Genomic DNA, 72089 nt, shown 5'->3' on the forward strand with positions numbered 1-72089 from the left:
ATCCCAGTAGAACACTAGAACCTACTCACCTAGCATGTGTTTCGACTTTCGAATGATGTTTTTATTAGAAAACTTATTTGTAAGATAAGTTTTTGTGGCATCTTAGTATGTTTTACCTAACTGGTAAATTTTATATGAAAAAAATTTATTCCTAATATTGGCATATTAAAATCTTTTAACGTGTGTGATGTAAAATGAGCTATAAACCTCGATTACTAGCACAATCATTACATAAGTGGAGGCCATACAGATTTAACTTTTTTTCAAAACAGATATCATGTAGGCTCCTTTGTTGATGTAGAATACTACTACTCCTTATAGTTTTCATAATTTTTTCTGTTGAATCACAAAGTGAAAAAAAAAAACATCAACAGATTCCAACCGACAACCTCAAGACAAAACAACTTACTAAGGACATAGTGAAAAACTTTTAACTGCTTATATAAACTAAAAACAATGTGTCCAAAATAACGAATACAAGTTCGTGGATCATGAATCATCCAGCTTTAGATGTTCGTGCTACAGGTGGTAGTACTACCGAATCAAGGTCAGCGGGGTAAGGAGCCCACAACCCTAACCCCCCCCTGCTTTCTTTTAACCCACTGTTGTTTCCTTTAAACTCGTTTAACGATTTAACCCACTCGATTTTAGAGGAATGTTCACGCGTGTGCGGGTGTAATATAAAGATCGAGTTATACTCACAATTCGGGAACATGAAGAACTTGAAATTCCCCTTTAATCTATAAACAACAAACCCGAAACTTAACTGATCTCTCGGTGTGAATAGATTCACCTCGTTGAACCATAAACAACTAAATAAGTTGTTCAGTGGTGTATGTTCACGTATGATTATAGCTCCTTCTGGTACATCTGATTTACAAAAAATATGACATCAGATTTCAGAATAATTTTCCTAACTAAAACAAAATAAAAATAAATAACATTTAATTTTACAGAACATCAATATAAGACAATCCATCTTTACAAAATATTAAGAATATTGATTTACTTGGTCTAATCAATACTTCGGGTAAACATGGTACAATATTATATTGTGACACAGATTATGATAGTATTAATTTTAAGTTGTTAGCGTACATTGATTTATATCAGACTAGTTATGTACTTAACCATAATTAGCAATAGTCTAGAAGGTATCTATGTGTAATGTCTGAAACCCCTATTATGCACACGATGAATATATACAGTCTGAATATATACAGTCAACCTTTGTGATTTAACTATTTTGGTTCACAATATAGTCAAAATACTTTCATTGAACCATGCGGATCAGGTCATATAGTTAGTTGCCTGTTGCAATTATATTGGGACTGTGACTTTATTTTTTTAAATTGCTGCCACAAAAAAGCATCTAGAAGGTGTTTAAATGTGCTTCTAAGCTGAAAGTTTGAGTGTCTGCTTAAAGACAATTATGATTCTTATTTTTATTTTACAGGGTCACTAAAACTATCCAATTTGGAGAAGTAAGGTTGTAACAAAACCATACAACTCACTTTTGTCATTTTCAAAACACACATCCAACGTCTCTTTGTATTAAAGTATTACATAGAAATTACAGTATAGTCGATGTTTATTTCTCAATAGTCAGCTTGCTTGGCTTTCAAAAGAAAAACGTGGACACTTCTCTTTAGCAGCATATAAACTAAAGCCAATTATTCAATAGTTTCCTCCAAAAATTTATTTTTTCTAGTTAACAATAAACCTAAAAACTATTTGTTTTGCAAAGAGCTAATGAAATAGATGTAGTTTCAAATGAGGTTCCCCTACTATGTAGCCGGTGGAGGGTATTTAACACATTTATGTGACTGTAAGAATATTTACTTAAACTATAGCGGCGGTAAAAGTCAAGCGTCACAAATTTCATGAATAAAGGGTATGATGTGAGTATATAACAACTTAAAAAAGATGTTAGAATGTTACCGCTTTTGGTTTGCTTCAATGGGTTCCAAGGTTGTAAACCCTCATAACGATATATTTTCATGTGGTGATCAATAAGAGGCCGAGCATATCTCTTCCTTCGTTTATTAGAGTCAGCCTCCTCATATATATTCTTATGATGCTTGTGCTGAGCTATGGCAAATGTATGCTTTCCACGCCATAAATATCTGCCACATGTACAAAACCTTAAGAATTATAAATTTTTTAAAAACTATATGTAACAAAAAGAGACTATACCTTTCCAACATAAGCAAAGGATCAACAATGAGCTCCATTTTTCCGTCAATCCAAATACTGTAAAAAGCGTGAGGAAAAAGGCGATGAGTCAATATTTTAGGAACCTTCCCGTTTCTTCTAGGCTCATCATAAGGCGGATTCTTAAGCACGATAAGGCGCCAAATACCGACCCATTCATCGTCTCTCACACTAACATTTGACTTTATAAAATCTAAAGATATCTCATCCACCACCATAAGAAAACAAAACAGTTTCTTGGATCTAGGGCTCACATTTGATGGCTGATGAGGTGTATCATATCCATCAAAGATTCCAGATGCAACCACAAATTTACACTTTTTAACATATTCCTTGTCTTTGGGAGACATTTCTGCACCACCGTTTTTCATGAAACCACAATGTACCTAATAACAGAAAAGACTAAATTACCCTTCTATGAATTACAAATTTTGAAATCAAATTAACAACGGAACATACCTTCATGCTTGATTTGAGCTTGAAACTATCCTCTCTTTGTTCCCAGCTTTGATGTCCTCCGAATAACGGTTGTGACCCGTTTGTGCTTACATCATCCTCTTCAAAGTAGGTTAAGCTTTGAACAAATTTTGGCGGGGATCTATTTTCTGGAATAACTACTTTTTCTGGGTCATTGGCTAAGGGAATAGAACACCCTAATGACACAATTCAACTATATTAACATCTGTTTTCTTACTTCCTATATAATTTATTAGTTTTGAAACAAGAAAGTAAAGTAGGTAGCAGGCTTACGATGTGGCGGTGTAACTAGACCTATTGTGCGTAACATCTGAAACACCGTGCTATCTTTGTTACAAATAGCTGCAGTACGTAAAACATGGTTTTAAAAAGCCTAATTTGATAAACTTTGACGGACGTGCACATCAGGCATTTAGTCGAACACCTCATGTGCACCTTTTAAAACCAAGTAAAAGACGAAAGAAAAGTAGAGGATACCTGAAAGGAAAACAATGGATGATTGACAAGTCCATATATGGAACAAGAGTACAAGTAGAATGAGCAGCATCCATAGAATACCACCGACTAAAAGCAAGCGAATGAATCCTCTTTTCCAGATAATCTTAATGGGATAATCTGAAGATGATTTATCTGCAGCTAACAATAGTTGAAATCAACATCTCAGTGTTGTTCATAGTAAATAAATCCTGAGAATGTGTGTGCAATTACAATCAATAGTATATAAGTAGTGGTAGGGTTTTGGATCCTAAATCAAGCTATGATGATTAAGTAGATGTGAATGGAAATTAATCACCTTTAATTTCTAAGGTGTGATGTGAACGGTCAGGACGACGGCTTGCTCGTAGAGATACAGAGCGGTGAGCGTCACTGTCCATGCTTACCGCATTCAGAAGATGATCCGCAACAAGTTCATTCAGAATATAATAATAAGATCTAGATAACGATAAGATAATCCAATAAATACAATACTAGTACAATTAGAATGAGATGATAGTGAAGATGAATGAAGTGTATGTATGTATGTATGTAGTTTGAAATAAGAAGGTGTTACAATGGTTGGATCACAGATCCAGTAATCGACTGTCTAATTTTGATACAGCCCTCGGTTGTGTTTTATTATTGGAGTACTTTTTTTTTTTTTTAACTTTCGGGAAAGCTTATATGATCGACACCCGAACCATGGATGGTGTCCGAATAGATCTGATATCACGGATGGCGAAAAACATGAGTCCGTCCGAAATATCAAAACTCAAAATAAACTGGGCGTGTTTTGGGTACAAACATATGCGATTGATAAAACAAAATAAGGTACGAGATAAGTATGAGAATAGATGAAACCCGAACTAATTACCTGAAAGCATATGCTAACCCTTGTTTAGTAATGCTTTATTATACTAGTTTTGTTTCGTATAAGATGAGAATTAATGTTTGTTAGTTGTATTATCTATAGGTAAAAGATAAAGTTATATAAAAACAAAAACAAAAACGAAAAAAGAAATTTACTTGAAAATGTCAACAAGTACCTCTTAAATGAACTATCACGTGTAGTAGTGATACCGTGGATATACCCGAAACCCGAAGATTAAACTTGAAACTCAAAAGCCCAACCCACCCAGCTCGGAGGCTCCGGGTTTGATTTGATCCACCATATATATAAAATCATCATCATCATCATCATCATCATCGTCGTCAGTAAATAGTTACAATTACAAGTTAAAATAAAACCCTCTCTTTCTCTCTTTAACTAAAATCAGAAACAAACCCACACCTCTTTTCATCGACATCAGGTATGTATGTATATATGTATGTTTGCTTTGTTTTCTATTTGATAATAATAGTTGATTTTGTTTTCTGTTTCATTCGTTGATTTGGTTGTTGATTATTGTTCTAAAGTGTGATACATTTCTTCACAATTATTTATTTTGCATACATACAGAATGCCCTAAAATCCAATACATATATGAAAATTAGGTCACAAAGCCCACCCCCTTTTGATAACTCTTTATGTAATTGGATCACTAGCATTTTACTTCTTTACTTTTATGCTTATGCGCGTATTATTACTACTCCTAAAGTACACCCGGATAGATAAAAGGTTGTAGGGAACATTTGTTTTTGTTCTATCGGTTCTGATATTCGTATCGAAAAGGTTAAATTAAATTAGGATGTCAATAACCTGTTTTCTCTTCTTGAGCTTTCCTACAACACCCGCAAAGTAGCAAGTTTTCGACTCCTAGACCTTCAATCGTCATTTTCTTCAGGCGTTGCTGCCCCATCACCGCGCTGAGTTTGTTGCACCACACCGCATAATTAAATTTACCAGCCGACCGCCTTCATCAACAAAAAAATTGACTTTGGATTTGTCATTTAGGTATTAAGAATCCTTTTTTTTCCTGTTAGTTAGGTTTGAACCATCTGATTCTATGCAGTTAGTTTCGGTGATATTTGACCGATATATTACCGATTTTCTAGATATCAGTTTTTTAAGTCTTAATTGTCAATTTTTAGCGTTAGCGCTTTTAAGTCTTATTCAGTTCCTACTTGCTACAGTTGTTAGTGTTTTGTAAGTTGCAAAAGGTAAATATGTTAATGGTAGGAGAGTATACTGAATTGTTAAGTGTTAAAATGTTATATATATATAATTTTGCATGATATTAAAATTACTGATATCCCGCCGCAATAACCGATGTCTCAAATATCGATCCATGACGATATCCAATATTTTTCAGCACTAACTGTATGACGTGACTGATTTCTGTAAACCACTACAACTGCCCTCTCGGTTTGACTTTCTATTGTACCAATAGATCGATTGTAAAATCACATTTGTTTGGCATATGTTTTACATAATCAGTTTGAATCTGGCTCTTGGATTCTTAAAACTTTTGTCTACAATGCGTTTCTATTTGGTACCTTCTCCTTTTGTTAATGTACCTGCTGATTGAAATTTGATGTCAACAAAAATTTAGTCAAAATCTTAACATTGAGAACTGTTAATGAACCTGCTTATTTGTATCCTGTGTGTTATTATCATAAAAGTTGAATTTGGGCTTCAGTTAATGAACCTGCTTTTTTGTGTCTTATGATCTGGTAGATTTTTGAACAGTTTTTGTTTATATATGTGATGATTTTGGTCATTTGAATATTTTGAAAGTATACCTGCTTTTACCTGGGCCTTTTTTTTGTCAGAACCCATTTTTACCTTTAACACTTTTTTTTTGTCAGAACCTGTTTTGGCCCAAATCAAATTGGACCTGTTTTAGATCGACCCGTCATAACCTGTGACCTCCCCGCACGTTTTCCCATGCCCACTTGGTATCTTGAGTTTCTTAGAATGCCCAATTTTTATCGTGGTTTGAAGTTTGAAGTTTGAACACAGATTTAGAGGTCTGCAGAGTAATTTCATCATGCGAGGAACATTAGTAGCGTGCCCTGTACAAGATTTATACTGTTAATATTTAAAGCATTTTTAATCTTATCAAACTGATTTTTACCCAATATGATTGGTTACTTCTTATAAGTTATGATCACCATTTAAGTTAATTAATTTCTCGTGATTAGGCTGCTAACTCTTCTTTTTTATTTCCTGTTTCTAGCAAGTAGAAACAAGACATGGACGTTGACATTGACCACTATGTCATTCTCGGGTTGCCATCTGGCGAAGAGGGATTCAAGCTTTCAGAGAAATAAATAACCAAAGCATACCGTTTAAAGGCTTTAGAATTGCATCCTGACAAACGACCCGACGATCCTAATGCACCCGCCAATTTCCAAAAACTTCAAACATCTTACCAAATCTTGAAAGATGAAAAAGCCAGAAAACTTTTTCACGATCTTCTTCGCGTTAAACAACAAAAACTTCAACGCCAATCACAACAAGATTCCAAACGAAGGCGAATGATGTCAGATCTTGAAGAAAGAGAACGGTCCACTTTTGCCGCTCAAGATTCATCTGCAAAAGCTGCAAGTGAAGAGGAAAGTATTGCTAGAAAACTTAAAGAAGAAATTAGCAGAATTCGTGCAATGCATGCTAATAAATCTAATCCCGTTACAACTGAAAAAGTTAAAAAACAAAGTGGAGTTGGAGAAACGAGTGACACGGGTCCCAGTGTAGAAGAAAAGGAGAAAATGCTAAAAGTTTCGTGGGAAAAGGGTGGTGTTGGTTATAGTGCACAAAGATTGAGGGAGGTGTTTGAGACATTTGGTGAAGTTAAGGATGTGGTTATTAGGAAGAAAAAAGGGTCGGCTCTTATCGTTATGGCTACTAAAGAAGCAGCTGTAAGTGTTTTAAATTAAAGTTAATTATATTAATTGTTAATATGAACACAGTTTTATTGGGTTGCATTAATTATTATTTATATTTCTGTAGGTGGCTGCGACGGGAACTATATGTGGAGATATATCAAATCCTTTGCTAGTTGTACCGCTTCAACCAGCAGTGGCTACTTTTTTCTCGAGCGCACGTGAGCCGGTTGTTTCACAGGTTAATGAAGAGCTTGTTGGTACTGGATATCAGGCGTTTGAAGATTCGGTCTTGCAAAAACTTCAAAAGGTTAAACCTGCACTTTGTTCTTATTAATTTGAACTTTTTATTTACTAATTAATTTTTTGTTTGATCTGTTTTGCAGGCTGCAGAGAGACAAAAGCAGAACAGCAAGCAGTGAATTACAGGATTGCCCTTGGTGATGATTTATGTAGAGAGTGGATGAAATGTCGGAGAACTCGCTTCCTCTCCTTGTTCATGAGTCTTTTACCATCTCTTTTTAAAGACCAAAAAGTTTACCCGACAAGAATGCAACAATCTGAATTAGAGACCATTTGTTGTAAAACTGTCTTGCTATGTACAATGGTTACATTAGCTTTGACTTAATTGGTTGTTTGGCAATACTCCCGTCACGAAAGCTGACAGATATTAGAAGTCGAAGCTTTTACTTATTTGTAGTCTTTCAGGTTAGTGATTCAGGCTTTAATGGGTTAGTGATCCAAGCTTTAATGCTTCATAACACAATCGTTTCTTGAAGTTAAAAGGAAAAAGAGTTCTGGTTTTGGACCAAACATATAACCGATTTTTGATATTATTGGCAAAAATCGGAGATTCGGAGGGTATACGATTTGGCATGGTATGGTTTCGGTTTGATTCAACTAGGTTTTATTGTGTTTCACACTTTGCCTTGGTTCTAAAAGGTGCGAGTCACACTAGAAGCTGAGGCGTGAGAAAAGCAGTAGCCTCAAAGCGTCAGGTATACAATAATGCAAACAATATTTTCTACCCGTTATCTTTTAAAGCTAAAAAGTATGTTATAATTAAAGGGTTTTGGTCTACGGTATCGGTATCAAGACGTTCTTTTAAACGGCCAAACAAGAGTAGATCTAAAATGACAACGGTTGAAGTCCCATGATGGACCCGTGATGGAGAAAAAGGTGTAGATCAAAAAGCCATTTTAAAAAAATATATATATGATAATAATATAAAAGAAATACGCATAATGTAAAGATCATGAACAGAAGTACAGAACTACTCCAACCTTCTGCACAATTAAACTAGCTTTTGTACAATAAAACAAGCTTAACAATCAATCAAATTATGTAATAATGAAGAATAAAACAACCTTTATGCATATTTAAACAAATTAAATATATAACCAAAAAAGCTCAAGGTAAAATGTATACTCAATCAAGCTCTAAGAAAACAGCTAAAAGAAAAGGGAGAATAGCATCTCTATTGATTTGATGTTATTAAGCCGTACAAGGGTATACGAGACAGCCTTCACTCGTCACTCCGGAACGGTGACTCACCATCACAATTTCGATTATCGTATTGTCTCGGTCTCAAGTTGGTTTTAAAAGTTAAAAAGACTTGATGTCTATATTATGCCAAAATCATATTCCAAATCAAAATGGTGTTTCTCATATGGTGAAGCTAATGTACAAAAACATCATTTATCCTATATAATTTCGCAAATTCAGTTTTAATATATAAAAATTTCATTTCATTGTAATTGCCTTTGATGCCCGTTCAGACAGGTTTCCTTAGAATTGCAGTAAGCAGATACCAGAGACCGGAATCAACCGAGGACAACACCACAATAAGCATTGCCACAAGAACAAGAGTCAGGACAGCAGTCTTCACCTGCACAAATAAATAAATAAATAATTAGAATCAATAATTCACCTCCATCATTGATACATTTATCAATGCTAATTTTTATATGCTCTCTAGAGGTGGCAAACTGGACAGGCTGGGTAAAAAGTCAAAACGGGTATGGGCACTATTTTTTTCTGTTAATAAAACAATTAATATACATTCAAAATTTACTTTGGGGAGATTTTGACCCGTTTAACCTTATACCATTTAACCTATTGAGTTATAAAAACATTGACACACAGGTCGAAAGGAACATTGCTTAACATGAAAAGTGCAGTAATGGAAAAAAAACTAAGTTAAAATACCTATTTAGTTATCATCATGATTACAAACAAATTGATGGCATTTTGACACAAAAATTCAATAAGGTTAAATATCTTTATATGTATTTTGGATATTTAACAATTAGTCAGATATTTTACATTTTTACTAAATACAACATTTAAGATTGCAATTTTAATAACTTTAATAAATAAATAAAAGATCTGTTATAAACTCAACAAGAAAAAGGAACTACCAATTTTAGTTTAAAACAGTAAAAGGTTTAATCCAAGACCAAAAGGCGTTTCTTTTATCTGTTTAACAGAACGAGTTATATTTTCATCGCTCTTGTATTAGATAGATACTTGGGTAAAAAAAAATCCTAAAACTTGTATACACACATAAAATAATTTTTTTAAACTTTAAATATACTTGTGCTTAAATAAGTTATAAGACGAAAACAAATATTAAATGAGCGAAATATAAGTAGCTGCAAATTATGAACACTGACCGTATTCTGGAAGCCTGGCCATTCTATGTACTTCAGCTGGCTAGGCTGTTCCGCGAGAAAGGACAATACAGATTTTAAACCCCTGAAAATTTACACAAGAATATTCACAATTAGTATTTAATCAAAACATAAAATTATATTGACATGAGAAGTCACATATTTGACCTTAGAAATAAAAAGTTTTACCCTATTTTTTGTATTGAAAAAGGAGAAGTATAAAGCATAATAACATAGTGTTACCTTATTACACTCTTTGCATGTGGTAACCAAAAGGGTTCGTTCCCATTGTTATTATTATGTAAACTAAGGTCGTGAATTCTGCTTCCGACTGAAACAGCATATTTGGCACCATAACGTTCTCGAACGATATATTGAGGTCCTGTTTTAAAACTCTTAAAAAATTATCATAGAAATATGTATCAAAACATGATATTTGCCATACTTCGTGGTGGATGAAGGAAAATGAAATTAAAAAACAATGGCATGTTTACCTTTTCATAAACGAAGTGGCGTTTTTGGTAATTTACTGATGTGTTCACAGGAAACTTCCGAGTGTGCAATAGTGGTTTAGGAAAGTTTATACCCGTAAAACTGGTCACCGAACCAGAAAATAACGCCATTTAACTGCTGAAATAAACAAATATAAAATATTATCGAAAAAGTTATAAAGTCTTTAACAAAGTATGTAAATTCACATGATAATAACTTAAAAATGTGTTGCCATCCAGCTAAAGAATACAAGAAACCATCAACAAACAGAATATCGGCAATTCAACAGTCAGCACAGAGTAACATCTGAGTTCCAATTCCATTCATAAAACGCACGATGCGTTTGGTATAAAAAAAATACTAATAAACTAACTAGACATGACAATTCTACATTGTTAATACTAAAAAAAAATAAAAGAACTTGTTATAAATTATACATAATGATATGAAATAATAATAATAATAATCTCTAATCATCATCATAACCGAGTAAAGGTTCAATAAGTGCTAATTATACAGAAATACAGAAAAATAATAATAATAAGTGTTGATTAAACAGAAAACATAAACAAGTAAGTGTTGATTAATTAAAATCAAACAAATGACATATCAGAGATAATAAACACAGGGTGAAGTGGTTGTATGATATAATATAATTAATTAGGTCAAGCAATTAAATTAATGCGGAACATACGCAAATGGTGAGATTGAATATAATTAATTAGGTCAAGCAATTAAATTCAGCTTTTGTAATAAATTAAACAGAACCCTAATTTCACATGAACACTAAAAGGATTGCAAGAACAAACCTGGAGATTGAAGAATATTAGTATTAATCTGCCAAGAACAAACTTCAGAATTTAATAATTCAGGAAACGATGATACCAAGTGGGCCCATAACAAAGTTGGGCCGAAAACTGGAGCCCAATATCTTTTGTTTTAATAGTTTGACGATCATTACTATTTGAGTGAGTAATGGACTAATTTCTTTATTAATTTGGTGGTGTCTTTCGAAATTCAAACCTTTGAACTCGTTATATTCTTGCCCATCCTACTTCTTGAGTTCTAAAAAGAATTTTATCCAAAATAATAATAACACTTAGACTTAGTTTTAGTCAAAGAAAGTTTCGAGAAAACTTAGTTCACCCACTCTAGTTTGCTAGAAATTGCACTGTGACGCCCGACCTCATGACTTTCTACGGTTCTAATTGTAGTGGTGTCACCATCGGTGGATGGTATACCCCAACTTACATTCTATATCGTGGGTCCAATGTCATCTCGTGGAGACTGGCTCACAAAACATAGGTCTTAGATCAACCATAAAGGCAGAATACAAGGCATTAGCGGATGTAGTTATGGAAAATTTGCTTTTGGAACTTGGCGTCCCTGTGTTATTGCCACCCAAGCTCTAATGTAACAATAACATTGGCCCACATACTTATGTTTTTATGATTCCTGAATGAAACATATTGTATCGGGTTTTCTCTATGTCTAGGAAAAAACTATCAGATGAATTGTTGCAAATTCTTCTTATTAATATTACAGTCTTGCCAACATATGTTCTTACTAGACCTCTAGGTTGTGGACCCTTAAAACTATGGTCCAAGTGCCGAGTCTCTAACAGATCCTCCATTTTGTGTGGACGTATTAATGATAAAACATTATTTCCAAGATAAAGTCAAGTCATAATCATAATCTTGTAATGATTCAAAAGTATAGACATATAATAGTTGGTTGTAAACACTTATCTCTAGTTGTCTCCATTATCTCACAATAAGATTATAATTATATGTTATTTTTACAAACAAATTAGTCAATAGAAGTTAATCTTCGATTATCAATTCTCATACCATTATACTCGTGTGGCTATTGATGAATTAGAGATAACATACTATGCTATCTCTTACATGAGAGAATTAAACAATTATGCCGTTACAAGATTGTTACATTGTTTCCGGTTCTTGAGAGCAAAATAATTATTGTAAGTTTTCATGTATAAACCTTTCTTTGTTCTTTGCATCCAGAAAAATCAGCATAAATCTGTGTAAGAAAGTAAATACGTAACTATCATAACGGTAAAATGATAAATTTTTTATCTAACTAAACCGACATTTTTATTGTACAACTAGTGTTAGTGCAAAGACTAAATTTGTAACTTCTCAAAAGTTTGAACGAAATCTAAAAGATCTACAATTGAATATATATATTATTTTGTTACAAATATGATTCAGAGTTAAATTATATTCTCTTGTATTTGGGGTGTTTGTAGTACGTATATAAAATAGACCAACCTATCGTATGGAAACCCGTTTAATGAACCAGATTGAGTTTAACAAAACTCAACCCCTCCAATAATAATTTAAATATGTAATTTTGTTATACCAATTCGACTAACCGTTGAATCCAAACACCATTCGTGTCCCTCACGTGTGTCATCATCATTTTAATCATTTAATGACATTTTCAAATGTTTTTTTCACCTTTCAATACATTTGTACTCTTATAAATGAAAATTGCTTAACTTATAATACCTATTATTATAAAATATAATTGTAATTACTTATATGATTAGAGTAATTATATGTATGACTAGTGTTGCTACAATAGGTGTAGCTAACAATAAATGTATGACGGTCCAAGAGTGTATTATGAACAGATATTAACTTGTTAAGATCATAGAAAACACGACCGGTTAGTCTTACCATGGGACGGGGTCTCCTGCGATCAACCTCCGGCGTGAGAATCAATGATGTGATACAATGGTTGATAGGAGAATAAGTATGAAGAGAGAGTAGAGAGAAATAGGGTGAATGTGAATGGATGTTACCTTTGGCTAAAGTGTTTCTTTTATATGCAACCGGAAGCTTCTCTTGGGGAAGCCTAAGGGGCTGTTTGTTTACATCTGAATGAAACCATTCAGATGTTTACATCTGATTCATTCAGACTTCAGACTGTTTGGTTCCAAACAGAAAAACATCTGAATGCTTAAAATTATGTCTGAATCATTCAGACTTATTGTTGTTGCTGAATGAGACAGAGGTTCATTTAGATCTGACTCATTCAGATCAGAATGAACTAGGGGTGACAATCTTGACCCAAACCTTTTTAAATGGGTCAATTTGAGTTGTTTTAAAAATTAAATGAGTTGATTTGAGTAAAATGTTTTAACTAAATGTGTCACACCCGGCCCTGAGCGGCGGAAACAGCCGGGCGCGCGCGAGTGGGAATTGATACTTAAGCACGGGCCATTGCAAACATTCAAAGTAAGATTTTCATTGCGCATGAAAAGTTTAATACAAATACATTACATTGTTTAAAAATTATAAAAACATCCAAGTATAAAAATTATTGAAGATTTCCACGCCATATCCCTATGCGCGGCGGGAACAACCACGCGCATCGAAGGGATAGAACTAAAATCTTCCAAAAAGCTAGTTTAGATGTTCAGCGTGAGGTGCTCTAAGTGTGACTCCATGCGCTACCTAGTTATCTCCTGAAAGACACGTAAAAACATTTGAATCAGTATAAACTGAGTGAGTTCACAAGTCTTAGTAACTTGATAAATCGTATTGCATCATAATCTTGATACAAATCATTCTGAAACATAATTCTGATAGCATCATTAAAACACATGCTTGGTAAGACAGTTATATCAACATATTCTGATAAAATCGTTCCGCGGGTTACGCGCGAACATTTCTGGGAACTGTGCTCGTCTATGCAAAGTGGCGCTGCCACTACGAGCTAAAATAAGTAATACCGTCCCGCGGGTTACGCGCGAACGTTTCAGGAACATGTGCTCGTCCATGCAAAGTGGCGCTGCCACTACGAGCTAAAATAATAATACCGTCCCGCGGGTTACGCGCGGACGTTGTGCCGGAAAACAAGGCGCTCGTCCATGCAAAGAGGCGCGACCCCTACGAGCGGGCTCAAACCCATAGTACTGCCCCATGACCATACTAGGCACTCGTCCATGCAAAGAGGTGCGACCCCTACGAGTGGGTGGATCAAACCAGCAGTCCCTACCCTTAGAGTTCCAATGGTAAAGTGATCACTTACTCGAGTTCTAGCGCACATACATCGAAAACCTTAGATAACCGTTTGCATTACTCATCATGAAACATAACTTAAACACATAATCGCTTGCATAGCTTGTAAGTATACCATGATAAAACATTATTTAAGTACGTGTCCCTCGCCCCGAAAACAGTTTAAAAATAGTGAAAACAGTGAAAATAGGGGCTGTGAGACTCACCTGTGGTTCTTGTTAAGGGATTAATCGAGATTCGGGTTTTCTTGGTGTTGGCCTCGGAATCGAAGGTCTAGAATACGATTAAATAACAAGAAGTATATATATTAAGATCAAGAAATAGGAGAATATGAGGTTTGGAAAGTAGATCTCAAGTTTATAACCTCGGCTTACCTAGTAACTGGAACGGAATCGAAAATAACGGATGCTCGGGAGATGCTTAGTGCAAGTTTGCAGTTCTTTGGAGTGTGTTTTGGGTGATAATTTAGGTTACAAATTTATAGGCAAACTCAAGGGAACACAATCCCTTGCTTTAGGGGATTGAAATCTTTTCATATCTAGGTGTAATGATGATAAAGTATGGAAATTATTATTGTTTATTGTTTACTTAAAAGTGGAGGAGTGGACAAAAGATCTTGATTTGATTTGGACAGGACATGCAGGTCTGGGGTTGGTGAGAATAGGGTGGCTGACAGTTGACTTTTCATGTTACAGTGTGCTTTTTCAGGTACTTTTGTCAGTGTACAGTAAAAAAAAGTGGAAAATCTCTGAAACACGCTACTGTTTCCTTTTGGGCGGGAGTAATCTCCTTATGTCTGGAGAATAGACTAAGTGTTCTGTGCGCATCACTTTGTGCGCATAGCTTTCTGCGTGAAGGACATTTCTTTGCTGCGGGTAGGTGCGTAACCTTCTCGCAGTTGGGGATATTGAGTTTCATTTGTAGATTCTCCAGGTGGTCTTGGTATTTCAACATAGTGATCAGTCATGTTGAAGTCAATTCCATCTTGGAGCTTCAGACAAACTAGCTCTCAATGTTCCCGCCATGCGGGGAGGTTAGTTCCCTTCCGCACGCGCATAAACGATGTAGGATGCACCCGCCTTAGCATCATGCGGGATGGTCAACCCATAGACAACATAACATAAAGCCAAAACATTCACGCATGGCGCATATAACATATGCTCACGCTGGTTCTTAACATGGTGCGCTCGCGCAGGGCGCACATAACAAATGCACGCGCTGACTAACATGGCGCGCTCGCGCATGGCGCACATAACAAATGCACGCGCTGACTAACATGGCGCGCTCGCGCAGGGCGCACATAACAAATGCACGCGCTGACTGACATGGCGCGCATCATATTTACAATCACCTAATTATTAGGTTGATTACTTAGTTTAAGGGATTGGGAATTTACCGGGTGTCACATTCTCCCCTCGTTAAACGAATTTCGTCCCGAAATTTAGGAGACGTTGCTGGCAGAAGCCATGCTCTGAAAGAGGTGTGGGTATTTCTTGCGTATTTGGTCTTCTCTTTCCCAAGTGAATTCAGGCCCACGCCTCGAGTTCCATTGAACCTTTACTAACTTGATTTTGCTCCTGCGTAACTTTTGTTCTTTCCAATCGGTTACTGCTATAGGTTCTTCTATGAAGTGCAGCTGTTTGTCGATGTGAATCTCTTCCATCGGCAAAATCAACGTTTCGTCAGATAAGCACTTTTTGAGGTTGGACACATGAAACGTATCATGAACTCCACTGAGTTCGGCGGGTAAACGGAGTTTATAAGCAACCGGACCGATCCTTTCCAGGATCTCAAATGGTCCAATGTAGCGCGGATTCAACTTTCCTCGCTTGCCGAAACGGGGGACTCCTTTCCATGGAGAGACTTTCAACAGTACTCTATCCCCTACTTGAAACTCCAATGGTTTTCTTCGCACATCTGCGTAGCTCTTCTGTCTGTCGCGCGCTGTCTTAAGGCGATCCCTTATCTGAAAAATCTTGTCTGTTGTTTCTTGGATCAATTCTGGACCAGTCATTTGCTTGTCACCTACTTCAGCCCAGCACAGTGGGGATCTACACTTGCGCCCATACAAAGCTTCGAACGGCGCAGCCTTAATGCTTGTGTGATAGCTGTTGTTGTAAGAAAATTCAACCAATGGGAGATGAGTATCCCAGCTACCTTCGAAATCGATTGCGCACGCGCGTAGCATATCTTCCAATGTCTGGATTGTTCGCTCGCTTTGCCCATCCGTTTGAGGATGATATGCCGTACTCATGTCAAGACGAGTACCTAAAGCCCCTTGTAACGATCTCCAAAACCTTGATGTGAACCGACTATCTCTATCAGAAATGATGGACACTGGGACTCCATGTTTTGAAACTACTTCTCGAATATACAGTCGGGCTAACTTTTCCATCTTATCGGTTTCCTTGATCGGCAGGAAGTGCGCTGACTTAGTTAGCCGATCCACAACAACCCATATTGTGTCATAACCCCCAGGTGTCCTTGGCAGTTTGGTGATGAAGTCCATAGAGATTTGTTCCCACTTCCACATGGGAATTTCTGGCTGTTGAAGCAACCCTGATGGTTTCTGGTATTCAGCCTTTACCTTCGAACACGTCAGGCACTTACTGACATACGTTGCGATGGCGCCTTTAAGATTGGGCCACCAATACAGCGTTTTAACATCTTGGTACATCTTGTCTGCGCCAGGATGTACGGAATACCGCGTCTTGTGAGCTTCGTTCAATACCTGCTCGCGCAATCCTCCCTTGAGAGGGACCCATATGCGGTTAGCGAAATATAGATTGTCGTTCTCTTTAAGTTCTAAATTCTTAACCATACCCCCAAGGCATTCGTTTTTAACAAACTCTGGTTTCAAGGCTTCTTGCTGAGCGTCTCGGATGCGGGTAGAGAGATCTGCGCGAATGGTCAACCTTAGAGCCTTGACTCGTAGCGTTTTTATTCGCTCCTTCCTACTTAGCGCGTCTGCTACCACATTCGCCTTTCCAGGGTGGTACTTAATTTCACAATCATAATCGTTCAACAACTCCACCCATCTTCGTTGCCTCATGTTTAAATCCTTTTGATCAAATATATGCTGAAGGCTCTTGTGATCCGTAAAGATTATACACTTTGTACCATAGAGGTAATGGCGCCAAATCTTTAGCGCGAAGACAACCGCTCCAAGTTCTAAATCATGCGTTGTGTAGTTCTTTTCATTGGTCTTGAGTTGGCGTGAGGCATACGCTATGACTTTGTCTCGCTGCATAAGGACACATCCAAGTCCCTGATGTGAAGCGTCGCAGTAAACAACAATGTCATCCATCCCCTCGGGCAAAGACAAAATTGGCGCACTACATAACCTCTGTTTCAACATTTGAAATGCTGTTTCCTGATTTTCGCCCCAAACAAACTTCTTGTCTTTCTGAGTTAGCGCGGTCAGAGGTAGAGCTATTTTGGAGAAGTTCTCAATGAAGCGTCGATAGTAGCCAGCTAGTCCTAGGAATTGCCTCACCTCAGTTGGGGTTTTTGGCGCTTCCCAGTTTTCGATGGCCTTGACTTTGGAAGGATCAACGTGAATTCCTTTCTCGTTTACAACGTGACCGAGAAAGTGAACTTCTCTAAGCCAAAACTCGCACTTGGAAAACTTCGCATACAACTTTTCTTTCCTCAACAATTCCAAAATCAATCTCAGGTGTTGCTCATGCTCGGCCTTGGTCCGTGAGTAAATCAGAATATCATCTATAAACACAATCACAAATTTGTCCAAGTATGGTTTGCACACGCGGTTCATCAGATCCATGAACACAGCCGGCGCATTAGTTAGCCCGAAAGGCATTACTAAGAACTCATAATGGCCGTATCTAGTTCGGAAGGCTGTTTTCGGCACATCTTCCTCATGGACCCTAAGTCGGTGGTATCCTGACCGTAGATCTATCTTCGAATAATAACTGGATCCCTGCAACTGGTCAAATAAGTCGTCAATCCTCGGTAAGGGGTACCGATTCTTGACTGTCAGCTTGTTCAGTTCCCTGTAGTCAATACACATTCTGAACGAACCATCCTTCTTCTTAACAAACAGTACTGGAGCTCCCCAAGGTGAAAAGTTTGGGCGTATGAAACCCTTATCCAATAGTTCCTGTAACTGATTGGATAGCTCTTGCATCTCAGATGGAGCTAGTCGATAAGGCGCTCGAGCTACTGGCGCAGCTCCTGGGACTAAATCAATACGAAACTCGACTTGTCGCGGCGGCGGTAATCCGGGCAAATCTTCAGGAAAAACTTCTGGAAATTCGCGCACTACTGGTAAGTCTTCAATTCTTCGCTCATCTCCTTTCTTCTCTACGACATGCGCCAGGAAGGCGTAGCACCCTTTCCTTAGGCACTTTCGCGCCTTTAGGCACGAAATCAGTTTCGTCGCAACTCCCCTTCTTTCCCCTTGAATTACCAAGGTTTCTCCGTTCAACAGTGGGATCCGAACCTGCTTCTCATGGCAAATAACTTCCGCGCGGTTCTCGACTAACCAATCCATACCTACCACAATGTCAAAACTTCCCAAGTCTATTGGCAACAAGTTAATATTGAACCCGTGACCTCCCATGACTATAACACATTGTTCAGTTCTTTCGTTCGCGCATAACTGCCTACCATTGGCTAGTTCTATAGTATATGGCGTGTCTAGTCTACTGGTTGCTAGGCCTAGGGAGTCTTTAAACTCGGCGGATATAAAACTTAGGTCAGCGCCAGTATCAAATAAGACAGATGCAAAATGTCCGTTAAGCAAAAACGTACCGGTTACCACATTCGGCTCTTCTTTAGCTTCGCCTGCGCCGATCACAAAAGCTCTCCCGCGAGCTTGGTTCCCCTTTTGCGGGCAATCCCGACTAAAATGCCCTGGCTTCCCGCATGCGTAGCAGTTGTCGCTTGCTCCAGCTTCTCTGACACGGCAATTCATCGTCTTGTGCCCTGGTCTGCCACATTTGGCACATTCGATTCTTGCGCATTCACCCTCGTGGTGGTACTTGCATTTGTTGCACCATGGGCGAGGCCCGCTGTATCCTTTTCGTGGTGGCTCCGCGGCCTGAATCGCGTAAACCTTTGCGCTTTCCTGCTTCTTGAACGGTGGTTGCTTGGAGTCAGACCCTCGGTGGTGAGAGTTCCATTTCCTCTTGGGATCAGAGGTTCGCTGCTCGATTCCGCGCGTAGTCAACATACCTGCACGGATCGTATCCCTTGTAAGGGTGATGGCCCGCGCTACCGCCTCATCAAAGGTTGGAGGCGCTGCGGCGTTGAGCGGAACCCTAACAACAGGAGGTAACCCAAAAATATACCTCTCGATCTTCTTTTCCTCCGTGTTTGCCATGTCTGGCACCAACTGGCAAAGTTCGTTGAACCGGTTGTTGTAGGCGTCGACATCCGTTCCTACCATGGTGTGGTTCCAGAATTCCTGTTGTAGACTCTGGATTTCTGCGCGAGAGCAGAACTTCCTCATCATCATCTCCTTCAGTTCCTCCCAGGTCTTGTGGAGAGCAACTTCTCGCCCCAATGTTTTCGTTTGAAGCTTCCACCAAGACGAAGCTGCCTCTTGGAACATACAGGTCGCGTAAAGGACCTTCTGGTTCTCACTACATCCGCTAATGGAGAGAACTGTCTCCATCTTGTCAATCCAGTTGTAGAGCCCAATGGCCCCTTCGGTTCCCTTGAATGGCCAAGGCTTACAGGCCATGAATGTCTTATAGGAGCATCCTTTGTCCAAGGCTCCTGATTCGGGTTCTGGGGTCTCATTCTGACGACCCTGACTTGATTCGGCCTTGCTGGCCTCATGTGTCGCAATCGCCTGCGCGATTATTTCCGCGAGTTCCTCGGGTGTCATGGTAATTCCCTTGGCTTTAGTTGGAGGCATTCTCGCTTTAAAAGAGTGAAAATATCAGACTTAGCGCATGTACTCTGAGCACATAATGTTATCATTATTTACTAGACAGTGTGACCCGTGTTCCTAAGTGTGTGTATAGTTTCTTTTGAAAGTATTTTCTTTGAAAAATATTTCATGCGATTCCCCAACGGTTATAGTCTAGGTTAAAACTTCTTTTCCTAGTTCGCTATAACCAGTGCTCTGATACCAATCTGTCACACCCGGCCCTGAGCGGCGGAAACAGCCGGGCGCGCGCGAGTGGGAATTGATACTTAAGCACGGGCCATTGCAAACATTCAAAGTAAGATTTTCATTGCGCATGAAAAGTTTAATACAAATACATTACATTGTTTAAAAATTATAAAAACATCCAAGTATAAAAATTATTGAAGATTTCCACGCCATATCCCTATGCGCGGCGGGAACAACCACGCGCATCGAAGGGATAGAACTAAAATCTTCCAAAAAGCTAGTTTAGATGTTCAGCGTGAGGTGCTCTAAGTGTGACTCCATGCGCTACCTAGTTATCTCCTGAAAGACACGTAAAAACATTTGAATCAGTATAAACTGAGTGAGTTCACAAGTCTTAGTAACTTGATAAATCGTATTGCATCATAATCTTGATACAAATCATTCTGAAACATAATTCTGATAGCATCATTAAAACACATGCTTGGTAAGACAGTTATATCAACATATTCTGATAAAATCGTTCCGCGGGTTACGCGCGAACATTTCTGGGAACTGTGCTCGTCTATGCAAAGTGGCGCTGCCACTACGAGCTAAAATAAGTAATACCGTCCCGCGGGTTACGCGCGAACGTTTCAGGAACATGTGCTCGTCCATGCAAAGTGGCGCTGCCACTACGAGCTAAAATAATAATACCGTCCCGCGGGTTACGCGCGGACGTTGTGCCGGAAAACAAGGCGCTCGTCCATGCAAAGAGGCGCGACCCCTACGAGCGGGCTCAAACCCATAGTACTGCCCCATGACCATACTAGGCACTCGTCCATGCAAAGAGGTGCGACCCCTACGAGTGGGTGGATCAAACCAGCAGTCCCTACCCTTAGAGTTCCAATGGTAAAGTGATCACTTACTCGAGTTCTAGCGCACATACATCGAAAACCTTAGATAACCGTTTGCATTACTCATCATGAAACATAACTTAAACACATAATCGCTTGCATAGCTTGTAAGTATACCATGATAAAACATTATTTAAGTACGTGTCCCTCGCCCCGAAAACAGTTTAAAAATAGTGAAAACAGTGAAAATAGGGGCTGTGAGACTCACCTGTGGTTCTTGTTAAGGGATTAATCGAGATTCGGGTTTTCTTGGTGTTGGCCTCGGAATCGAAGGTCTAGAATACGATTAAATAACAAGAAGTATATATATTAAGATCAAGAAATAGGAGAATATGAGGTTTGGAAAGTAGATCTCAAGTTTATAACCTCGGCTTACCTAGTAACTGGAACGGAATCGAAAATAACGGATGCTCGGGAGATGCTTAGTGCAAGTTTGCAGTTCTTTGGAGTGTGTTTTGGGTGATAATTTAGGTTACAAATTTATAGGCAAACTCAAGGGAACACAATCCCTTGCTTTAGGGGATTGAAATCTTTTCATATCTAGGTGTAATGATGATAAAGTATGGAAATTATTATTGTTTATTGTTTACTTAAAAGTGGAGGAGTGGACAAAAGATCTTGATTTGATTTGGACAGGACATGCAGGTCTGGGGTTGGTGAGAATAGGGTGGCTGACAGTTGACTTTTCATGTTACAGTGTGCTTTTTCAGGTACTTTTGTCAGTGTACAGTAAAAAAAAGTGGAAAATCTCTGAAACACGCTACTGTTTCCTTTTGGGCGGGAGTAATCTCCTTATGTCTGGAGAATAGACTAAGTGTTCTGTGCGCATCACTTTGTGCGCATAGCTTTCTGCGTGAAGGACATTTCTTTGCTGCGGGTAGGTGCGTAACCTTCTCGCAGTTGGGGATATTGAGTTTCATTTGTAGATTCTCCAGGTGGTCTTGGTATTTCAACATAGTGATCAGTCATGTTGAAGTCAATTCCATCTTGGAGCTTCAGACAAACTAGCTCTCAATGTTCCCGCCATGCGGGGAGGTTAGTTCCCTTCCGCACGCGCATAAACGATGTAGGATGCACCCGCCTTAGCATCATGCGGGATGGTCAACCCATAGACAACATAACATAAAGCCAAAACATTCACGCATGGCGCATATAACATATGCTCACGCTGGTTCTTAACATGGTGCGCTCGCGCAGGGCGCACATAACAAATGCACGCGCTGACTAACATGGCGCGCTCGCGCAGGGCGCACATAACAAATGCACGCGCTGACTAACATGGCGCGCTCGCGCAGGGCGCACATAACAAATGCACGCGCTGACTGACATGGCGCGCATCATATTTACAATCACCTAATTATTAGGTTGATTACTTAGTTTAAGGGATTGGGAATTTACCGGGTGTCACAAAATGGGTCAATATGAGTCATTTTAAATTCTATCCTTTTATTTTTGGGTCAAAATGGGTCTACAAGTTCAAAGAACGGGTTTTCATACAAGACAGGTTTCGACACGAACGAGTTTCAGATTGGAACGTGTTCGGTTCATGTTTCAAGCCAACACTAGTTTTCACCCGTGACAGGTTGGGTTTTGGTTTCTTTTTGGTCGATTCGGGACTCGTTTTTGTCCGTGTTTCGGTTTCAGTTCGATTCTCAGTTATATATAATGGAACGAGGTCAACGTATGAAACATTTTAGTGTTTTTACTTTTTTTGTTTATGCTTTATATTTTGAGTTATAATTTTTTTATTATTGTTTTTAAATATTTTTTTGAGGGTTTTTTTTTATCTTAATAGAAAACCCCTCAAACAAAATTCAAAAAAAATAATAAAAAAAAAATCATAACTTAAAATATAAAAAAAATAAAAATTTTAAAAAAACTAAGATGTTTCCGCCATTATTCCCGTTCATTAAAAAAAAAAACTCGAAACCCGGTTCGACCCTATCCTATTCCGACCCAAACCAAAACAACCATTTTTTTAATTGACCCGTTCTGACCCAAACTCATTCTGACCTAAACTCGTTTTGACCCATGACCCATTTCAACTCATGACTCATTCGACCCGACCCAACCCATTTGCCACCTCTAGAATGAACCAAACAGCCCCTAAGTTTCTTAAGGGGGAAGTGTCAACTCCTCTATTATCTCATGCAAACAAACGATGCCATTTTTGTGTAATTGTGTTCTGATTTTGTTTGCCACGTCAACATACTTACTTTATGTCAGGTTTTAGATTTATGTCACATCATATGTGAAGCTTCGAGCTAACTAGTTGAGGAAGCTTCGAGCTTCCTGGTTTAGCAGCTTGTGCTTGTTGCTTCTTAGCTCCTAATCTTCCATTACCTATGAGTGGGTAGGGGTAACCACACCACCAACTAGAGTTCAGTTAGTTGTTTTTTAAAGTAATTATTTTATAATTGAGTAATAAATTTTATAACTAGAGTAATTATTTTATAATTTGGGTAATTATCTTATAAGTTGAGTAATTAAGTTGATGTAGTTATAGTTGCTAGTTTCTTTAGCTCGTTCGTTTCACACGAGTTTTCAGTTTGTACGTTAACCAGTCCATGTATATTGTTTTGAACGGTAATTTGGATTACTGATGGGCAACCGACTCATCCAATAATTTCCGTTCCTTGAGTACGGAACCGTGGGTGCTAGATTGTCACGTCCTCAAAGAGAAGCTTATATATCAATCCACCCCTACAGAAGAAAACCATAATAAATAAGCAAACTTCATTGCCTAACCTGAAATTCTTTATTTTTTATTACATGTAAGACTTGACCCAAGACCTTACCTTTTATATAAGGTCTTTAGGTGTCGCATGACAAATATTTTGGTAGTGGATTATTAACAACCACTCCCTGTATATAATAATTTAATAAATATTATAATTTTCAAATAGTTTTAAGTAAGTTTTTGGAGTTTTCCAAAGAGAAAAAAGTATCAATCAAATACAAGGATTTGTCAATCAAGAAGAGAACTGAGATAATTTTGGAAGCTTCTTTAACATACACGGAAAATAAGCTGATTTCGTGATCCAGTGTCACTTTGCCATCTGCCCTCTTATTTTGTTTCCCTAATTAAATATTTGTTTCGTAGTGAAAAAAAAAAGGTTAAAATATTCAATCAAATTTTCATACTTCCATCATGAAGCATACACTATTAACACATTTTATCGTTTGTTACCTACTTTGATCTCACCAAGTTTCCCCTTAACGTGTATAATAATTTGTAAATTTATGGGTGGAGACTTTATATACATTATGATGCTCAAGTCAACCATGAGAAGACAAAAAAGTTGGCGTATAAAAGCGTATAGTCTTTTATATGTATGATCTTAATATATATATATATATATATATAATAATACATATTTTAGAGGAAGGTTCTCACCTTTTAGGTTGTTCGCTATGAGCTTTAAAGGGGGTGGTTTAGGGGCGATGTTGGGGACGGCGGGCGGTATGGGGGGAGGGGGGGGGGGGGGGAGGGTTGGAACGATCGGCGATAAAGGGGGTGTTTTAGTGGGGATACCCTACTTTTCACTCTCTCTCTCTCTCTCTCACACACACACACATATAATGAGACGTTAAAGGGGCTTCGAATCATAGTGGGACAACATAGTGGAGGGGCTTTAAAGCCCCCAGTGACCATGTGACGATGATGTGACACTATGGAGGGGCTTTAAACCCCTCCTCCATCGTAAACAACCTTATAGGTATCCTTAACTTGTTTTTTAAAAGATAGTGGTGTCCACTTGAAAAAAGAATGGGTGAAAGATTGAAAGTATGACAGTTTTTGCTTTTATGTCTTTATGTCAACAAGCTACTTCCATGTGGCATAGCGAGATTTAGCCAAAGAGGAGTCTTTAATATGTGGGCATATGAGGTCCAAGAAGAGTGTATCACGTGTGATTAAATAAATGTAAGTGTAACCAAGTTTCCTAACAATGGTGCCCATAAGATGTTTCGTTTTCAAGTTTATTGGCTTTGTTATCGACACTTGCATGGCTACATTTTAATCCAACACTAGAGGACTCTTCTTAGCCGTAGATATATTTCCCTTGACAACACAACTTCACCGTTTGAAATATATCAACTTCCATGTTGCATTTAATTAAGCAATGTGTCTTAACTAACTCCTTCCTTGTAGGACTTCAACACGCAATCTGGTATTGAATCTAGGCCTTAGGTACTAAATCTCCGTGATAGGGGAGCTTGACAGTGTTTTTAAGAAGAGAGAGTGTGATGTAAAGAAGAGATAGATGATTTTGTTCTATTAGTCATACACTTGGTGGAAGATTCAGAAACCATCGATCATGGCTCTTACTTTTTTGTTCTATTAGTCATACCAAACGCAAAGTTAATGACGAAATTGTCAACATCTTCCTTGGTTTTTGACTTCCGTTGATCAAGGGCCCAATTATACATCTTACATTTCTCGTGGTAAAATAATTTTGTTTGATCCAACCCCCATAAATTAGTTTTATATTAAAAATAACTTTATAAACTTAATAAAGAAGTACAAGTAGTTATTACAAAAAAATATACATGTTGAAGTATTTTATATATGTTTTAATATGTATATTAGGTTAATGTTTTATAAAACTATAGATGTATTGGTTTTTATATACAGTAGGAAAAGAATTATAAAACTAAAGTGTTCAAAGGATGAATAATCAAAGATTCAAATCTTGATGTAGTTTGCAAAATTAAATGAATGGAACTAGAGGGGTCAAGTTGAAGTTTTAATTAACAGCCTAAATGAGGTGGATGGAATATGGAGATAATAGAAACCGTAAATAAAATAATAACACTCAATATGTGTACGTGTTGAATCACTTTAATTGAAGGTCTAGCCGTCTAATCAAAGACATAATCATCTTTTAGAACAAGGATCGTCACATTGTAAGTGTTAACTTATTTCTTAAACCAACATAGATGCACCTTGAAGCTCACATGTGGTTTTAATTTAATGCAATTGCGTTTTATATGAAGTTGTTTAGTTTAGAAAATTCATACTTTCTGGTTACATGTGAATACAAATAATTAATATGATGGTTTGATTAAAATATGAACGAATCATTAAGTATACATAATACATATATATGTATGTATGTATGCATGCATGCATGTATTATGTTAGTTTTTTGGAGATTGATATCAAATCATGACCAACTCGAGTTTTGGTCAACATACATAATGAATGTTCGTTAAGATATCTAATCAAGTAGGAGTCCAGCCAAATGTCTAGGACTCCAACCTCAAACGTGTCTTCACCTTTTAGCATAGTACATCATGTTTTGTCTCATCTAACCGAAATGTCTTTTTCCTTCAAAAATGCAAACAAACTAAATTACAAAACTAACATCCAAATATATTTTAATATTTACCTTGGTAATTATTTTGGAACCGTTAATCCTAACCCAAATGTTCATAAAACGCGTTTTTCACACGTAACATCATCTTTTAATATTTCTATCAATAAACGTACCATGACTTATGTATATTAAAAAATAACACTAATTAATTATAAAATCAAATTACTTAATACCTAGTCTTCACTCTCATGTAATATATATATCCTCCTTCCTACTTCACTTCTCCTCTCCAAATCCTAAACTAATATACTTCAATTAATCATGGAATCTAAACTGATGAATCTCAACAACAAGAACAGTTTATATATCGGCTATCGCGACTCGTTTTCTTCTCGAGAGTCTGATATCGAGATGATCTCCATCAACTCGCTTTCGTCCTACACCAGCCTCAAAGACCTTCTTCGGGCCACGTCTTCATCGTCCTCCTCTGCCGGTAATTCGCCAACGATATTCAAACGGATTGATAGTTGGCGGGAGATTCCTATTAAAGATCCATTGTTGCAACATGCTGCATGGGCTTACCTTCAGCCTATGAGTTCAAAGCCTGATCCACATGATCGGTGTTGCTTGTGGAAGTTTAAGGATTGTTTTTGTGGGATATTTGTCCGGCGGTGAGTGGCGGTGGAAGACGGTGGCCGGAGGTTGGTTTTTAGTGACCTTTTTTGAAGCTTTGGTTGATTGAAAGGTTTCTTGTTTTGTATATAGTTTTTATATATACTTTTAAATTTTGAAATACGTTTTGTATGTGTCGAAACATGAAACGAATCTGACCTGATCCATGACGATGTTTCCACGGATTTCGAGATGAACGAACCACGTCTTGATCTTCTTCTTCGGCTGCTCGAGACCTGCAATTTCTTTTCGGAGGTGTGGAGGTGACTGCTAAGAAATCCTAAGGATCTCTTGTTTACAGACACAAAAATATATGGTGGTGGCTCTTATTGAGCATGACCCTTAATAAGGAGGTGGAGACCTCCTTATATAGAGAGTCTCATGGCCACCATCATGGTACCCTAATGGGTCTAGCCCAGTTAGGGTTACCTCCACAAAACCCCCTCAGCCCAATAACATTGTATTAGTCCATGTAATAAAATAAGCCAAACATAATAAATTTAGGGTCGTAAAACCGGGTTTAGTACCATACCCTACAGTATGTCTATACCGATCTGTTTTTAATCGGTTGAGATTATACAATATTATATAGGTATGGTGATTTCTTATATATTGAAAATTATACACTTTTACTAATTTGTTATTAGTTCATGTTAGGAATTAGGATTACTTCATGTACTCTAAAAAGTTGCTTTTCAAAAAAAGATTGAGGATGAATGACGCTTGTCAAGTATAGTTTTCGTTTTTAGCCTATGTAGTGGTTGTCTTCGGATATCCACGACCAAATGGCTTCATTTGATTCGCCTGCACCTCTTTTCCTCTTTAACACCATTAATCTATTAGCGCCTTCGCTCTTGGCATCCCCCACGTAGCGATGTTTAACACCGAAAGTGATGACATGACCCCATCTCCATTAGGCAATACACTATTATAATTGGGACTCCACTTTTAAATTTATATTCTTGATATTTATGAGACTTGAATCCTAAATATTTTATAAATTAAAAAGTAAATTTTTATTTAAAACATTTGCATTTGTAGGCCAAAGACCAATATTCATGAATTTTAGTTACACAACGCGAATAATATGGATTATTAAGAAGGATTGTTTTACTTTCAAAATGCTGCCCATGTATTGTGACAAATATTCCTAGGACACAAACATAATCAAGTTTTAAGTTGTTATATATATAACTTGTTTAATGAAAGGAGCTGTGGTCAAGTAGTCATATACTAACTCGTTTAGTTAAGTAGGTTGTGTTTGGCTTGTATCAAAATATCGACCAGTCAATCTGGTGTAAACTTACACGTAACCTTGAAAATATTTGATTAGGTGACACTTTTTAAGTGTATGTGGTAAAGGTTAATGTCTTATATGTGAATTAAAACCGTAATCGGGTTAAGTGAGTTCAACCCGTCTGGATGGACGACGTGTGTGATCATTAATCCTTGAATGTTTAATTCAAGAAAGAAAGAAATAAATTTAGTAGTTGGTGAATTTGAGTAGCTATAGTCAATATCGTCATCTTGACTGAGTTTTGGGTTATGTGTCGCTCTTTAATAGAAAAGCTCAAGAGTTTAATTCTTTAATAAATGTTTTTATGACCCCACTGATCGAACCCATTTCTTCTTGTAAATAGCATTTGAATAATTTACATATCTATATCTATATATTCTAATAAAAGCCTATCACTTTTGCCACTTGTCAATACCATAGCCATCCTCACTTTTTTTCTATCAATTTTCACACATGATCCTTATCTTTTAAATCATTTCAATATGATATTAAAATTATAGGTTTATTCCAACTAAATTCATTACTACATATAATAAGTATTCTCCATATGGATTGACAAGAGACGATTAGTGAATTTTGAAGTGTTAATTAAAGTGTTTATTATCTATTCAAATAAAAGTCTACCATTTTTGCCAATACCATAGCCCTCCTCACCTTTTTTCAACCAATTTTCATATATGATCCTTATCTTTTAAGTCATTTTAATATATGAGATTAAAATTGTAAGTTTATTCCAACTAAATTCATTACTACGTATAATAAGTATTCTCCACATTGATTGACAAGAGACGATTAGTGAATTTTGAATTGTTAAGACAAAATGGCAAAACATGTCCTTTATGTTTTCATGGTTTTTCGAAAGTCGTCCTTTGTCAAACTTAATAACAAAAAAATCCTTTGTGTTCAAAAAACCTTGCACGGTTCGTCCTTTTCACTAACGAGGGTTAGTTTTTCTCATTAAAACCAGTCATGTGCACCTCATGTGAGGGCAATTTAGTCTTTTTATCCTCTCAGGGGTTATTTGTGTAATTGACCTAAAATTTTGGTCTATGTAAATAAACATTATTCACAAAGTGACAAAATTCTCTCTCTCTCACACACATCTGCTTCGCCTTCATCCTTCGTAATCACCACCACCACCACATTCAATTTCACGGCAGTCGTCAATTTCACGGCGGTCGCCACTCTAAACCACCACACGACCACCACACCAACAACCCACCTGTAACAACCTCTTCATCACACGACCACCTCACCAACCATTTTCCAGCCATCAATACACACCCAACCACCACCATCTCATGTCGCCGCCACCAGAGCCTCTCGTTTTCCAGCGACCGCCACTCCGAACCAGCATCAACTACTTCCGAGTTTCGATCCATTTGAATCTTAAACGGTGTAATTAACCTTCGGTTTTCAGATCAATTATATCAAAGTTTACAGAATAATGAATTGGAGTTTCGATCCATTTGAATCTCAATTGGGGGTTTTGTTTTCAGATCTAAATGGTGTGGTGGTTGGGGTACGCCGGCAGAAAGAGAGAACGACGGAAGGATACCGTGAGCGATGGATGGATGCAATCAACAACACGATTCCTTTATGTTTTGGGTACATTGATTAGATCTTTGTAACAATTGGTAGATCTAGGGTTTCTGAGATGATGATGATCGGTGGTGGGTGGTTGCACAGGTGTTTGGTTATGGTGTTTGATGGTGGGTTATGAATTGGGGAAGAAGATAATGGTTAAAAACTTTTATTTATTTATTGGTCAAAATTTTAAGTTAATTACATAAATAACCCCTGATGAGGTAAAAAGACTAAATTGCCCTCATATGAGATGCACATGACTAGATTTAACGAGAAAAACTAACTCTCGTTAGTGAAAGGACGAACCGTGCAAGGTTTTTTGAACACAAATGATGTATTTTGTTATTAAGTTTGCCAAATGACGACTATCGAAAAACCATGAAAACATAAAGGACTTGTTTTGCCATTTTGTCAATTGTTAATTAAGTGTTCATTATGGTTTATATTCAAAATAATACACAATAAATATTCGATTCATGATATGTGGAATGAGAACAATCGACTTGGACTAAATTCTGATAACGTCAGCGGCTAAGGCTTAGCCTTTAATACCTAAAAAATACATATGATTTTAAAACTAAAAGTTTTTTGGTTGACCCGAAACCTAGAATTCGTACCCAAGAACCAACCCGAATTACTTCAGTTTAGGTGAAGGTTAGTATTTTCTTGGGTTCGACTTTCTCTGAGTTAGGTTAGTTTGGGTTCAGGTTTCATGTTACAGGTAAAAGTGGCAGCCTACTTTCAACAATTAGAGATAAGAATTACTACATTCATTTTATGCAACTTTAAATCTTCTAATATTCTTTTAATTCTAAATATTCACTATTATTTGAACATGGTTTTAATGTTACTATGTTAGTATGTATTTTTCATTTTCCTGACAATTACATTCATATTAAATAAACAAATCATTTTGTTATATTTAAATTTTTCAATCTTTATGTTGCTTGATTATACCATTTTTAATTAAAAAAATATAAAGTCAATTAAAAATTTTTCATACACAGAATATTAATGATCATCAATCAATTTCAAATTGAAAAGATTCCAATGATAATTATATCATCAAAGTTCATGTATATGGTTTTTGGGATAATCATGTTTTTTTTTTATAAACATGAGGAGATGTATTCAAGTGAAATCATATTAATTGATTAAAAGCTATAATATTTTATGTGTATGAATATTTTTTTATTAGTATCATGAATATATATTATCATTTATTTAGAGTTGGTATGTACTTGGAGAACTTTTTTTGTCACACGGACAACTATATATAGCTATATCAAGAGTTATAAGAAGACCTATATGTTATTTTATTAAGAGTTACAAGCATAAATGGACTAAAAATTTTGATTTTTGATAAACAATGTATACGTGTTAATATAATCACAAATGTAGTGTAAAAGGAAACTTTTACCTATTTGTAACATATTTGTGTAATCTTATTTATGTAATTTCTATCATTTTAATTGTAATTGTATTAACAATATATGATCAATTTGTTTACCGTATTTCACTTAATGGTCAAAGTTTAAAATTTTCAACAATTACCCGTGTAATATATGGGCCTCAAACTAGTGGTTTATATTCAAAATAATAAACAATAAACATCTGATTCATAATATGTGGAATGAGAACAATCGACTTGGACAAAAGTCTGCTAACGTCAGCGGCTAAGGCTTAGCCTTTAATACCTAAAAATCCATATGATTTTAAAACTAAAAGTTTTCGGGTTGACCCGAAACCTAGAATTCGGACCCAATAATCAACCCTAATTACTTCGATTCAGGTTTGGGTTAGATTCTATGGTATATGGTTTTCAAACAATTTTAAATTGTTAAGATTCTAAGGATAATTATATCATCATAGTTCAGGTATATAGTTTTTGAGATAATCATGTTTTTTTTGGATAAACATGAGGAGATATTCTCAAATGACATCATATTAATTGATTACACGCTATGATATTTTATGTGTATGAATATTTTTTATTAGTATCATTGATATATATATATATTATCATTTATCTAGAGTTGGCATGTATTTGGAGAACCTTTTTTGTCACACGGGCAACTATATATAGCTATATCAAAAGTTATAAGCAGACCTATATGTTACTTTATTAAGAGTTACAAGAAGACATGAACTAAAAATTTTGATTTTTAATAAACAATATATACATGCTAATACAATCACAAATTTAGTGTAAAAGGAAGTTTTTACCTATTTGCAACATATTTGTGTAATCTTAGTTATGTAATTTCTCTAATTTTGATTTAACTGTAATTGTATTAAAAATATATGATCAATTTGTTGACTGTATTTCACTTAATGGTTAAAATTTAAAATTTTCAACAATTACCCGTATAATACACGAGCCTCAAACTAGTATACGGAAAATATTAGAAGTTACTAAAAAGTAAATAATTAGCGTTAAGAAAACGAACGAGGAAAAGCTAGCCAGAGTTGTGGTTTTCTTGTGATGTATCAAAGTTGGAGTTTTCTTTTTATGATTGAGAAACATGAAAATAGAATTTTTAGGACCATTAAGGTCTCAACTTATTTGACACTTTGGCAGATCTTGCGACCCCCCGTAAGCTGTTGTGGTTTTCTTGGATGTATGACGAGGTACGTAGCTACCAACTACATCCAAATACTTGGAAACTATGTAGTACTGCATATTTGTGACAAAGAATATCTTTAATTAATCAAATTTGTAATAATGATATAATTATTATTGTTATTACTACTAATTTTAACATTATGATTTTAGCATTATGTATCACTACTAATTTTTAGTACCATCGTGCATGTACACTCCTAAATTGAGAGTTGTAATAATTTTACTCAATATATCTATTTTTTTTCCGCATTGTATGTAAATAGGAGGCATGCTATTGTATCGGTTAGGCATACCCTTATAATGGAAGAATTATATTGTACTTGCACAACATTGACGTATTATAAGAATACCAAGGGATCGATGGGTAATAGAATGTGTATTCAATCCTAAGCGAAAATACGAACCAACTTTGGGATTACCTATATTTTTTTTAAACTATATATAACCATGTAAGTTATTTAAACTTAATACACGATGTTCAACCTTTCTACAATTAATATGCTTAGTAGTTAGTACCTCACAACGTTCAACTTATTTCTTTTTAACGAAATTTGAATGCTTGATTTTCTAACAAGTTAATGACTTGATAACACATATTGTTGTTTAGTTAATAAAATCCTAACAACAAAATAAATAAATAAATAAAAGCGAAAATGACAACAAATAAACAAACTAGGAAATTGACTAAATTGGGTTTGGAATGCACAGTGGCCGCGTGGCCTGCTGGTCGGTGAGAAAGATTATGCTGTTTGCTTCACTTTTTCCTTCTTAATTTTTTATGGATATTTTTTAACTAGCTTTTCAACCCGTGTATTATACGGTATTTTTCAAAATGATAAAAATTCATAAAGTTTGTTATTTGAAATAAAGACACAAAATTAAATGAAAAAAATGAATTATATAGTACAAACAATAAGAAGTATAAAATCTTAATTTTACAAATTAAAGAAAATCTTTTTATATACAACATTTGTTGTTTTATCACAAGTATGCACTAGTTAGTATTATTAGGACTATAAACATAATCAACATTTTTTATTTTATGTTTTTATTTTTGTTTCAAATAATTAATTTTATTAATTTAAACATCGACAAATCTCGTGTATGACACAAGTTCTAGAGCTAACTGAAATGAACAAATGATAAAATAAATTTATTTAGGTTTACGTTCATAGTCTCATTTTCCTCCTAATTTTCTAAGTTATAACCCTTTTAACAAAATGATTTTATCCATGATCCATGAATAGCTAGAATGAATAAAATAAGAGATTAAAAAATTAGAAAATAAAATTTGGCTAAGATTAAATATGATTAGGACACCTAATCATTATTATTTTTATTTATTAGAAGAGGAAGATAAAATTTTAATAGTCAAGTTTTGCATGTCCGATATTTATTATTTAACTATTCACAATTAGAAAAGACAAAATCCAGAACTTTTAAAATCTTGATCGCATGTTTATTCAACTCTTTCAACTATTATGAAAAAGATTGTAATCAATATGATTGCAGTCCTTGAAATAACAGAGAACCTTAACTTATTACACATTACTATTTTATTTATGTAAGCTGATTAATACACATCAACCGTTTTTTTATCATTAACACATAATACGGGTTGTATTTACGATCTTTCATTTGCTATTAAGCGATGTTAGTCACATAACATAATGCGGGTCGTATTCTAGCGTTAGGGGCCATATAACCCAACACGGGTCATAGTCTTAACGAGTAAAATGCAGCGGAAGATAAAAACTAATAACGACCATAACGAAACCCAAACGAGGATCCGGTTACAAACGATACGAGTACGAGATCAAAACAACCAGATAACGTTACACATAAATAACGGTATATAAGTTGTACCTCGGTTATACACAACCGGTAGAGACACCAAGGAGTAACAAACGGAGCTAGGTGACACAACAAGATCCAACCAAAATTCCGGCGGCGGTCGGCGGCGATCGAAGGCGGACAGTAGCAACAGCAGCTGCGGCTAGCAGCGGCAACACAACAGTAGCAGCAGCGGCTTTCGGAAAAAGCAGCCGGCCGGAAAAACTTTGTTTAATTTTGTGTCTAGCCCATTTAACTATTTAAGTGAGCTTGATGTTCGTTATCCTCGGTGTAACTCTTCTCGGGTCACAACCGAGTCGGCACGCGTTGACTTGATCCGAGCCGTACATATTTCCAACAACACTAATTCTGAACTTTCGTCACCGGATGACTGTCAGGCTTGGATTTTTCAGATCTATGGAATCTGATTTTTTTTCAGAGAGAGAGAGGGGGGGGGGGGAGAGGGAGTTTATGTTTAAATTTTAAATTTTGAATTTATGGCCGATGCAGTTAGGCGCCCGAATTCTAGGTTGTGAGCTCCTTATTTGAGAATTTAAGATTTTATGCATTAAATAGTTGTACAAGATGCATAACTTTATTGTACCTTTTAAATTTCCAACAATTGAACACTCTCTCTCTTATATGTATTATAATTTATATTAAAAATTAATCCAAAAGTTTATGCATTAGAAAAAGGGATAATTCTTAAAATGATCCAAATAAGAGAGAGAAAAAAAAATGGTCCTAAATGGGTCCACATTCCCAAACTAACCCATGAAATACGTACTGACCATACGCTTTGGAAAATAAACGACTGGATTTTTAATCCAATCAAAATGTGACATGTGTAAAGGATCTGACACACCATACGAGATTTTTAAAAATCTTGTCTATTCCGACCATATTTTAAAGTTAACTCACTTTTTAAAAAACAGTCTATCCAGACGGTTTTTTTATGTTTCTTGTTTGGTCCGTTCAAATTATTATTATTTTCATCTTCTTTATCTTCTTCATGTTCTTCATCTTCATCTTCATTATCATCATCATCTTCATCTTGTCCGGCACCCCATAACCTCATCACCGTCTAACACCACCTCACCGCCACCCGACACCACCTCACCGCCACCCCCCCGCCGCCGCATCACCACCGTCAACCACCAGTTCCCCACCTTCTAACACCACCTCACCGCATCACCACCGCCAACCAAAAAACTTAAAAAGATATCCTACATGAAACAAACACCATAATAACAATAATAATAAAAATGGTTAAAGATATCCTACCTGAAACAAACACCATAAAAATGGCTGCCGAAGGTGGAGAATTGGTGGTTGACGGTGGTGATGCGGCGACAACGGGTGGTGGTGATGTGGTGTCGGGTGGCGGTGAGGTGGTGTCAGACGGTGGTGAGGTTGAGGGTGCCGGAGAAGATGAAGAAGAAGAAGAAGAAGATGATGATGATGATGATGATGAAGATGAAGATGAAACATGAAGAAGATGAAGAAGTTAGGATTAATAATAATTTGAACGGACCAGACAAAAAACTTAAAAAAAACCGTTTAGATAGACTGTTTTTTAAAAAGTGAGTTAACTTTAAAATATGGTCGGAACAGACGAGATTTTTAAAAATCTCGTCTGGTGTGTCAGATCATTTACACATGTCACATTTTGATTGGATTAAAAATCCAGTCATTTATTTTCCCAAAGCGTTTGGTCAGTACATATTTCATGGGTTAGTTTGGGAATGTGGACCCATTTAGGATCATTTTTCTCTCTCTCTCTTGTTTTGGATCATTTAGGGAATGATCCCTTAGACAAAATATGGGTCATATCAAACTCCCCAACGAGCGTGCCGTTTTGTCAAAACCCTAGCCGCCACCATAAGCACGATCAGGCTTCAGTGATTTCTCTTTAGAAACCCTATCATCAGTCGATCGCAGACACGAAGGGACCTCTCGAACTCGCTACAGCTGGTAATCGCAGGTACCTCTCTCCCCGACTCGTTCCTAAAGCTCTAATAATCGCAGGGGTTACTCATTGAAACAATCTGACTATGTGAGTGAAGATATTGACTTATGTAACAATTTTATTTTTAAGTATTATTATGACTTCAGTTTTCATACAATATATACTTGAGAATTTGAAGACGTGGTTGTATTTGTTCTCGTGGCTTATATATGTTGATAGGTGCGACAATATGAATGGATAACTATCACTTAATGTGAATCCATATAGAAGAGTCAGTCGATTTCATAAAGAATTGATTAGGGATCCATAAAAATCTTGATAAATGCAAAATAGTTTAATTTTCAAGTGCTTTTTTCAATTTATTGTTTGCTTGTTTATCGTGTTAAACGGTCCAGGTGGTGTGTTAAGCTCATTTCTGCTACCGTACATGTTATATATATATAATTGGGTCAAACAGTGAACAGACTTATGTTTTGGTAACCGAAACTTTTTACTAGTTGTGCCGTGCTTGTGTTTGGTAACATAGTTTACCGGCCCGAGTTGAATTGTTTGTGAAGAAGTATAATTTATGGGTTTATTTGGCTGGAATCTTATAGCTTGTGGTATATGATAAATTTTTGGGTTTTTTGTTAGTTGAAATCTAGCCTGGAATACATGTTTAAATGTATAAATCATAGTCACATGGTTTGCGGTACGCTCTGGTTCGAGAACGTGGAACGGGATCGCAATTCGCTAGGTGCCTAAAATTCGGTACGAGTGGGGGTAGGCTCATTTCGGATCGCTCCGGTACGATGTACCATAATGTGGTACGATGTACCAATTAAACTTGTATTTTATATGTATTTTTTTTAAAATATATAAACATTATAAGAAGTACAGGGTCAATTTTAAATGAAAACGACATATTTAAGGGTGAAAAGTGTAATTTAAGTTAAAAATTTTAACATATCAAACCTTCTAACCCTAATTTTAGCCGACATCATCTTCTTCATCGTCTGAACAAGGCAAATTTTGGAAATTTAAATCTGGTGACTTTCCAAATACGTGATGGCTTTACAAATTATTTGTCTTTCCAAAACCGTTCGATGTTTCCATGGAGTTGGATCGTGTTTTGAATTGATCCTGTCCACGATCCAAAGAGCATCCGAACCGGTTGAAATGAATATCGGGAACGCCAATTCAGGATTGAAATCGCGAACCGTTTTGGTACGAACGATCCAGATCGAAAAACGCGGCACTTTGAGCGAACCTTGTGACTATGGTATAAATACTTAATTTTTTATTTTGTTGTTTGAAATATGGATTTTTTTTGTTTAAATGTTTAATTTGTTAGAATTTGGATATTTGTTTTAATTTTGGATAGAATTTTGATATCCATAACTGAAATTTTGGATACAAATTCGGGGTATTGAAATGCGCTATCCCAAGTTTTTACTTCGTATGATCGCGTGACTTGTTTTTGTTATAGTTTAATGTGGGTTATACTGTTAGGGTGCTATGGCGAGTCATTGTGTTGTATGTTTGGATAGCTGCGTTGGTAATGATTGTGTATACGTGAAGATCAGTGGCGGACCCAGGATTTTTTGCCAACGGGGTCCCAGTTTTTTCGGCTTACAAAATTTTCTGGTCGGTCATTACTTGGGTCGGGTCGAGGCGAGGAACATAATAAAACACGGAAATATGGTGTCACCGGAAACAAGTAGTAAGCATCTAGATTAGAAACTAGATACAACATATACTTAATGCATACTTCAAAAAACATAAACGTAAGCTATATATATATAGTCTTACATAAATGACCAAAACATGAAAAACTAACTCTACACAAATATATGATTAATTATAATATATATACACAAGATAAATAATAAAAGAATATGCAAAACTCATGTTGACATTATATATGTTGCATGGTGATAACGGCTATATGAGAGAAACTAACGAAAAACACAAATACCCTAACTGAATAACTAAGACTAGGATATTAAGAAAACACAACAAAAAAAGAGTATGGTGAGGCTTGAACCTGTAACCTCTCAAAGGAAAAACAAGTGACTTTCCACTAGACTAGTTCACCTTTAATAGTATGGGTTCCAAGTATTAATTTTATGGGTTCGTTACAAAATTTAATATACCGCCTCTAAGTAACTTTTAAAAAACATTGGTTTCCCGGGACCCCGATCGGACCTATGTGGGTCCGCCCCTGGTGAAGATGGTGGAGCGGGTACGGGTGGACGCTGTGATGCTTATGACGATGAAGACTTGGTATCGATTTTCCTATTTTAAGAGTTATTTTAGCCGTGTTGATGATAAGAAGATGGATGATATGGTTGCCCAATATTATTACTATACGTGTAAACGCATACAATATCCACTAGTGGGGGGCAGTGGGATGCCATGAAAGTTTGAACAGAGATATTAACAGGATTGAATGGGATATCACCTTGGAAGAGGGCAGGTCTAAGCAACAGTTGAAGTGCAAACAAAGTTACAAGAATGGTGGTCTAAACAACCGTTGAAGTTCATACAAAGTTACAAAAATGGTTCAAAAGAACTGCAAGCTAAATTTGATGCCCTTCTTTTAGAAAAAAAGGAAAATTAAAAAAGAATTTGATGAAATTCACTCAAGATTTGCTAGATTGTCAAATTATAAATTAACTGTTGGCGACCGTCGCTGAGGACAGGATTTGTTGTTTTGCTTGTTTATCGTGTTAAGCAGTCGAAAACTACTTATTAACAGACTTGTGTTTTGGTAAATGATACGTCTGACTGTGTCATGCTTGTGGTTGGTAAATGGGTTAAGTGTGTGATGTCTAACCCACCTAACACGTTTTGCAAGCCCTAGTTGATTTGCTATAATCTTAAAGCTTGTGGTATGTTGAATTTTTAGGTGTTTTGTTGCTTTAAATCTAGCCTGAAATACATGTTTAAATATTTAACTAGTAGGTCATCTATCTATATATAACTTGCGATATGACTAATTGTGTATTACAAATAACTTGGCTATACAACTTTAAATTAACCTAATTGCAATATGATTCTTTTTGTGATATTTGTTGTTCTTATGAGTAAAATACTATGAATAGTTATCCATTTTATTATTATTATTAGACAAAAGTAAAAGTGTCATGATTTAATTTCAGATATATTACATCTTTATGAAGTTTAGGCACAAAAGTTAGTTTTGCCTTGGTGGTAGCGTTGGTTTGATGTTGTTTTACCCAGCTACCCAAGTTCAAATCTTGGAGAAGGCAACTCAATATTTGTTTTTTTTCCTTTATACCAACTATATTTTTTTGCATTTTTTTTGTTTTAATAAATTGAATTCACATGCTTTGACCACCTCAACGTTCAGTACCGATAACTCTTAGGTTTCAACAACGCCCGGATTTAGTGATCCTCCCTCAATTTATATATATTTTTCGCTTTAGTTCCGGTATCATGATGAATGTAACCGACCGAATTTTCTTTTAGCTCTGGTACCGTAATGAGCATGACGTAAAACGACCAAATTCATGTAGACTCACTGCATCAACGATCGTGACCGAAAACGCTTGGGTTTTACCAACACCCGATTTTAACGACCTACGTCACCCCATTGGTCCACATCAAGTTTTGTTTTATTTTAGTTTGGTACCATAATGAACGCAAGAAAACCGTAACAGACATTACGAAAACTGTACGGACTCACCGCCTTAACATCCAAGACCAATAGCGCTCGGGTTTTACCAACATTGCTTATACCATAAAGAACGTAACGGATATTGATCGAATGCACATCGACTCACTTTCGAGTTTTGCCAACGTCCATGCATATTTTTAAGCATGTTAATTTAACGGATTTTTTTTGTGTTTAGTTCCAATAACGAACATTGGAAATATCCACCAAATTCGCGTGCACTCTCCTCTACCATCCTCGGGTTTTACCGACTTATTTCCCCGCGCAACGCGCGGGTAATTTACTAGTTTACATTATGTATTAACTTAATTTTGGTGAGAAATAGACTTGATACATATCCAAATAATGCAACATGATAACTCTAAAAAGAATATAGTGTCCTTGTATAGGACAATCAATAATAATCTATTCTAATAAATAACTTATTTTTACCACTTGTCACTCTTATTATAATCTTTACCATTTTTTTCAACATTTCAACATATAGTCCTTATATTTTAAGTTATTTCAATTTATGATTTTAAATTTTTTTTTGTTAAATGTAAATCATATTCGATTCATTCATTAATATTAATGATGAAAGATAAGAAAACAAAGAAATATCAAAATTGAAGTTGCAGATCTATTAAAATAAATTTTAAAATCATAGGTAATTAAAATCATAGTAAACAATAACTCGTTTATACTAGGATTAGAGCAGTCGTGCCTAGTTTTTACATAAGATTAGTTTCAAATTTAGATTTAAAATTTTCTCATATGTATTTGAACTCAAGAAAATGTGTATTTTCTTAATTTCTTCAAATATTTTATATAAATATTGCAAACATGAAGAATACATATTATATATATCTTGGTGTTTTGCATTAAATCATTGAAGTTGAATATTATAATTATAATCCATACGAATAACGATTTACTATATGAACTATCTATAATTTATTTATATAACTTTTTTGTGTAGTATAAATGGTTAGCAACAAGAATATCAATATTTAGTTTTCAATATTTTTCTTTCTTAACTGAGACAGAATTGTTCCAGAAACATATATTTTATGATTTGATTTATACACTCAAATATATTTAATTTAATATGTCTTATAAGACAAATTACTTAATTAAAAGCATTCAAATTTTTAAACCAAAAATTATGTTTCAATCCCTTTACACTATTTTCGCTTTCCAAAAATTATTTAGGATATAAAAACCTAGAATATCGTTTTCATCAGTTATTTATAATATTTTAATATTATATTAACTTAGTAATTTTATTTTTATACAAATACAACGATTTGAGGTTATGTTAATGTTACATGTTGGATAATACATAATTAAAGTGTCGATTAAAGTTTATATTCAAAAATAATAAAGCTATACACAATTTTTTTTTAAAGTTACTGTTAGTTGAACATGACTTTAAAGTTATTATTTCTTTGTCATTTTCCACTCATATAAAATGAAATAAATCATTTTGTTATATTTAAGTTCTGGTTTTTATATGTTTCTTGATTATACAATTGTTCATTTTAATATATAAAATTAATTAAAATTTTTCATATGCAGTATATTAATAACAACAAATAATTTTTCATGATTAATCAATTTCAGATTCTAAAGACTCTAAAAATGATTATATCATCAAAGTTCAGGTAATTTGTTTTTTTTGAAATAATCATGTTTTTTTGGATAAACATGAGCGAATGATCTCAGATGACATCATATATATTAATTGATCAAAAGGTATGACATTTTATGTGTATGAAGATTTTTTTTTTTGTTAGTATCATTGATATATGTGTTTCCGGCAACAGCGGCGGTGTGGGTGTGGGTGTGGGTGTGGAGGAAGATCGCACGGTCAGGTGGGTTTGAGGGTGTTTTGATGGGACGCAAATGAAGGGTTTGTATGTGAGAGCGGTGGGTATTGAAGGAGAGTAATGAATAAGACGAAGAGATAGTGGGTGAGTCAAGGAAGCCATTGATGGGGGGTTTTGTTATGAAGGTGGGTTTTTGTTAGCAAGGGTTTTGGGACAAGGTTTCTCCTACTTGACGAAAGTGGCTGCTAATTTAGGAACAAGTTTTCATGAGTGTAAAGCTGATTGTATAACATCGATGAGACGGAGCGTGAATGTGAATATGAAGCCATACATGGACAACGACGATTGGCTAAACTAAAGGTCCAATAAGAGTTCTGTGGCGCCAAACTTCTTCTTTACTATAGATAGATAATTTTTGTAAGTGGATATTTTTATTTTAAGAAAAATATTCATTTATTTGTTTTACAAAAATTATACATTACTTAAAAATTTTAAAGTTTTATATATTTTATAACTTGTTAATAGCTAAGTTTTTTAAGTATTAAACAAGCTTGCCCATTTGATCCCGGCCTTCTCGTACATGCTTCTAATCAACATATCTCTGGTAATCAGATGAACGGGAACAAAGAAACAATATTTGGCTAACACCAAAACTTTATTGATTAAGAAATCTGACTTAAAAACTTGATAAAAATTATCTCATACCCTAAACACGGTATATATAAACTAACATAAACACGTTAGAATGTATTTATGATACAATAAAATAAACATGATAATTATTTCCATCTAAACCTAAAATAGATTTTTCCATAAAATAATTATCCATAAATAACCCGATTACTTACACACCAAGATAACCGGTTTCTTGTATCCCAAGTCGCTCAACGCAATAGCTATAAGTCGACTCGGTAATTCCCAACAATATCCACAACTAATAGGGTTAAACACATAATATAAATAAAAAATCTCCACGTAATTTATATTTAGAATTCAGTATAACTTGAAATACATAAAAATTACGTAATTAAAATCAACGGGTCAAGCACCATTTACTAATGCCACTTATATTATCATCATTAAAAAGTTCAAACATCAACTGCATTACTATCAATCTATCATGAATATGTCTAATTTCCAATAGCATGCAGACAAGTTAAATTAGCAATTAACCAAGCTAACAATATGAACATCAACAACGCTTCAATTTTATTCTAATTAGCATAGCATATAAAGCTTCACACAACGCAAATACCAACCTCGTAAGTCACAACTACTTGTTTTAACATTTACAACTTCTTACAGATTTAAATTATATAAAATAGCATATGCATATAGAAATGTCATTTATGTCCCAACAAATTCCCATTTAACATACTTTCATATAATACTTTGTGAAATGCTCGTTTAACGTATGCACCAAGTGTAAGATACACTTGCCTTAGTCAGTTTTCATTGTACATGAAGTAATCGAATATCATGCAATAATAGCAGGTAACATACATCAACAATTAGCCAAAAGTTATAAACTATAACAAAATCATTGTAGAGATAGGGTATGAAACCCACCATTTGACAAGTATAAAACTAATTGCATACGCTTGGCGGAACACTAGGCGCCAGGAAATCACTAACGCCAGGCGTAGTGAATGGCGCGAAGAGTGGAGTCCAATATAACCTTTTCCTGACACCTCGGGAATGGTAATGCAAAAGTCTCACCGGCATGGGACAAAAAGATGGTGACCCACATAGGGATAAACGCCAAACCAATGGGGATAGGACAACACATAAAGGACGGTACGAACAGTACAATCACGTCCTTGTCAAAAAGCCATGATGCCCACCAACTTCCACCAACCACCACGACCGCACGAGTGGGGAATAGTATTGGTGAAAAACCTGACAAGGTGGTTGGCCACACGTTCACTCCTCCGGCTATAAATACCGCTAAACCTCCAAATGGTAAAGGATATACTTTCTTCGGCTATCACTATCAAATTATATTACCTTGTACTATCAAGTACTGATTCTCACGCCGGAGGGTGGTTACGAGAGAATCCCCCCCATTCCTCGTAACGAGCTCACGGTGTTCTGTTTTGCAGGTTACACTTGTCTGCGCCAAGAAGGTTTTATAACCCATCGTGTAGAATACTCATCCATTACCCTCGGACTAACGTGTTAGACCTTGAGGGGTGGATCCGTGTTTCTTCATTGGCGCCATCCATGCATATAGCTAGAACAGTAACTCACTCCGTTCTTGACTCAGATGAGTGGCAAGACTACACCGAAGGAGGTTGGCCAAAAAACCAACCTAGAAGGAAACATCGAAAATCTGGACGTAGAGGATACAGGTAGGGGGCTCCTTAATGCCTCCACCGTTCACCCTACTGTCACAGATAAACAAAGAACACGTTCCAAAGCAACCATGCCACCAGACATCATGGCATGGCTTGAAGCAGAACAACAAAAACTGAAAGAAAAATTGCAAGAGAAAATGGCGTACGTTGTGAAACCTAGATCACTATTTACAGCTTCTAGTAGCAACGAAGAGTCTGAAGAAAACTCAACGCCACCTCGGGTGAAAACACCACTCGCCAAAACACCTGCTAAACAAAACAGCAAAGCAGAGAGAAATCACAGCGGTCGAACCAAAAGGCGGACTCACGTCTAGACGACCCGGATTATGAAGAAAGCTGGAAAGGGCCAGACGTCAGATTATTAGTAAAATATCATCCAGAAGCGGCGGTTGATTTTTCCAAACCATACCGACCAACGACGTTAGCGGGAAAGTCAAAATTTGTGGCAAGAATAGCCGAGGCAGAGCTACCAGAAAATCCAAAAATCCCGCCAACGATAGGCCAATATGATGGTATCTCAGATCCGGACGATCACTTGAAAACCTTCACGGCAGCGGGGTTAGTATCAGGGTGGACCATGCCGTTATGGTGCCACATCTTTACGTTAACCCTAGTAGGAGCAGCTAGAGCATGGTTTGAAAGGCTGCCAGATGTCCAAATCACAAGCTGGGAAGACCTAGCAAAAAAGTTCACCCAATAACGGCGACACATCAGTGACCCAGCAGACATTCTGAATGTCATTAGAAGAGACAACGAAACGCTTGAAGATTTCATCACTAGATTTAACAAAGAAGGCTTGAACATCGGCGGCGTAAGTGAAGAACTTCTGGGAGCAGCCTTTCGCCAAAACGTAAAGTGTGACGATCTTATACGTAACCTTAAGGGCAGAGAAGGCATGCCGCAACGATGGGACGATGTTATGACCGCGACCAAAAGGTACGCGCGAATGTAAAAGAGTTTGGGAAAAGAACTGGCAAAGAATGACGCCAGAAATGATATTAACAGAGCCCGACAGGGCAAAAGAGTGTCTTCCGTATGGTCAAGGTTGAACAGCGAAAGAGAGTCCACATTCGACCCATCCAAAACAAGACAAAAAATTCAGTCGAATACGCCCCAAATGAATGGATCCAGGTGGACTCCACTGACAAAAAGTCCAGCACATATAATGTACAACGAAGGGATCCAATTAAAGAAACCAACACCAGTTAAACAGGGGTCGAGCACAGATATGAAAAGTTATTGCGACTTTCATGAACAACATGGCCATACGACGAACTAGTGTATTAACTTGAAAGACGCGATCGAAGAATGTGTCAAAAATGGCAAATTGGATTACCTTGTCAGAAACATACGAGGGAAATACAGACGCCCACCTCCAAGAGATGGCGGAAAATAAGATAAAAAGATCAAAGATCTACACGCTAATATGATCTCCAGTAATGTTCAAAACAAGAAAAGGAGAACAGAATGGGCGCCGTGGAAAGAAGAACAAGTCATCTTCCCAAGAGTACAAGGAGGGGCGAACAAGAAATCACCCCTAGTAATCACAGCCGTTTTCGGTAACTACAGGACGCCACATTTCTTTGTGGACACAGGAGCAACGTCTAACATCATGTACCGCCAGTGTTTCAACCTGGTAGACGAAGAGGACAAACGTCGATTGACAGCAATTAATGCCCCAATCACGGGGTTTAACCAAAGTATCGCATACCCGCTGGGACAGCTGACATTCTCAGTCGAGCTAAGTGATGGGCTCCATTCACGAATGGAAGACGTTGACTTCCTAGTAATGGAAACCCCTCACCCACAGTATGATATAATCTTGGGAAGAGAAGCCATTGGTGATTTCAACGCTACCCCGTCATCAGCACACGGGATAGTAGGGGTACCGACCCCGACCGGGATAGCAATGATCCACGCCAACAAGGAGTGTAACATGGCGGGAAGAAAAACACCGCCACAAAAGATGCTGAAAACTAGTAAGATCAGAGAAGTGGAAAAATGGACCCTTAACAAAAAATTCCCGGAGCAAAGCATAACCATTGGCCCAACCATCTCAGAAGGAACGCGCGCGGCGCTCAAAAGCTTATTACTAAAAAATGTTGATATTTTCGCTTGGACCCCAGCGGACATGACGGGAGTCCCAATAAGCAAAGCGGAACATGAGTTGAAAGTTAACCCAAATTTCATCCCGGTGGTGCAAAAGCGAAGAAAGATGGGGCCAGAGCAGGCAAAAGCCTGTGATGAGCAAGTCCAGCAATTAATAGATGCAGGTATAATGAGAAATTCAGTACCAAACTTGGGTGGCAAACCCAGTAATGGTACCCAAGGCAAATGGCCAATGGCGCATGTGTATTGACTTCAAAGATCTCAACAAGGCGTGCCCAAAAGATTGTTACCCCTTGCCAGAGATCGATCTTAAAGTTGATGCGCTAGTACCTTTTCAGTTCAAATGCTTTCTAGACGCTTACAAAGGGTATCATCAAATCCACATGGCGACAAGAGAACAAGACAAAACGACGTTCAGAACGAACAGCGGAACATATTGTTATAAAATGATGCCATTTGGTCTCAAGAACGCCGGGTCTACTTACCAGAGGTTGATGGACAAAGAATTCAAACCTCAAATTGGAAGAAATTTGGAAGTCTACATGGATGATCTCGTCATCAAAAGCAAGACGGAAAGAACCATGTTGAAAGATATCGAGGAGACCTTCCAAACTCTAAGGTCGATAAGCATGAAGCTTAACCCAGGAAAATGCTCCTTTGGCATGGAAGAAGGAAAAAACCTGGGAGTAATCGTGATGAACGGAGGTTTCAAAGCCAACCCAGAAAAATTGGAAGCCGTGCGAAAAATGTCGTCGCCGAAATCGGTCAAACAGGTGCAAACGCTCAATGGCCGATTAGTCGCGCTGAATAGATTTTTGTCTAGTCATGCTGAAAAATCATTCCCATTCGTCTCAACCTTGAGAAATTTCCTTAAGAAGTCTCAATTCCGATGGACGGAAGAAGCGGAAGCAGCGTTCCAAGAAATCAAGACACGACTGGAAGAGTTGCCAAAACTCACAACCCCCAAAGCTGGAGAACCGTTAATAGTATACTTAGCAGCATCAGAAAACACAGTCAGCTCAGTCTTGATGGTGGAAAGAAATGGTGTTCAAACGCTCATTTATTACATAAGTCGCACCATGACAGACGCAGAAACAAGATACTCCACCTTGGAAAAGTTAGTCATATCCTTGGTCCAGACAACGCGACGTTTGAGAAGATACTTTCAGGGTCATCCAATACATGTTCTCACTAACTTTCGCTTACAAAATGTACTAAGCAAGCCATAATTGTCTGGGAGGCTTGCCAAGTGGGCGATAGAATTGGGAGAATATGCCATCGAATACAAACCAAGGCCAGCAATCAAAGGCCAGGTCTTGGCTGATTTCATCGCAGAAATCCCTCAAGGAAAGGAGGAAGAATGCAAAAGAGAAATCGAAACCCCTATGGACCAAAAGAAGGATGAAATCTGGACGATGTTCACAGACAGAGCTTCCAATGATGAAGGCGCTGGAGCGGGCCTAAAGATAACCAACCCAGAAGGGCAACACTTTACGTACGCATTACGCCTAGAATTCAAAAGCACAAACAATGAGGCGGAGTACGAAGCATTACTGGCAGGGTTGAGAATTGCTAGAAAGCTAGGGGCCTGCCATTTGGAAGCACATGTAAACTCCATGTTAGTGGCAAACCAAATTCAAGGATCGTACGATGCAAAGGACGATAAGATGGTATCATACTTAGCGCAAGCTAAGGCACTAATGGCAACTTTTGCCACATGCAAGGTCAAACACATCAATAGAAGTGAGAACAAACATGCTGACGCCTTAAGCAAACTTGCATCTGTTGGGTTCTAGCACCTCGCAAAAGACGTCCGCATCGAAGTCCTAGCTACGCCGTGAATAATGAACAAAGAAGTTCTGGTTTGTTCAGAAGCAGAGAAAAATTGGATGACACCAATCATAAACTACCTCGTGAGAGGTATCTTACCAGAAAAGAAAGCAGACGCGCGGAAGATCCGCCATAAAGCGTTAAATTACACAATTCAAGAAGGCATCCTATATAGGCGATCATACTTGGGACCACTTCTCAGATGCGTAGACCCACAAGATGCAAATTATCTGCTTAGAGAAATCCATGAAGGAATATGTGGCGTACACGCAGGACCAAGAATGGTAGTGGCCAAAATCATGAACACAGGATACTATTGCCCAGGCAGGCATGTTGATGCCGAAAAAGAATTGAGAAAATGCAGCGCTTGTCAGCGCCATGCACCAAACACCCTGCGTCCAAAAAACGCCATGATACCGGTAACAGCTTCTTGGCCATTTCAGAAATGGGCAATTGATATAACCGGACCATTTCCAGAGGCGCCAGGCCGCGTGAAATTCTTGATAGTAGCGTTCGATTACTTCACAAAATGGATTGAAGCGAAGCCAATAGCAACAATCAACGCAACCAGCATCAAGAAGTTTATTTGGGAATTTATAATTTGTCGGTTTGGATTACCCATGAGTTTAGTCATCGACAATGGAACACAATTTGCTGACCAACATATCCAAAAATGGTTGAAAGAGCTCAATGTCACGCAGACGTTCACCTATGTTGCTCATCCACAAGGGAATGGCGAAGTAGAACGCGCTAACAGAACAATCGTGGGCGGAATCAAGAAAAGATTGGCATACCACAAATCAGGATGGGTCGATCAGCTACCTCACGTACTATGGGCCATAAGAACGCACAAAAACACAAGTAACGCAGAAACGCCGTTCAGCCTAACTTATGGTACCGAAGCAATTATCCCCGCCGAAGTTGGCATTCCGTCGCCAAGAATCACAATACCGAAGGACAACGACGCAGAAAGGAGGCTAGACCTAATGCTTCTCGAAGAGCGTCGAGAGTTGGCTGCAATAAGAGAACAAAATTACAAGCGCCAACTAGAAAAGTATTATAACGCCAAAGTGAAAATATGTGAGTTCAATATCAGAGATTACATCCTTCGCAACAACGAGGCATCAAGAACACAACCACAAGGCAAACTAGCGCCATCTTGGGAAGGCCCATACCAGATCAAGGAAGTACTGGGAAAAGGCGCCTACACTCTGATGCATCTTGATGGCTCAGAGATTCCTAGAACATGGAACGCAGCACAATTGCGAATGTGTTATATGTAAATCGATTCCAATTGTAAAAACAGGCCAAGGGTCAAACTTGAATGGAAACGATACTCCGCATTTCACAAAACAAACTTTTTTCATTCATAGAAAAATTGCAAGCGAGCACCTACGCCCGCGCACAACAATAAAAAAAAGGGAAAAACATAAAGAAGACAAAAAAAACCTAATCTACATCGTTGATACTCTTCCCAGAGTCAACGATAGCGTCATCTTCTTGACAGCCAGCAGGAGCGGTGGAAGGTCCAGCTTGCGAAGGCTCGAGCAAATTCCTCAACAGCTTCACGCCATTCTCTTCCTTAGCATACTGAGCAACTTGGGAAAGAATAGGAAACGTAAGAGAATCATATTCCATCTCAGCAACGGAATACTCCTTTTCCACATCAATGGCGTGAAGAGTGTAGGCCTCAAGTGGGAGGTTGTCACGCATATGCGTGATAGCATCCTCAAATCCAGCCTTGTGACCAAGCTGTTGAGAAGCATTAACAAGGATTCCAACGCAACGCGTCAAATCATCATCGCTAATGATGCGTTGAGCAACCTACACAAAAAAAAAAGATAAAACCATCAAAAGAAGGAACAAGAAAGGAAGCAAAAAAACGGAGGAATACCTTGTAAATAGCATGCTTCAACAACCAATCGCGGTCGGCAGCAGCAGCAACAGCACGCTCAGAAGTCAAGACTTTAATGGTCTCTTAATTGGAAACCATCGTGTCAGCTAACTTACCTGGATCCGCCTTCCTCACCGCGGATTCCGTCTCCAACTCTTCAATATGCTTGCGAAGATCAGCGTTTTCACTCTCGAGTCGAGCGGAAGCCTCCTTGGCAGCAACAGCGTGGCTGCGTGCGTCCGCAAGATCAGCGTTAGACTTCTTGCACGCAGCCTCAAACTCCTTATAGCGGGTGGCGCGGTCGTGGACAGACTCCGCCAGGTCTGCCTCAGCCTTAGCCAATTTCGCACTAGCATTGCTTAAAGCTTGGCGATGATCAGACGATTCTTTACCCGCTTTCCAAGCGCCGGCCTCAGCATCTTTCACCAATTGTTCCATCTCACTCATGCGAACACCGGCATCAATTTTGTCCTCATGAAGGGCACGGTTTTCGCTCAGCAACTCCGCAAAACAAGAGAATGCTTGGACTTGGTGAAAAACGGCGTCGGAGTACAAACTACTCCGGGGTTGGATTTTACGAGCGATGCGCTCACCAGGAGGAACCGCATACTCCAAAAATTCAGAGCAAGTGGCAGGATCCTCAAAATTGGCGCCACAGTTAACCTTCCACCAAGGGCGAAAAACTTGGCTTGTCTCCATGGAGTCGCGGGGGTCCATATCCACATCAACCACACCCCCACTCAAGCATCCACTCAACTCGCCACCGCTACTGCCTGGGATTTCAAAAAATTTATCCTGCACCGTCGCACCAAGGCGAAAGGGAGGCAGCGGCCCAGCTTCATCACCATCAAGAATTAAAGTCTTGTCTGGTGAGGACTGTCTTGATTTCATAAAATCAGCAACAGAGAAGCCCGCTGATTCAAGACTAACCTTAGGTAATTCTTCCACAATCGCCTTCATCGGTTGCACAGACGAAGCAGGTAGTGCGACAACGGGAATTGACCCAGTTGGCGCACGAACAGTCGTCACAATAGTTTCGACCTCAGACGGGCCAACCACACCCGCCATCATCGGCAAACTCAGCATCTGTACAGTAGGCCCAACCTCAGACAAACTGCCAACACTTGTCATCATCGGCAGATTGGCAAAAAGAGCCGCCAGAGAAGATGCAACGCCAGAAGTGGCGGGAAAAACAATCGATGAAGAAATCGCCAGCTCGCCTGAAATGAACAAACGACTTTAGAAAAGGTCAAGCTTAGACAAAAGAAAGAATAGCAAAAATTATACCTGAAGATTTGACAAGACCACGCTTGACAAACCCGCCAAGACGAGGTTTCTCGGCGCGGAGCATCTCTTCATTATCTTCATTAATCACAGGGGTGGGACCCAAATGGTGTGGAACAGTGAACGCCCCACCCGCTGAAGAAGAAGAGGAAGATGGACCGGTAGATACGAAATTCGTATCCACAACGGTTCCAGAAGCTGCAGCTGCAGAAATCACATCAGTCGCCACCAAAATTGGAGTGGCAACCGTTGTGGTTAGCGCAAACACAGCAACCACAGGCTGTGAAGATGTTGGCGAGGAGAAGCCAACAGAAACCTATCCGGAGGTGGTTGGGGAAGACTCCATGCTGGCACTCAAACCAAGTGCCTCAAGCAGTGAAGCGGAAGAAGACACCGGAGTCCCAAAGGGAACGGTGGAGATCATGACGACATCGTCGTCATCATCCATGGCGTCTCTTGCGGCGTCGTCTATCGGAGACGCAACCGTCTCCCCACCACTGCGTTGTTCCCCCTACCACTGCACTTAGGAAGGCGCACAACGTTAGATCGTCTACCTGAAAAGGAGAATGAAAAGTTAGTAAAATAAGCAAAGTAAAGTGATTAAAGCAGCTGAACTTACCACTCTGAAGGGTAACAGAGCTAGGAGGTGGCAGCGGCCGCGAGGCAGATGATTGCCCCATAGGAAGAGGAAACACAAAGTTTCGAGCGGTCCGAGTAAGGATCGGCTCCTCACGGGGACCTAACTCCCTTCGCCTTAACATCTTAACGCCCTTAAGCGCAGGTTGCAAGAGGAGCATGCGGTCGTCCACCTTTGAAGAGAAACAAGTTAGGATACTACTAAATAGAATATACATCAGAGCAAAAGCAAAGAAAACACTAACCTTGACCGCCATTAAGAATGACCGGCACAAAAGCCGCATTATCCCAGATCCGACTCATGCCGAATAACACCAACGCACGCACCGAATAATGACGGAGCGGAGACAGGCTAGCCTGCAAAGTGGTGAACCAGTCCGAACCGGAATAAGGAGCCACTTTCGGCTCAGGAAGCTCCTTTACATCCGTAAAGAACATGGGATGCGGCACCACACGAGCAGACACGTAGAAGAACAAACTCTTCCACTCATGCAAACTGGGTGGCGCATCTAGTGCAATAGCCTTTGCACCAGGGCGGGTATGCAAGTTATACCATCCCTGGGCGAAACGCCACCGGTAAAAAGCTGATAACCTATCAGTCGTCGGAGTAATGCCGAGGCAATGACAGGTATATTCGAAATGGCGAAGGCGAGCCATTCCGAACGGATGAATCTGGCTGAGATGCAGCCCAAAAACACCCAGAACATCCACCAAAAACGGGTAAGGGGAAAACGGAGATTGCCCAAAAATAAATACTCCCGGTACACGGCAATCTTGCCGATAGGAGCCTCTCGAGCAGTCCTACCGGGGGCAGGCAGTTCAGGCTCATACTCAGGGCCAAGGTTATACACCCTGACAATATCGTTGAAGTCCTCGGCAGACATGCGACAACCGACGAACTCCATGGAATTATTCTTCTTAGTCGTCGAGGTTTGGGAAGACTCAGCCATAAAATAAAGAAGGATCGAAGGAAAGAAAATGAGAGAGAAAGAAAACGGTGAGAAATGGTGCTTAAAACGGTGTAACCTCCCCTATTTATACTAATTGCAATTAATGAGGGAAGGGGATACAAAAGGGATAATTAACACGCGGCCTAATCAGAAAACATCACGATAATAGGGTGGTAGAGGATATGTGTTACAGCTGGGCTCGTCACCGGGATTCTCTCCCACTCGCCTGACACAAGCAGAAAGTCTGCAGGGCAGAGCAACCGTCGTCAAACTGTCACGTCCAACAGTCGTTTCACTGACCTGCATTTAATTCACTCCTCCACGCCACATTACACGTCATCCATATAAAGGGAAATAAAAGATAAGTGTTGGCAAAAATAGGCGCCATCATGGGATGATTTCAGATAAATCACCCGCCAAAATAGGCGCCATCATGGGATGATTTCAGATAAATCACCCGCCAAAATAGGCGCCATCATGGGATGATTTTAGATAAATCACCCGCCAAAATAGGCGCCATCATGTGATGATTTAAGATAAATCACCCGCCAAAATGGGCACTATCATGGGATGATTTAAGATAAATCACCCGCCAAAAAAATAGGCTACGCCATGGGATGATTTAACATAAATCACTCACCAAAATAAGCTACGAAACAGGATGGCTTAACATGAATCAACCGCTAACCAGCGGATACGATTAAGGAAGTCACCCGCCAAATATGTGAAATTACCCACAAAAATAAACCAAACCAACAAGGAAAACCGGTGATAACCAAAAGTCCATGATAAGTCCACGACCCCCACTTCTTGAAAGAAGGGCGACTATGGACTAGGGGGACTTGTAGAGGTAGGGTATGAAACCCACCATTTGACAAGTATAAAACTAATTGCATACGCTTGGCGGAACACTAGGCGCCAGGAAATCACTAACGCCGGGCGTAGTGAATGGCGCGAAGAGTGGAGTCCAATATAACCTTTTCCTGACACCTCGGGAATGGTAATGCAAAAGTCCCACCAGCATGGGACAAAAAGATGGTGACCCACATAGGGATAAACGCCAAACCAATGGGGATAGGACAACACATAAAGGACGGTACGAACAGTACAATCACGTCCTTGTCAAAAAGCCATGATGCTCACCAACTTCCACCAACCACCACGACCGCACGAGTGGGGAATAGTATTGGTGAAAAACCTGACAAGGTGGTTGGCCACACGTTCTCTCCTCCGGCTATAAATACCGCTAAACCTCCAAATGGTAAAGGATATACTTTCTTCGGCTATCACTATCAAATTATATTACCTTGTACTATCAAGTACTGATTCTCACGCCGGAGGGTGGTTACGAGAGAATCCCCCCCATTCCTCGTAACGAGCTCACGGTGTTCTGTTTTGCAGGTTACACTTTTCTGCGCCAAGAAGGTTTTATAACCCATCGTGTAGAATACTCATCCATTACCCTCGGACTAACGTGTTAGACCTTGAGGGATGGATCCGTGTTTCTTCAATCATCATGCCCATTTCTTCCTACTTTCAAGAACTAGCATAACATTTTACTTCCACATTTATTTATTTATTTTTAAATAACTTTAGAGTTTATATATATATATATATATGGTTAGTATCATATGAGAACTCCTAAAAAGTTAAGAACTTCTATGAACTCATAAGAAATAAATAGTTTTTAAATTTTTTTCATACATTAACATTGTTTAAGACTAGTTTTACCATAATATATATATAAATTTGTTATTACATATATAAATCACAAGTTTACATATATGTAAAATTTATGTAATAAAAAATTAACATATATGCAGAAAAAAGTTTAGATATGTGTAAAAACTAATTTTCATAATTGTTATCATAAATATAGATATAGAAAGTGATAAAACTACACTCAAATAACACTAACATACAAAAAAATTTATAAAAAACGTTAATTTTTAAATGTTCCTTCAAGTTCTTAAATAATTTAAGAGTTCTGTAATAATACTCATCATATATATATTAGTATTGAATGATTATGCACTCAACAATATCCTAACTGGGATTTCACTTTCGTCTTAAGCAAAATAGCAAATCTAACTAAAATGATTTGATAATTCTAAAGTCATCAACACCAAAAGAAAGGAAACAATAATAGTGAAGGTGATGACCGATGAACAAATGAACATTCTTCAGATACAAATCGCGATTTATGCTACCATTTGTATAAAAATAAACTACGGAAGGATAGAGTGGAAAAGGCTGGTAGAGGACAACACTTCAAGTGCATAATTTGCTAGTGATTGCTTTTACATTAACCCTTTATTAAAAGGCATAAATTCATGATTGCTCTTTATTACAATAATTCAACATAAAGTTGATGCATCTTATTTTATATTGGGTATATGTACATGACAGTGAAACATATAAGTTTTATTTACTTTAAATCAAAGATTGCTATGTTGAAGTTAATCATCAAATTGTACAACTGGTAAAAGAAAGAAATACAACAGAACTATTCTAGATACATGTTTCAATAGTTTTATAGTCTCACCAAAAGACTTTACAAACATACAATCCCACTTTACAAACTGGTTACATGATAATACAAACTTTCTTTTCTTTTACCAGTAATCACGGCACGAGCATTGACCATGGGCAAAATGGTGATAAATCTTAGAATCTCCCACAACTAATTCTCTGTGACACGTCAGCGAAATCTTTTTCATTGCGTCATGACAATCTTCACATATTCTAATATTTTTTCTAACAAGGACAGGTTTTCCGATCGACGTAGAGATCAACCCGAAGCAAACCGCAAGTCTCACACTATGCCAATCTGCTGACTTTGACCTTCTTCTCAAAACGTCAACGGGCTTGAATTTAAACAAATTACCACAAGGGTTCTTAAATATCACATCTAAAACATCATATAACAGATAACTGTTTTGTGACCTATCTTGATCTTTAAACTTAAAGGTTTGACCTTTGACGTCAACCATGGTCAACCCAATAGTTTTCGTCAAGTTTTGACTTTCCATAATAGCTTTGACCCGTCTGACATCTTCCCATCTCCCTGTTTCAGCGTACAAGTTCGAAAGCAGAACGTACGATCCTGTGTTATCACCACCCAATGATAATATCTTGTTAGCAGCAAACTCAGCAAGTTCAACATCTTTATGTCGTCGACACGCGGCAAGCAAAGATCCCCATATCCGAGAAGTCGGTTCCAGGGGCATTTCCGTAATCACCTCTTTTGCCTTATTAAGGTCACCAACGCGTGCAAGAATATCAAGCATACACCCATAATGCTCAATACTCGGGTCAATCCCGTGTTGGCTTTTCATTTCCGTGAAATACTTCCACCCTTCTTCCACCATGCCCGAGACACTACAAGCAGTTAAAACCGACACAAAAGTACTCGAATTTGGTTTTATACCCACTTTCTTCATCTCTAAAAACAAACGAACCGATGTTTCACCGTACCCATGAATCGCATACGCCATAATAATCACATTCCATGAAATAACATCCTTCAAAACAATCCCATCAAAAATAACCTGGGCCAAAGCAAGATCCCCACACTTTGCATACATATACGTTAACGAATTGAGAACAAATGTATTTGAATCGAAACCCGATTTAAAAGCATACCCATGTATTTGTTTTCCTTCCCGCACGTGGGCTATTTCAGAATACACGGGCAACATGGTGGTAACTGTAACAGCATCCGGTTTGAAACCATCATTCCACATATTACAAAAGATCTTTAATGCGTCTTGATATTGACCGTTTTGACCAAGGGCGGAAATTAGAGTATTGTATGATATTAAATTTCTTTGATGCATTTGGTTAAATATTAGTTTTGCTAACATGGGTTCTCCACATTTTCCATACATATCAAGTAAAGCAGTGTCTAATATAATGTGAGGAAGAAACCCGAGTCTGATTGCGTAAGCGTGGACGGTTTTACCCCTCAACAAGGAGCCTAGTTGTGAACATGAAGGAAGCAAGTTTATCAGTGTTACATTATCGGGTTTGAGACCGTTTTCTTGCATCTTTCTCAAGCAAGAAAATGAGTCAACGGGTTGACCGTTTAGACCATACCCGCGAATCATTGCATTCCAAGCTGCAACACGCGTGCAAGAATTCGTGTTGAAAACCCTCTCAGCATAAGAAATTCCACCACATTTCGTGTACATGTCGATTAGTGACGTTTGTACCATTTCATCGGATTCTAGTTTTTCTTTTATTATTAGTGCGTGCAATTCTTTCCCTTTGGTTAAAGAACATACGAGGGAAGTTGCGTGAAGAGCACTTACAATTGTGAATCGGTCGGGTTTGATTTTGTGTGTTTGCAGCTTAGAAACACATTCCAGTGAGCTTAATCCGTCTTTAACCAAAATATAACCGTTGATCATCGAGTTCCAAGAAACCAAATCTCTCACAGGCATTTCATCAAACACCTTCTCTGCATATTCAATAATCCCAAATTTTGCATACATTAAAATAAGAGAGTTAGATACATGCAAATTCAAATCCAACCCAACCTTAAACACCTTCGAATGAACCTTTCGCCCCTCGGTGTAATCCAAACACCCGCCACACGCCTTTATCACAAACGGAAATGTAAATTTATCGGCTCGAATACCCTTAACCGACATTTGATAATACAATTCGATAGCTTGTTTAAAAAACCCATTATTTGTTAAAACTCTAATTACAAGATTCCAAACAAAGGTGCTTCTTTTATGCATTTCATCGAACAGTTGGAGTGCATCATCAACAGACCCACTTTCCACATACGAAGTTAAAGTTTCCAGCTGCCGAAGTAAGCTTGTTTTCAGCATCGATGAATTCGATTGAAGTTTATTGGGTTTTACGGAATTGAAAGGTTTCTGCTTGATTGGGTCGTAATGATTGATGAATTCTGCAGCTCTTTTGGGTCGTGTTCTTGGAGCATTATTATTATTAATAAGGAAGTTGTAAGATGAATTTAGTGATAATATGGCTGCCATTTTTGAAGCTTAGAAATTAAATATTATTGATTTAAAGATTCATTAAATGTGGCGGGAATGAAGAAGAAACAGTTAATTAGTTTAGATAAAACTATATTTAAGTCAGGATAAACTTTTAAAACTACCCCCTTTAGGTTTACCTCTATTATAAAAACAGTCGTCAATGTTAATCTTATATTGTTTTCATAGGTCTGATTTTAATGGGTTTTTACTATTATAAACCAAAAAAAAAGCACTGAATTGAAATTGCGTCAAACCGAACTTGTAATTGTGTCATACTAAACTGTTACTAATGGTTTGTCTTTAGGTTAGTTTCTTGATTTGTGCTTGTCGGACCTTATGATAAAAAAAAGGCGGAAAAGTTCTAGCAGTTAAAACTTAAGGCTTCCTATGATGTATTATTAAGCAAAGCTCAATTATGTGTATAGTATAACTTTAGATAATTAGGAGTCCATCTACAAAAAAAAACGTCACATAACTCAAAATCTTATGTCCGATTTGTTGGTATTTTTTTCCTAACTGGTTTCACACATGAACCGAGTCTGTGTAGTTTAAAAATCCGTAAACTAGGGCCAAAGTTAGATGGTTTAGTGATGGTTTCAAGTTGAATAATGAAACTATAATCTCAAGCTAGTTTGTGTGGTTTCCTGGCTCAATTTGAAACAATATATGTAAATTGCAAATCAGGTTATGCAACATAATTTAAAATTTTCTACGTACTTCTTAAAACAATACACATTGATGTTTTCACGCAATGAATGCTTGTTATCAAGGATTTGACAAACATGGGTGGACATAACACCTGCATTCCATTAGGCAAACATGCCATTGAATGCTAAAGCCTAAGGATAAACAGCCCTCATGAAAAGTTAGTCAACATGACAATACAAATTAACACTAGAAATTCCAACCAATTCAGGCATATCCAACACATAATTTCAATGGGTTCCACCACCAAGGGAGCACTGCATGTCTTCCATTCAAAATGACTTGGCACCTCCATATGATGACATTTTCTTAGATTTTCTGTATCGGTGGCCAAGTGTGCCTGGCAGGCTCTGCCGGACACTTTAGCCCAAGCAAGTAAAATATTTAGCTTACAGGGCACCTCTAGAGCGTTGACAGACAAGACAAATTTTTTAGTTTATTTATTCACATTTGGGTACCTACATAGTCTAGTTGAGAAGCATAAGAGAGATATCAAGTCATTTTAAAAGGACAAATGCACTGCTCCTTTAGTGCCTAAGGGTGTCCAATGAGCTTATGTGTATTAATGGCGTCAAATATGCCTAATATAGATGGGACTGTTTTTCTTTGCCTATTTTGTGAAATTTAGGGTCAAATATGTTTGCTTTGGTCTTTAACACAATCAAACAATCAATAATGTTACGAGATTTAACCTGTATAATTTTTTTTAACAAAATTACACTAGAAAATTTTGTACTTGTAATTACATATATTTTTATAAAATTATACAAAATAACCTAACTAGATCTCAAATCCTTGTCTCGTGCCCAAAACACTCTCCCTTCCTTGTATCACAATCATGCCCGAGCAAGCCTATTGAGGAAGATTTTTCATTAATCCAAATATATATGGATACCAAAACCCATGACAGTATAAAAACTATAAATTAAATATATGAATCATCATATTATATCCTATGTGTGTGTATATATATATATATATATTCAAAAAGTTAATTAACAAAATAATGTCAAATGGAAGTCGAACTACTCGTGTTTTGTAGAAAGATAGCAATTATTGGAAGCAAATATTAAAATGGGTTTTAGGTATTAATTGTACCAACCAAATTCGAAACAACAAAAGCCCAGCACATGCAAGGGTGTTTAGAAGAATTTTAACGTACATGATTGAAGGCATATATAAAAAAATAAAAAAAAAGAGTTTAAACTTCATACTTAGTCTAAAAAACAATTATAAACAAAAGAAAAGAATTTTGAAGCTATTTCAAACATCATATAAGAATGAAATTTAGTTTTCCTCTAATATTACTCTCAACATCAAAAAATTTTCAGAGTACATCATAGATTTATGAAGTTATCATCATTACACTAAGAGAAATGTAAACGAATTTTTTCTTCTTTATTTTAAAAAAAATCAAAATAACGTGATTCTAAAAGGTTTTATACCCGGGCATAAATTTGTAACAACATTATATTTATCACCATTCTTTATATAATAATGAAATTAAGTTTCTGATATAATCTTGTTGATCAGTTTTATTATTGGCCCGATCATAAAATACTTAATTATATAAGATAACCGAGGATTTCATCCCATAAAGGATCTCATAAGGTAGGATTTGAATACTTATTTACTAACTAAACTCTATAAATATCCTAACAACTACATCTTTCAAATAATTTCCGCCTCATGCCTTTTCCTCATCTCGATTATGTTTTGTTTGCCAGTGGAAGATGACGATGTTTCTATACGTATTGCTAATAAGATGTTCATTTAAAGTTTAATCGTCACCTCACGCAAAAAGATTTAAACGACAACTGACACCGGACCGAGGGTGGTGCCAGTGAGACATATTTTTTAAAAAGTTGAGAAAGAAGGGCAATTAGAAGGGGTTAGCGGGTCAAACTATGGGGTGTATACAGTCCTTACTAATACTAATAGGGTTCTGCTATAGATACACCATTTACAAAATTTGACACAATTCCCTCATCTTATCATAGACTTTATACGAAGCGTATGCTGACATACGCAGCGGATGGAATAATCACTTAAGTTAGTCAAATCATCGAAGACATACAGTTATAATCATCGAATAATCACTTACATGCCCCCGTCTCTTCACTCGACTAGATGATACATAATAGTTTTATTTCTTTTAAAAAATAACTTTTATTAATATAAAAAAAACGATACCTAAACATACAACTAAAAATTACATTTGTAACTTGAAAATATAATCTGCAAAATCCGACTGAGATTTTGACGCACTTCTACGTCATTAATTTGATGAGTAATTGTTGCTTGTACGCATAGTCGCCTTTTAATTGCTGGACATTGTTTTATGCTTGGTACAAATCGTCTTGTCTTATCTTCTATTGACTAGTATCATATTGTTGGTCTAAGACGACTTGCTTTAACAAATATGGAAAGTGATTTCAACAAAATGTATAATATGCGCGGAACGAAAAATCAACTTTCAAGAAACAAAATTACAGAATTTTGAGTTTATATACTGTAAACTTTTACAAATGATTGAAAAAAGATTATTTGCTAGTACGTACATAAGTATGATTATTAAGCTCACGTCTTCATGGTGCTTGGCATTGCTATTTATAGATATAAGAGAATACGAGTATGATAAACAAGTATTAAATGTTTGTTTATTCATACTTGTTTGTCGAATGTCAGCATTCGATCAGCTGATCAGCAAATTATCTCTTTGGAAGTAGTTCGTGTTACAAGTTTTAATAATTTGAAGCTAGGCCATTTGAAAATCAAAGCTAGAGCTATGAACGATTTATATATCAAAAAATAATAATGAGACAATACATGCTTTTAATAATGGAACATACATATGTGCCATAAAAGAATTATATGAATTCCACTAAACACTAGTAGATAATCTCTTCAAATATTTTTTAAATATAACAACCCCTAGCAACAAACTTAACCTTAAACAGTCAAAACTCGAGCCTCTGGGATGCTCTCAGTCTCAAGGGCAGGCCTCCAATATCTCCGGCAATCTCCCTTCGTTTGTCTTTGTCTTTGAATCCGCATCCTCTTCATGTCCTTCAACTGCTGTTCTAACAACTTTGATCCTGCAGACGGTCTCGACGTAGGTACTCTGAGGCTAATAATATCATTCCGGTTGTTGTTTTCGCCCTTTTTGTTCGTAACTTGTTGAAGAACTTTCTGCAGCTCTTCCCTCTTCACTAAGATCTTCATCCTCACCACTCCGTTCTCCACTGAGTGTGAAACTACTCCTCTGTGATCCGCGATCTTGTTAAATGCCTTGAGATTTTTGGTAGCCATATGGGACAACTAAGAACCTTATGAAGTTATGATATAAAATTGAAATATTGATTATGTTTTATTCTTTTGAATATTGAGAACAGTAATTGCGTGTCTATGCTAATGAATTGCATGGCTTATATAGGTGTGGGATGTATCAAACAGATTATTAATGTTTCAGAAATATGTAAATAAATTAATAAATCACAGCACATAGAAGGTGGTTGATCAACTGATCAAAAGAAGAATGTCAAACACATTAACTGTATAACTATTAAAAAACGAGAAAACGTTACCAAAACTAGCTGCCTAAATTCCACAGATGTCCATGATATGGCAATGACATCTGTTCCAATTTGAAGACGAAGTTAAATAATATAAAAATAAGAGTTAATTATACCAATCGATCTATATATATTGTATTCTACAAAAAATAAGCAGTGAATGATAAATATAAAAAATAACCAATGGATGTTTATTTTTAAATTATTTTACGTCTTAAATCTTTAAACTGATGCCATTTACAGACAGACAATAATAAATATTAAATGCATATTTATAAGTAAACATTGAGAATGCCAAACGGACGATCAAACTGGGTTATGTAGTAATATCTTTAGCTGTAAGTGTAAAGTTACGTGTTTTCGTCCGAAAACATTTATATTTAGTGTAAACTAACCTGTTTTCGACTGAAAATTTAAGCCCCGTGCGTTTTCGTCTAAGCCCTGCCATTGCGTATAACATATCAATATATCATCCTTAAAAAGGTTAGAGTTGGCCCATCGATCAGCCTTGGATTCGCCACAACTTATCCTCACGGCTACTCTTTGGCCACACGATCGATCACGTCTCTCCTCTCTCGGCTGGCTTACTGATCCCCGCGTCTCTTGTTCTTTTCGGGTCACTCCCCGACTCAATGTCTCCATGCAACCATCCTTCTCTTTAACTACTTGGCCGAGACCTCCGAAAGAAAAGGGAAAGTCTCCCTAGGCTTGCAATGTTCTACACTGATGATTGTATTAAGAAAAATCAATACTAGTTCTATTTGAAGATCAAATCCAGAACTATGCACATTAAAAATGAAAATATAATTAATAATCTCCACCAGTGGCGGACCCAGGATTTTTTGCCAATGGGGTCCCATATTTTCGGTGTTCAAATTTTTCGGGTCGGTCGTTGTTCAGGTCGGGTCGAGGCGAAGAACATAATAAAAAACAATATCATAATAAAACTTTCTTTTCAATCATCACTACCTGAACGGGTCAAAATGGGTCGGGTTGACACATAAACACTTTGTTTTCCCTTTCTTAAACATTTTTTAGATAGAACCTAGATCCACCCTTTCATAAGCATGTGTTGAAAACCATTAACTTAAACTAGTGAAAAATAAAACTGATATTTTAAAGTGTTTGAATGTTTCTAAAGAAAACCATGCATAAAGTTGAAAACAATGATATGTATTTTAGAGGTGTTTGAATATTTCCAAAGTTATCATTGCAACATTAGCAATCAAATGATTGATTAACACTAAAAATTAACACAAAAAACCAAAAATTGAGCCTTGTAAGACTTGAACCCATGACCTTTCAAAGGTAAAACAAGGGACTTTCCACCAGACCACATCAACATTAATAGTATGGGTTCCAAGTATTAAATCTTATGGGGTCCTCAAAAAATTTAGTATACCGCTTCTAATAAATTTTTAAAAAACATTGGTGTCCCGGGACCCCGATCCACACTATGTGGGTCCGCCCCTGATCTCCACTATAAGTTTATGAAACATATGTTTTAATACAGATATACGCATGTTTTTAATTAATAAGATACATCTCTACCATAAAAAAAATAATAATATTCACTAAACACATGTAAATAATCTTTTTTTTACCTATATAACAATCCCTAAAACAAAGAAACCTTAACGTACAATTCAAATAGTCAAAACTCCAGCCTCCGGGATGCTCTCAAGGGCAGGCCTCCAATACCTCCGACAATCTCCCTTCATTTGTCTTCGTCTTAGAATCCGCATCCTCTTCATATCCTTCAACCGCTGTTCTAGCGACTTTGATCCTGATGGTACTCTCGACATAGGCCGAATACCAACATGATTCCGTTTGTTTTCACCTTTTTTGTGAGTAACTTGTTCTAGAACTTGTTGAAGCTCTTCCCTCTTCACTAAGATCTTCATCCTCACCACTCCGTTCTCCATGGAGCGTGAAACAACTCCTCTATGATCCACGATCTTGTTAAATGCCTCGAGCTTTTCGGTAGCCATATGGAATATTAAGAACCTTATGATATGAGATTGAAATATTGATTTTGTTTTCTTTAGGATTTGGAGAAGAGTAATTATAAGTATATGATAATGAATTCATTGCATGGTTTATATAGGTGTGGGATGTACCTAACAAATCATTGATGTCTTGTAAATATATATAAATAAATATAACACAGCACATAAGAGGTGGTTGATCAACTGAAAATTAAGAAGAATGCCAAACTCATTAACTGTATAACTATTAAAAAAAAACTCATGAATCATTACCCAAACTATCTGCCTAAATTTGCAGAATCATCATTACTCGGTAGTCGGTACCTAAATGCTCGTGATGTGGCATCAGCATTTCTTTCAATTTCGTAAGAGAATGTTTTGTTTAGTACAGAATATATAAAGATAATATTTATCTTTTTCCATGTGTTGTAAATTAACTCTATAAATATTCTCAGTGTAATGCAATGAATTTATTCACCAATTACAATCTCTATTTTGAAAAATAATGGTTTCAATTAATTCTTTTTTTTTTCACTCCACAACCCTAGCACACTCCTGAACAAAATGGCACGACAGATTGTTGTCATCGTTTATTATGGAGACCGGTCTTGCACTTACACATTTTTCAGGGCTACCGACTAACTTATGGTCACATGCTTTTTCAGACTGTGGTTTATTTAATTAACTGTCTCCCCACAACCATTCTCCAGCAAATTTCCATTTGGAATGCTTTATGGCGTATTCCAACTTATTCCAACCTATTTCAGTTGTGAGCCCTGTCCTTAGATTCGCCCATATACAACCTCTACCCATTTGGATGTGAGTGTTACCAAGTGTGCTGAGTACGTAGTATATGATGGGTGACCTCTTAGAAGTTTTTAAGGGCAACAAAATATAAATATGTGATTTTCTTACGGGCAAAACTGACAATATTGGTGACACGAGAGATGTTATGTTATAGTATATGTGTGTGATTGCATTTCTACATATAGGAGGGTAACGTTCTTTTATTTTTTGTTCAACTATAAGATTGAATTGACTACTTACTTCATGTGTCACATTTTAACCAAGCCTAAAGGCAATTTTGTCAAGAAACATGGGCTAATTAAATCAAGCCCATGACAACTTCGTCGCAAAAGCTAAAACGGAGACCAAGACAGATTCGTAATGAGACATACTAAGACCGAGCCAAACACAAGTTCGTCAAAAGAATTTGTTTATCTGGGATTTAAATGTTGTTTTTATTATCCAGTAAATACAAATAAACTTTAATTTTTTTTAAAAAAATGGAATTATATAGCTGGTGGGTTCTCAAGACAGAAATATACTCATTAGAAGTTGTTCCAACTCTCATCTTTTAATCAAGATTAAGTTCACCCTCACCAAACCACCATCTTCCACCGTTCGAAAAAACCACTCAACCACGAACCACCACAGCCTTAAGAATCTCCAGACTTCGGGTAGCCATTTGATATTTGTTTTTAGGTTTACGAAATAAATATTTATGGAGACAATGCATTGCTTACGTGGTTTATATAGGTGAGGATGTATTTAAGGTATGTTACAAAAATATAAAAACAACATATGATGAGAAAGAGAATGTCATACATCTTACCTGTAAAATAAAAAGAAATTGAAAAACAAATTATTGTATGCAATAATTACCAAAAATGTCCTTCCATTCAGTTGTTGTTTAAAAAGTACTGGGGTTATTCGGTCAAACCAGAAAACCCAAAGGGGTAGAGCACGCACTCACCGATGCCACCGGACACATGGAGGTGTTGTGCATGTTGGCGGACGATTAATATAATTGGTAGGACGTGGTGTGCCGGTTATTATTAAATACATGACGTGATGGTTAGTTACTAACTTCCTTTATTTTCCTTTTTCACCTTTTCTTTTACCCGCTTGATATGTATTATATGTAACTGGTAGGGAGCACTCGTGATGCTGCGATGACAACAATTCACAACAATACTTGTTTTTGTTAATGTGTGTGTTCTAGACTCGATCAACGCCCGAAAACCGAGCATGAATTGCCTCCCATACTTCATTGGTCCCGGTGTACTTAGTGACATGGAATAGGAAAGAATTGTAGTTTGCGTCCATGTGGTTTGGGGCACGGGAGCAGCTTGCATAAAACGAGCTTAGTATTTCGTCAAAAAGGTTTGTTAAACAAGCTTAGTTTGACATAAAACGTTGTAGAACGCTTGATCGGGTCCATTAAAAGGTTATGTAACAAAGTTGAACTTAGGATCTGGCTTGATTAGGTGAATTCACAAAAGAAAGCCATTGAACTCGCAAATACAGTTTAGAACTCGCATTTAGCTTGAACCCATAAATTAGATGAACCCACAAAAAAGGCTGAACTCGCAATAAACTAGAGATCGTAAAAGGATTACCAAATGCGTGAACCAGATTCTATGTGAACAGTGGGTTTCGCATGAACCAAATATAAATTGCGAGGACCCTTTAAAAATAGTGAGCCGGGTTTTGCGATCAGCTAGATCAGGAATGCGTGAACGGCCTGCTATGTGAACTAGTCCCTTGGTAAAAACTATAACATTTTTAACGAGTAATGTTTATTGTGTGATGGCTTTGTGTTTTACTTGGTTGTATGTGAATGTATGTGTCGGTGCGTGGAAGGTCTTCGGATTTTGTGCGTTTCGTGAATACGAGTGTGTCAGTATAGGGAAAGACTGTGACTCTTCTACATGTTGTATGCACGAAAGAGCAAGAGTCGGTATATGGAAGTTCTACAACCCTTGTATGTATCGTGAAAGAGTAAGAATCGGCATACGAAAGGTCTATGGACTTTGTACGTATTATGGATGAGGAAGAGTCAGTATGTAAATGGTCGACGAGCCTGATACATGTCATGAAAGAGAATGTTTTAAGAATGCTAAGTAAGTTAGAGCATTCACATCCAACTCTCTTTCTCCAAATACAAAATTTCATTAAAAAAAATCACAACATTTTCTCTCTGATTTCAATTAAATAACATTTTTTTATACCTTTATTATTTTCATTTCTCTTTCCTTTACACTTTTAAAATATATTAAAAAATTATATGTTGTGAACAATAACTTTTCAAATATACATAAAAATCATTGCATTTTCTAATATAAAAATTATTTACTCACAACACCCTAAATCACTCACTGAATTATACAAACATATCTCACATAAAATCGGGGGTTGAATGAGAATGCTCTTAGGTATGTATGTATGTATATTTTTTATATGAATGCCAACGAACAGATAAGAATAACTTACTTGCCTTTGTTAAACTAGAATTTACTAAGTATAGCTGACTTTTAGTATGAACGCTTGTAATTGATGTTTGTGAAGAGCTTGAAGGCATGAACGGGCACCTGTGAAGTGGTTGACATCATAGTAAAAAATGTTTATGTTATGTTACTATTTTGAAAGGCAAGTTTATGTTTTGAATTACAAGCATGTTTAATCGATTTTTACCACTTCAATGTTATAAACTCTCTGGTTTAGGTTGTGTTCATGACTAAGTCTAACCGTTGTGAGGCACCTGGAGCAAGGGCCTTACAAGTATAATGCTTAGCTGTCATAAATGAGTATGTGGTCATATTGAAATGATTTATGTGACGAGAGATGTAGAATGGATGGTGTAAGCATAGGAAAGGTCTGCGAACCTTATATGTGCTTATACTAAAAAATTGTTTCTACGCAAGATGTGGAATAGATGACATAAGCATAGGAACGAACTGTGAGCCCGTTAAATGTCACTCCTACGTGAGATATTAAATTTTGGTGGCGACGATTATCGCTTGACGATCATGAATGGTCTTACGAGACAAATGAAATGTTAAATGTTAAGTCGTAATTTGGATGTTAATAAGTAATAGTAAAGTGCGTGTAATGATGACTTAATGAAATTATAAACTAAAACTCACTCGACATAGTTAACTTTTAGTATGCATGTAGGTGAATGATGATGCTGATGACGACGGGGTGAGATGAAGGCATGGACAATGGCGGATATCCACGAAGGCATTTGGCATCCCAATAAATTTGTTATGTTTATGTTTTAAGACAATATATATGTTAGTTATGTTTATGAATAAAATATATGTTTTGACAATGTGTTCATGAATAAGTCTAATTGTTGTGAGACACCCAGATTAGTAACCTTACAAAAAGTTGTACACCTAAACATGTTTGCTAACTAATGATAAACATGATAAAATAAAACAAACAAATCTGGATAATTAAACATAGACAATGATGTAGCACAATATCACTAGGTGGGTCAAAGGTCTCGGTGGTGCATGTCCAACTATGTGCATGGATCATCCAATGCACGTCCAACCATACAAAAAGGTGTCCACAGTCAACCAACGAGAAAAATAAAAAGTGTCCGGCCACAGTCAACCAATAACCATCATCATCAATCTTCCGGCATCAACATCATTAGCATCTAACCAGAATGGCAGTAACAGAACGGGCTCCAGAGCGTGAGGTGGTACAATACTATCCAACTTGTCCATAACCCTACTACCCTGGGGCGGTACATGTCGCTTCAGTTCTGCCTACTCGCTCTTATCATCATAATCATCATCACCTATGTACTGTTGCATGCTCCTCCACTCACTACTTTCATGATCAACCAACCTATAATCTCTTTCACCAATTTCTTCGCCACCCCAATCCTTGCCATAGTCTATAAATTAATGTCATCTAAACCATTAACTTTTCGGATTATACCATAAATGACCTTGGGCTCCAAAGCTCCAAGGTTTGCCGCCAAAATAGATATGAATGGACCACCAAAAATACTGCTATGTGGGTTGATACAATGGCAACACATAACAAAGCTAAAAAATGAGTTAACCAGTCAATCTCGTTTAGAACTTGGTTAAAATATAATCCCTACAGATAATTGTTAATGGTTCTTCTTTATAAGTAATATATCATTAATGGTTTTTTTAGTTAAAATAAATAGTTATTTTCCGTGATTTTACGGTTAATAATTGAACGTGATCATAAAGTAGATAAACAAATATCGGAAAACAAACAATGATATCTTTAAACAGGATATTAATGTGAAATCGCCCTTACGCTTATGCGTGAAGTGATGGAAATATTAAACTGTTATGGTAGTGATCACCGTCGTTTAAGTCAATCAAAAACCTAGTTAAACTATATAGATAGGATAAGTAAGGTATCGTATCCACCAGGAGTATGTGGTCAATGTATTCGTGTAACAAATTTCTAATTATGAAGTGACTGGTTTTTAGTGCTGATCACACAAGCAATTAAGTTGAATTAAGAGAATTAAGCAAACAAACAAGTAAACGAGTTTCAATCAATTAACAAAGCAAATCACACCCGGGACTTCAAGTAGGTAACTTACAGTAATCTCATGCAACCTAACAGATTAATCATTAACGGTTAACTATAGACTGATCAACTCGACAAAACCTTAGGCAACAATAATTGCTTTACACACGACACTGGTTATCAAACAGTCCCTGCCAATGTGACTCAGTTAAGGGCAATTATATGCTTTGTCGTATTCAACATAATCAAACAACCCTATGATCAATTATTATAGCAACTGGTAACTAATCATTCAGATCAACGTAAACCTAAACCGATTGAACACACAGAAATACTAAACATCAATAATCATAGATTAACCATAAACAGTTATATATAAATGTTCTTAGTCACATGAGAAAACTGAAATTGTTACAAAGTTTACATCCCAGGTATGATTCGAAGAAGACTAGCCGAGCATCGTCATCGATAGATATTCAATTATGATGAGGAAGGCCATTAGGATTGATCAAGAGATGATTGGTAGCCCTGGAATTCATCCAAAATCGCCTAATAGCTGCTGTTGGTCGTCAGTCATGATTAGGGTTCGGAAAATAGAAGATATAGGTCAAAATTCGTTTTTTCACGTTTTTTAAGACCATCGCGTATCGCGATGGCCATAGACCTTACCCGTCGCGTACTGCGACCTAAGAAAACCTCATATTTGGATTCCTCTCGTCGAGAAACACAAAATTCATATATTATGGCTCCCGTAACTCATTTTCTAGCTCAGGATATGCTCATTTTACTTCAAGGTCGCATTTTGTCAACCCATCTTGTTCAGTTTTAGCATTGGCTTATGATTTCTCATCCATACTCTTCCCGAATCCTTGTAACACTTCCCAAGACATCAAATCATGCTTCGGTCTTCCCAAGATATCATTCCATGCTCGTACAGGTCTCACATTTAGCATCTTTAACGATCAATTACCTGAAATACAAAAGCACGTATGAAGTACCAAAGTTCTAACAATATACTCAATAAAACTACATAATTAATACACTAATATATATACAAAATACCCGACCATCAGGTAGTATGATGAACTTAAAACTTATTATCATTTAAGACAAAATGTTGGGAATAAACTATGATGGCAATATATTGAAGAAGAATATAAAGGACGAAATGAATGTGAATAAATAAATGTGTTTACATATACGCACGTTTATATTACTTTTACTTGCATGTCACATTCATCACGAGACGTGATGGAAGTACTAAACTATTATGGTAAATGAATTATTAGCTTATTATCATTTAAGACAAAATTATGAAAAAAAAACCATTATGGTGATATATTGAAGATAAAATGGGACGAAATGAATGTGAATAAATAAATGGGTTTACATATACACCCTTTTATATTATTTTTGCTTGCGTGTAACGTTCATCATATTGATTTCTTATAAAGATATCTATGATTTTGATATGAGATTTAACTTTAATTATTTTTAACAATATATTAATTTGTCAGTGATTTAAAAGAAAGATAATACAAGCAAAAGTATGAAAAGGAAAATCCACACTATTAAATATATATCAACTTAAAGTGTAAGCCATATCCTATTTATAGAAAATTCATAACTTATAGAATATTCAACACATTTTTGGTTACTCCATCAACAACGATCGCGTCCACACTTTGAGTTTCTCTTTAATACTAACATATATATACGTGTAGAGCCATTGTTTGTCTACATAGAAAACACACGGTATCATCTCAGTATCACCATAATTTTAAACTTCTACTCCTTTAAAGCAAAGAAAAATGAAGTTTTTACTTGCAGTTTTTGTGTTTTACCATCTGATAGTTACCTCTTCTTGTAAGTCTTTTTAAAATTTTGTGTTTCTTACATTGACATGTGTATGCATATGTTATGTATATTAAGAACTATCAAACTAATTTGTTAATATATGTTTTAATTTTGAATAGGATATATACATCCACGTATAAAAATGAATAATCAAATCAAGAAACATTAAACATATATATGTTTTAATATATGCATATGTTTTATTTTTGGAATATTTGATTTTAATAATCCCTATTGAATGGTATCGGCCGATAATAATCCTTATTCATTTTATCGCCACTGACGGTCCCAAATTCAAAAAAGTTGGCCCTCAATGGTCCCCGTTAAATATGACTTAACGGCGTTATAATTTTTTCTGAATTTCAAACCAATGTTTTAGTGCTTTTGATCGTTAGGAGGATACGAGTCGATTGATGTAAAACTTAGTTCGAAACAGTGCTTGAAAATGACGAACCAATGCTTCAATTCGGGTGTTTGAACTTACAATTAACCAAAATCAAGTCGTTTAGATCATTGTTTGGAGATAAGTTTTATATCATTCGACTCGTATCTTCCTTCCGATTAATAGCCATAAAAAGTTAGTTTGAAATTCGGAAAAAAGTACAACGTCGTTAAATCCTTTTTAACGGGGGACCATTGGGGGCCAACTTTTTTGAA

General features: G+C 36.9%; 5 protein-coding genes and 1 pseudogene across 6 annotated transcripts; 3 read left to right on the top strand and 3 right to left on the bottom strand.

Annotated features, from left to right (window-relative positions):
* Positions 1–330: 330 nt before the first annotated feature.
* On the bottom strand, positions 331–3630 carry LOC143634359 (putative hexosyltransferase MUCI70). Of its 2 annotated transcripts, none has more exons than XM_077102472.1 (7): positions 3485–3630; positions 3169–3321; positions 2965–3033; positions 2674–2867; positions 2197–2600; positions 1942–2126; positions 331–870 (listed from the first exon to the last, which is right to left on the bottom strand). In XM_077102472.1, the coding sequence occupies exons 1-7, from the start codon at positions 3564–3566 to the stop codon at positions 497–499; spliced, it is 1461 nt and encodes a 486-aa protein (XP_076958587.1). In that variant the 5' UTR covers positions 3567–3630; the 3' UTR covers positions 331–496. The 2 variants fall into 2 exon arrangements, with proteins under 2 accessions (XP_076958587.1, XP_076958581.1); XM_077102466.1 differs by having other exon boundaries at positions 3169–3327; positions 3485–3605.
* Positions 3631–6074: 2444 nt separating this feature from the next.
* LOC143631508 (uncharacterized) lies at positions 6075–7676 on the top strand. The gene is made up of 3 exons (XM_077100267.1): positions 6075–6969; positions 7061–7243; positions 7320–7676. The coding sequence occupies exons 1-3, from the start codon at positions 6589–6591 to the stop codon at positions 7353–7355; spliced, it is 600 nt and encodes a 199-aa protein (XP_076956382.1). The 5' UTR covers positions 6075–6588; the 3' UTR covers positions 7356–7676.
* Positions 7677–8570: 894 nt separating this feature from the next.
* Positions 8571–10281, bottom strand: LOC143631519 (uncharacterized). The gene is made up of 4 exons (XM_077100273.1): positions 10100–10281; positions 9849–10000; positions 9609–9690; positions 8571–8821 (listed from the first exon to the last, which is right to left on the bottom strand). Exons 1-4 carry the CDS (start codon positions 10226–10228, stop codon positions 8708–8710), a joined length of 477 nt encoding a protein of 158 aa, XP_076956388.1. The 5' UTR covers positions 10229–10281; the 3' UTR covers positions 8571–8707.
* A 35421-nt stretch (positions 10282–45702) lies between these two features.
* On the top strand, positions 45703–46635 carry LOC143633009 (uncharacterized). The gene has a single exon (XM_077101393.1). The coding sequence runs from the start codon at positions 45703–45705 to the stop codon at positions 46633–46635; it is 933 nt and encodes a 310-aa protein (XP_076957508.1).
* Positions 46636–47770: 1135 nt separating this feature from the next.
* Positions 47771–48181, top strand: LOC143633027 (uncharacterized). Its single transcript, XM_077101406.1, has one exon. The coding sequence runs from the start codon at positions 47771–47773 to the stop codon at positions 48179–48181; it is 411 nt and encodes a 136-aa protein (XP_076957521.1).
* Positions 48182–55244: 7063 nt separating this feature from the next.
* Positions 55245–58108, bottom strand: LOC143631530 (pentatricopeptide repeat-containing protein At4g35130, chloroplastic pseudogene; annotated as a pseudogene).
* Positions 58109–72089: the final 13981 nt, after the last annotated feature.

The sequence above is a fragment of the Bidens hawaiensis genome, unplaced genomic scaffold (assembly GCF_021521415.1).
Source record: "Bidens hawaiensis isolate Kalapana, Puna unplaced genomic scaffold, B.hawaiensis_p1.1 tig00000512_1, whole genome shotgun sequence".
NCBI lineage: Eukaryota > Viridiplantae > Streptophyta > Magnoliopsida > Asterales > Asteraceae > Bidens > Bidens hawaiensis.

Coding starts and splice junctions, on each gene's coding strand:
- LOC143634359 (XM_077102466.1), bottom strand. CDS start 3,566: ATGGACAGTGACGCTCACCGCTCTGTATCTCTACGAGCAAGCCGTCGT. Junction 3,034..3,168: donor ATCCATTGTTTTCCTTTCAG/GTATCCTCTACT, acceptor TACGTACTGCAG/CTATTTGTAACAAAGATAGC. Junction 871..1,941: donor ATTGAAGCAAACCAAAAGCG/GTAACATTCTAA, acceptor TTTGTAAATCAG/ATGTACCAGAAGGAGCTATA.
- LOC143631508 (XM_077100267.1), top strand. CDS start 6,589: ATGATGTCAGATCTTGAAGAAAGAGAACGGTCCACTTTTGCCGCTCAA. Junction 6,970..7,060: donor TGGCTACTAAAGAAGCAGCT/GTAAGTGTTTTA, acceptor ATATTTCTGTAG/GTGGCTGCGACGGGAACTAT. Junction 7,244..7,319: donor TCTTGCAAAAACTTCAAAAG/GTTAAACCTGCA, acceptor TCTGTTTTGCAG/GCTGCAGAGAGACAAAAGCA.
- LOC143633027 (XM_077101406.1), top strand. CDS start 47,771: ATGGACCAAAAGAAGGATGAAATCTGGACGATGTTCACAGACAGAGCT.
- LOC143631519 (XM_077100273.1), bottom strand. CDS start 10,228: ATGGCGTTATTTTCTGGTTCGGTGACCAGTTTTACGGGTATAAACTTT. Junction 9,691..9,848: donor CATGCAAAGAGTGTAATAAG/GTAACACTATGT, acceptor GTAAATTTTCAG/GGGTTTAAAATCTGTATTGT. Junction 8,822..9,608: donor GGCCAGGCTTCCAGAATACG/GTCAGTGTTCAT, acceptor TTATTTGTGCAG/GTGAAGACTGCTGTCCTGAC.
- LOC143633009 (XM_077101393.1), top strand. CDS start 45,703: ATGATCTCCAGTAATGTTCAAAACAAGAAAAGGAGAACAGAATGGGCG.